The sequence below is a fragment of the Oryx dammah genome, unplaced genomic scaffold (genome assembly GCF_014754425.2).
Source record: "Oryx dammah isolate SB20612 unplaced genomic scaffold, SCBI_Odam_1.1 HiC_scaffold_11, whole genome shotgun sequence".
NCBI lineage: Eukaryota > Metazoa > Chordata > Mammalia > Artiodactyla > Bovidae > Oryx > Oryx dammah.
The window spans coordinates 20,924,090-20,996,178 of record NW_024070195.1 but is presented as its reverse complement, the minus strand read 5'-3'; the positions used below and the strand labels follow the sequence as shown (position 1 = coordinate 20,996,178).

The following is a 72,089-nucleotide window of genomic DNA, read 5'->3' as shown; positions in this document are numbered from 1 at the left end:
TTTAGCTAATAGCAGTAGAAAGAACATCATATACATTCCCACCAAGCATTTATAACATTTTCATTAGAATATGATGAGGAATAACAAGGATGTGATTGCATCTTAATTCTTTACTTCTAGAATATTTTAAAAACAAATTAAAAAACGTTTTACTTTTGGCTTTGAGTATTTAAAGTTATACTTTAAAATCTTCCTATTTGATATCAAGACAATTTAAACAGAATGTATACTTTAAAATGGCCATTTTAAACTTTCACAAGGTAGAAAAACTCCAAAATGATGTACGAAAATTTATAAAGAAAAGGCAAAATGTGAATTGCAGATTCCCTGCCAACCCTCCCTAAAAGGAAAACTGGAAAGATAAGTAAATAGTCAGAAAGTAAAAGTATCTAGGTTCCACCGAGATTTGAACTCGGATCGCTGGATTCAGAGTCCAGAGTGCTAACCATTACACCATGGAACCCCACAGGTAGGAAGACCGATAGCACTCCTTCCTGATACCATATAGTTTCAGTTCTGCCATAACACATCCTCTGAAAAGCCGAAATTTGCATCCTCATCCTTGTTTTCTTATCTGCCTACACAGCACACACCCCTTTTCTTGCGCGCACCAGAGCTCCTAGTGCAAAACTCTTAAGAGCAAATCAGTTTCTCTGGGTAGAAGTGGTAGGTCCGTGCTTTCTCGCGCTCCTCTGCCTTTTCTGCAGCTCGCGGGGCGGCTCTCCACGCGACCACAGTCAGCCGGGCTGCCCAAATGCAGTGACCCGCGCTCCGATACGGTGTTTGCAGAGCCGCGCTCCCTGCTGGCGTTGTCGGAGGAACGGCGGGGCTCGCTGCATCCCGAGTGTTTGTGCCGAGTTCTCGACTTCTAACGTAAGGGACGTTCTTGGAAGTTGAATTTCGTGATACATAATTGTGAATGGCTTGATGTGCCAACCATTTCTGGCGCTGTGGCAGGGGCGGACAGGGGAGCGGAGAGTGTGGGATGCCAAGAGATGACTTCTGTTTCTCGGAACGCTTCCACCTCGTGGAGACCAAGGGTAAAGCACTTTGAATGTTTTCAAAACAGGGTTTTTTAACTTGGTTCTCACTGAGAAAGCTATTGTTCAGTCGCTCAGTGTCCAGCTGTTTGCGACCCTATGGACTGCAGCACACCAGGCTTCCCTGTCCTTCACTAAACTACCCTCTCCCGAAGTTCGCTCAAACTCATGTCCATTGAGTCGGTGATGCCATCCAACCCCCTCACTCTTTGTCGCCCCCTTCTCCTCTTGCCCTCAATCTTTCCCAGCCTCAGGGTCTTTTCCAATGAGTTAGCTCTTTGCATCATGTAGCCAAAGTATTGGAGTTTCAGCTTCAGCATCAGTCCTTCCAATGAATCGTTAGTGTTGATTTCCTTCAGGATTTACTGGTTTGATTTCTTTGAGGTCCACGGTTCCAAAGCTGCGACCTACCTCTTTCATGGGCAGTGAAGTTTTCCTGATGTCAAGCAGGAGACGTGACAGGACTGTTTATTGCCATAGAGGAAGGCAACAGCAGGAGATGGAAGAATCCAGACTGTCAACCCAAAAGGTTGAGGAGAAACCTCTTTACTAAAGACGTCTTTACTAAAACAAACGTCTTTACTAAAAGTAAATAATTGTAGCTATGCGGATTTGAATCTTCCCAACAAAAGCCCAGGAGAAGTATGGGCATTCAGCTAAGGCAGTTTGAGTTGCATAAAGATGTCTGAAATACGGAAGAAATACTTCCAAGTTGAAGTGGCCGCACTGTAACTGCTCCCTCTGCCTCATGTAACATCTCCTGGTAGTAGCAGTTGTCTCTCTTCCGTATCTCCAGATTCTGCCAGACATGTCTGCTGCCAGAAGGTGATTCCACCCCCTGGGTTCTGATTTCCCATTAGAGACACCTAGATTTAAGTTCTCATGAGGTCTCTGTTTCCTGGTTATCCCTTTCTACCAACTATAATGCATTTCTGAAAAGATATTTACTAACTTCACAAATGATTTAGTTTAGTCAGGTAGAGATTTCCAGAGTGGAAATCACTTTATTTTAGAACTTGGTGAGCATGACTTCTTTGTCTTCTAGATATTGCTGTGGTGATGAAGTTAAATGCCATTCTTAAATAATGTAGACACTTGGGTAGATTCTTGGTCTTTTTCATTCACTGTGTTGAGCAATATGTGGAACTCTTAAGTCTGGTGAATTTGAGGGGGCATTTATAAGTAATTGTCACCCTTTATTTTCTTTGTTGTCTTGTCCTGGAACACTTTCAATCAGACATAGCTGGACTTTCTAGAATGAGCTTTTAATTTAGCTACCATTTTCCTATTTCCCATCTTTCTTTTCTCTTCCTCTTTATGAGAAAATTTTCCATCTTTATCTTCCAATTCTTCCATCAAACTTTTTCCTATCATCACAGTTCTTAAAAATTTCAAGAATTCTTGTTCTCTTGATGCTTTTTCAAAAATAACAGCATCCTATTATTGTTCCATAGGTGCAAAATGTTCTCTTATTTCTCTGAGAAAATTAATAATAGTTTTTTTCCCCTTCTGTTATTTACTAGTTTATAGTTCCATCAGGCTCTTTCTTCTATTTATTTGCTTTGGTACATATCTTTCCTCAGAATTCTGGTGGACCCTTAGCAGTCCAATTCTATTTAAGAGATAGCTTGCAAAACCTAATTGGTATTATGAACCTGATACACCAGTAGATGGACCCATTTTAGAGTGATTTTATATGACAGACCATTGCAATCAGGATGCCTGATATGTCCTCTGTGGTTTGGTCTTTCCATGACGGTTTTCTCAGAGAGTAATTTCCTTTAATCTTGTTTTTTTTTTTTTTTTCTTTCCCAATTCCTATAGCTATTCCAAGGATCTGAAATATCCTTTACAGATGTTAGTAACTTTGTAATTGGTAGCTTTCTACCTTGCAGACAGTAAGGTTTCAGCTTTATTCACTCTACTAACTCAGTTACTATTTATTGAACTCTTTTCTGCCTCCCCAAATGTTGCTGGTAATTGTAATGTTCACCTCAATCCATGTTCTTCCGGGAGCCAGCATGGGAGATCCCACCCATGGCAAAGGTCATGAGGAAGAGACCTGACGGGCAAAGGCGAGATCAGGCCTTGAGGGACCCCCCTGAACCCTCTTGAGCATCTACCCCCAAACCAGAATCTGTCTGTTTTACTATATCTTGCCTCTCACCAACACCTCTGACGTTAATGGGGGGCTATCCTTGACCACCTTTCTCTAAAGCTTGTCCTTTGATTTAACCACATTAGATATTGAGTTAATAAATTCCTCCCATGCTATAGCCCACTTCACCCTTACCCTATAGGAATGCAACCTTATCTAGTGCTTTCGGAGGGTGGTGCCTGATTATAGAAAAATCACCTTTGGAGAAAATGAGTTTTCTGGCTGACTAATCATTATCAGAATGGGTCATAAGATGTTACCAGGTCCCGTGGCCAGAAGATGATGTAAATCACCCAAGATCTTTGTATATCGGAAGGAATGCAGGGAGAATGCCTGGTCCCGATAAGGATCAGGACTGCTGACCCTGCATGACTATGCGTCTTCCATTATTTTCAATGTACAACTCAAGGTATATAAGCTTTCCTGGAAAATAAAGTTTGGGCTTCGCTTACTGAAGCTTGGTCTCCCCATGTCTTTCTTTGTTTCTTTATCTTCTTTTCAGGCTGACTCCCTGGGGTGTAGAGGCCCTCTGAATTCACTATCCTTCCCCAGGCTTCTAAGACCCACACAAGAGGGAGCCCAAGGTGGGGCACCCTCCGCTATTCAAGCGGGCCCCTGTGGCCTACGTGAACAGAGCAAGTCTCTTGTCTGAGGCTTTATTGACTTTCTGCGTAAACCAAGGAGTATCAGCCTCTTTCTCTCCTATATTTTCCTAACTGCTATATTCCTTTTTATCTCTTTCTATATCTCTAAATAAATTATTCATCTAGGTCGCTGACGCCGTCCCCCTGAGGATACCCTGGATCCAACCGGGGCTGGACCCTGGTAATGTTCCATCTTCCATAGTTATCTATGGGAGTTGTCTATGGGAATAATTTACCCAGCCAGCATCCATACCTGCATCTCAGTTTGCATAACAATCTGCATAACAGTTTGCATCTCAGGGTGGCTGAGTGATTAGTCACAACAAACAGATTATGAATGCAAAAGTAACATGTACCCCTAGACTTTAAAGAAGTGTGGACTTTCTTCAGCCTTACAAGAGAGCAGATCCTTAAGATAGAAGAAGCCTGGGTCCCTAAATCACCACAAGGGCAAAAATGGGCTCTCCTTTCTTTGCTGACTCAAGAGTGAGTCTACAATGGACTTTTACATGAGTAAGAACTAAATCTCAACTGCATCAAGATACTGAAATTTGCGGAGGTAAACTATGTTTCTTACCATCTGTCATTTGCTTTCATGCTCTTTTCATCATCATGGGATTACTTCTTTTTAAATTATTTTTATTGTTAACTTATTAGAATCATAAGAAAACAAAGATAAAGCCCTGGGTTTCACCACTGTAGCAAACATAATCCCTTTGAAAATGACCACTTGAGCTAAATGTTTGATTACAGAATAATATGAAAGCCTTGTATCTAGAGATTGTATTTCTCTTGTTCCAGCAATAAAATCACTATTTCTGCTTCTTCATTTTTAAAACTTGAGTAATGATGTCTGCTTCACATTAGGAAAACAAAGAAAAAAAAAATAACCCACAATCGCACAACCAAGAAACCACACTAGCAACACTTCAGTGTATTTTCTCTCACCCTCAAAAATTTTACATAATTGAAGTCTTATAGCATATACATTTTTTATCCTACTCTTTTCATTTAACATTATATCTTGTACTTTTTCCCTGAGCCATTCACAACTTCTTACAAAATATTGTCTTTAATGGTTTGGTGATATTCTTCCAGGTATATATAACCCAAGTTATATAATCATCCCTCTCTCCATTGTTGGAAATGTTTATTTTATTGTTATAACTAAAAGTACCATATATATCTTTGCACATAAATGATTTCCTTTAGTTTGAATTACCTCCCTAGGAGTTTTCTCCAAAATTAGTTTACTATATGAAAGGGAGTAACTACGGATGGATCAAAAATTTCGTTCGAGTTTTACAGAAAAGCCTGAATGAACATTTTGGCCAACCCAAAATTTGTACGAGGCTCTCTGGTGGAATTTGGAAGTGCTAAAGTGGCAAGAAGGATCTTGTTTCAAGCATAAACAGAAAGGAGCAATGCTTCATAGGGCTGTCTTAACAAATTACCATTAAAGTGGATGGCTTAAGACAGCAGTAATTTATTCTTTCTCAGTTCCAGAGGCCAGAAATCTAAATTAAAGGTGTGTGTAAAGTGGTTCTAGAAGGTCTAAAGGAGAATCTGTTTCATGGCTCTCTCCTAGCTTCTGGTGGTTGCTGAAAATCCCTGTAGTTCCTTGGTTTGCAACTGCATTATTCCAATCTGCACCTCCCTCTCACATGGCCTTTGTACCTGTGTGTCTATTTTTTATGTGTGTTTCAAATCTTCCTCTCCTTATAAGCACTCTATCATTGGATTTAGGGCCTTAATCCAGTATGACCTCATTTTAACTTGATATTCTTGGCAACGACTATACTCAAAGTCATATTCACAGGTACCTCAGCTTAGGATTTCAACATTTCTTATTGGGTGACACAGTTCAACGCACCACAGGAAAAACTGTCTCTTTGCCTGTCCTAAAGGACAAGATATGGGAGAGCTTTAGTTATAAGAGTTTGAGGGCCTCAGCCATGAAAGGCATTCTCCCTTTGTACCTGAAAGTCTGTCTAAATCTACTTGATGGTGCTTTTGGCAAAGTACTTCAACCCTCAGAAGTCAATCCTATAGTTTTAAATTCCTCATTTAAAAAAAAAAAAAAGGAAAAAATCCAGTTCTATGGGGTTTCATTGAGTTGTCTCTAAATCCACAACCCTATTAATACAGTTACTCTGGCATCACACACATGGTCATTTGGGTTATTTTATTTTATTTGGTTTGTTTTTCTATACCGTGAATGTCCTCAAGCTGTTATATAAGCAATTTCTCCTTAACGCTCCTGGGCTAGGGGCTTTCCTCTCAGGGAAGAAGAAAAGGAGTGAGGAGTTGAAGATTTTCCCAGCATGAGGGTTGAAGATCTTCCCAGCATCTTTTTCTTCAGCTCCTGGACCTTCCCCATTCTCTCACTCTGCACTCTGGCTCAAATAGGGTTTCAAATACTTCTCTTAAGACAGGGAAAGGTCAACGCAGTTGAAGGTTATCGTAGCTACTTCTGTTTTAGAGTTTAACGCTGAAAGCAAACGCGACTGACTGCACGCTTTCCGATTTCTCCAAATTTCTTCCAACCTGTTTCCAGTCCCATTGGCACTTGCAGGTGTGAGACTACTAGGGTCACCCTTAGTTCTAGGGCATAGAAAATTCGGATCCCTTGTCTCAGAATGATTCTTTGAATTCCATCTTCCTCCACTGAATTTCTACTTGCCATGGATGACTTATTTCATCTGAGCGTGAGAAGTCTCGTACGGGCTTAGGAAATTCTTTGTTACCACGCAAGTTATACACCAAAACAACTTTCACTATGCTTTGGTGCCTAGTGATTAAATGGCATATCACTCGCTGTACCTTCAAATTCGTTAACAATAAAACACTTTCAGCAGGTAGTCGTGGCCGAGTGGTTAAGGCGATGGACTTGAAATCCATTGGGGTTTCCCCGCGCAGGTTCGAATCCTGCCGACTACGGTTTTATCCGTATAAGGAAGGAAGGTTACCGAGGTTACCGAAGACTCTCACGTCAATGACACAATCAACTGAAACCGCTCTGCCATGACACAATCAACTGAAACCGCTCTGCCAGTCACTCAAGTCAGGTCGAACAACCTGCCAATTCCAGGGACTATAGTGTCTGAAACATTGACATCAATATGAAATGCAGCACTAAATCTACTGCTGTGTGAAGATAATATTAATCCTGATTTGAGGAAGGTGACTTACTTTTCCTTATTTACTGGTCATGTCAACTTGGGTCCTCAGCATCAAACTCAGATTCCATCCTCTTCTAGGGTGGAGGTGATTTCACAGCTGCTATCTGTTCTAGGGAACTCAAGATTTATAAAAATAGTATATTTTCTAACAGCTACGATTTTTGAACCCTTACTACAGGCACTGAATTGGCATTACATGGATTATCTCACTTAACCCAATCAGGTAGATAATATTAGCACCATTTTAAAGATGAAGAAACAGGTTGACTTGCACAATAACGCACTGTAAAATGGTATCTGAACCATTAGCATCCTTTTAAATTTTTGTTGGAGTATAGCTGATTTACAATGTTGTGTTAGTTTCTGCTGTACAGCAAAAGTGATTCAGTTATATATATATACATTTATCCATTCTTTTTAAGATTCTTTTCCCATATAGGTCATTACAGAGTATGGAGTAGTTTCTTGTACTACATAGTAGTGTATATATGTCAATCTCAATTTCCCAATTTATCCACCCCCACCCCGGCAACCTGGTAACCACAAGTTTGTTTCTTACATTTATGACTCTATTTCTGTTTTTAAAATTAGTTTAAATCATGTAGTATTGTGAAGTAAGATTAAATATATGATATTGCTTATATGTGGGACCTAAAAAGAAAAAGGTAGAAATGAACTAATTTAAAAAACAAATGGGGTCACAGATGTAAGAAACGTATTGCAATCTCCGTATCCATCCATGTTGCTGCAAATGGCATTGCTTATTTTTTTCATGAGTATTCCATTGTATATATATATACCACCTCTTCTTCATCCAATCCTCTGTTGAAGCACATTTATGTTGCTTCCATGCCTTAGTTATTGTAAACAGTGCTGTGATGAACACTGAGGTGCATGCATCCTTTTGGATTATAGTTTTCTCTGGATATATGCCCAGGAATGGGATTGCTGGATTATATTGTAGTTTACTTTTAGTTTTTTAAGGACCCTCAAAATACTGTTCTCCATAGTGGTTGTTCCAAGTTACATTCCTCCCAACAATGTAGAAGGTTCCCCTTTTCTCCACACCCTCAACAAGCAAGCACTGATTGTAGACTTTTTGATGATGGTCATTCTCGCTGGCGTGAGGTGATACCTCATTGTACTTTTGATTTTCATTTTTCTGATAATAGATGTTGAGCATCTTTTCATGTGCTTTTTGGCCATCCATATATCTTCTTTAAAGAAATGTCTATTTAGATCTGCTCTTTTTTTTTGGTCAAGTTTATTAAATGGTTGTAAACATTTATTGGGGTTTTACAGTCAGTTCAGGAAACAAATATGAATTCAGAAACTCAGTACTTGGATTCCCATGCAGAACAAAGTGGGGAAATAAGGTCCAGGTAGGAGTAGAGAATACGTGGAAAAGTAAAAAGGAGAAAGGGGTAAGGGAGGAGGAAGTCTAGGAGATGGAAGGGATTGAGCAGGAGAGAAGCCAGCAGGGTGTCAAATACAGAAATGTCCTCATCCCTCTTGGATACTCTTATTCTGAGCTTCCTCTGTCGCTGAAGCCCCTTAATCCCTTCTCTCTTGTTCTGACAAGCATCTGTGCACCATCTCCACTCTTCAAAATCAGCCCCAGATATCAATGCATTACTAAAGTCCACCTCTTCTACAAAGGCACTTGGATTGTTTCCAGTTTTGGCTATTATAAATGTTGCTGCTATGAATATTGTTATATATGTTTTTCAGTCAATACAAATAAGAATTTGTGATGGGTGGAAACACTTAAGGATAGAATTGCAGATTCACAGTAATTGTGTATGTTCAAGCTTTAGTATGTAATGCCAAAACACTTTTGTAAGTGATTGATCCAATTTATATTCCCAAGTATGAAAGAGTCCAGTTGCTTCACATCCTAAACAATGCTTGGTATTATCTGCCTTTTGATATTTTATTGTAACCATTCAAGTAGGTAAATATTTGTGATGGTTAATGTGTCAACCTGTTGGGTCACAGTGTCCAGATATGTGGTCAGCCATTAATCTGTGTTTCTGTGATGTTCTTTGAGCATGTTTTGAAAGAGATTGATATTTAAATTAGTGGACTCAATAAAGCAGATTGCCCTCCATAATATGAATGGGCCTCATCCAACTGCAAAAATACAATGAAATACTGGCTTCCCTTCTAAGAGGGAATTGTGCTGATAGTCAGCCTTCAGACTTGGACCAGTAGCATTAGCTCTTCCTGGGTCATGGACTTGCTGCCCACTCTGCAGATTTTGGACTTGCCAGCCTCCATTATCACAGGAGGCAATTCCTCAGAATAGATCTCCTTCACACATCCTATTCATTTGTTTCTCTGGTAAACTCTAACAAATCTTGTCTGTGATCACTTTTGTCACGTTCCTTCACACAATTTATATGTATCCAGGGGCACTAGTTTGGAGTTGCCTAGTCAGCCAGTTCAGTTGAAGCACACACTAGCCCCCAGCTGTGCCATGTCCCTATCAGCATTTCAGAGTTAGATGTCTAGCAGGATGGAGGACTTGAACATGGGCTTTTAGATCTTCTTGGCTTTTTGCCCCAGTACTTCTTTCTGGATGTAAACGGAAGGTAGGTGCCAGACAACCAGAATCTTATTAATTCTCAGTGAGCATTCAAAGTCCTATGTCACTTATTCCCCTCTGGGCCTTAAAGTAGCTTTGGCTTTGATATTTAAGAACTGAGCTGAAATGTTTCTCTTATTAGAGCAGCCAGGACTAGAAAAGACGGAAGCGGGGTACGGTGCGGTTGTTGCGAAAAACCTGCAGGAGGGTCCCCAGGTAGTTCAGTTCTCAGTCCCAGAACCCAGTAGGAGCCATCGCTGAACAAAGAATTCTGAAGAAGCCGCAGCAGCGGCCGCAGAATCTGAGTTCCCCTGTTCAAGATCGTTAACCAAAGTGAGCTCCGAGGTTTTTATATGAAAAAAAGGAGTGTAATATTTCATTCAAAACGGTGAAAATACAATTGTTCGAAATTCTTAAAATCGGTGACGAGACACAAAATATACAGACAGCCTCCCCGTCGGGGAATCGAACCCCGGTCTCCCGCGTGACAGGCGGGGATACTCACCACTATACTAACGAGGAAGAGCTGTGGTAGCGCTTCTTAAAAACATCTAATAAATGTAAACATTGACGTTCTCTCAACTGACAAATTTTGTGCTTCACTTTGTTGATTACCTTTGACAAATTTAAATCTAAATTTCCTCGGACTTGTCCGCGACCAACCGAGTGTGGCTCCCGGCCATCTCTCAGATCTCTCGCTCCACACCTTCGCCCCAGAGCTGAAACTACAGCCTCAGCAAGACAGCCTGCTCCTCCGACAGTGATGGCGTTGGTTTCTTGGAAGGTTTCTTCCCTACTACATTTGAAAGCAACGAATCCAGGCGACCAAACAGTTGAACTTGTGCTTCCACTGGCCGAAGACTGTGACCTAGGAAACAGGGCTGGTTTCCGCAGGGGAAAAAAAACCGAAAAACTGTCTTGAAAACACAGGATTGAGCGAGTTTAGAAGCGAGGGAAACTAAAGGTGTTCCGGAGAACTGTGCGGATGCTCCGCTGGCGGGAAAATAATTAGGTCTACTTATTAAGATACCTTTAAGTTTAATAATAAAAAAGTAATCGAGTAATAATAACTCCCTTTCCCCATAGTCGCGGAGTTTTGGCCTGGACAAAGAACAGAACAATTATTTAAAATTTCTTGGCAAGGCTGTGGTTTGTTTCAATTTTCTCTTTCGGCGGAGAAATTTCCACCTTATTTCACTCCAAAACGCTAGCTGTCGTAGTCGGCAGGATTCGAACCTGCGCGGGGAGACCCCAATGGATTTCTAGTCCATCGCCTTAACCACTCGGCCACGACTACACAACTCTTTCGTGTTACTTTTTTTTTTTTCAAATTATAGACAAGAGAGAACAGAAACCATGTCGACTATGGTTTTGAGAACTGGGGAAGATTTAAAATAAACTGGAACCCACAAGCATGAACTGGAGCCCCAAGCAATGGACTGAAATCTGTCAGCTCTAGTGGCCCCTGACCTTGGTGGTTCAGGTATCCTGCATAAGCCAGAGCCCTACATTTGGAGCTAACCACACACATTTGGTTCAGAAAAAGAGAAGCCTGAGGAGGATCCAGGGGAAGGTGGGGTGGTTGCAGGCCCAGCTGCTGCCACGTGACAAGGTAAGTCCGCAGATGAATGAATAGGAGTTACAGCATGGCTTCTCCTTGGCTTTTCTCCCTCCAAATATTCTACAAGAATATTTTTTGGGGTCCATCTAACCAGAAACACAGAAAAAGGAATTCTGGGGAATGTAGTTCAACCTGGTCAATTTGCTATAAAGTTTTGGTATTTACTTATATGTAATAACCAATAGCTTACCATTTTAATTACTGTAGATTTATAAGTAACTGTATGTCTTGATATATGTATTGTGTAAGTTCTCCAGTTTTGCTATCTTCAATATTGTCTTATTTTTTAAGTTGCTTTACAGTTCCAAATGTTTTTGAACCTCTGAGTTAGCTTCCATATAATACTTATTTGGAAGCTGATTGGGATTTCATAGAATCTATTGATCAATTTGGAAATAGTTGACATTTTAACAAAACTCAGTCTTACAGAAAAATAAACATAGTATTTTTCTCCATTTAATTTCCACCAGTAATATCTTGTTGTTTTTAATATAGATTTCTTGCAATCTTCTGTTAGATTTATTCCTAGACTTTTATATATTTGTGCAAATGGAATATTTGATTTTTATTTCCACTTGTTATATACACATACATTTTATATATGGCCTATAATGAAAAGAAGAAACACAGACAATATTCAAGCTTAGCTGAAATTGGGCATCTATGTATTACTTCAAATGTGAAGCAGTGATTGAAGAAATAATGTATTGAATACCTCTGTTGCACAGTATTGCTTTTTAACATTTTAACTACTAACATTTTGTTTTTTTAATTTAATTTTATTTTTTAAATTGAAGTATAGTTGCTGTATAATACTATATAAGTTACAGGTATACAGTAGAGTGACTCCCAACTTTTAAAGGTTATAGCCCACTTATAATCATTATAAAATACTGACTATATTCTCCCTGTTGTACGATATAGCTTATTCATGCCTAAGTTTGTATTAAACAATAACATTTAAATAACAATGGTAATAATTTTAAAATAAAAATGTAGATTAAATTTTCAGGTTTATTTTTATACCCTAGATGGGTGTTTTCTTAATTTTTAACTTTGATGGCAATGTCACAGAAAAGCTGATGTAATACTCATCTGTTCAATGCACTTCTCATTTTCACCTGACACAAAATCATTAGACCCCAAAATGATTTTATTATATTCATACTCTCTAACCATGCATACTACTGCTGTGTAGTGCTTCCATCTTATTCCTATATCTTAAATATCAGTCATTATTAAAAATATTAGTTATTTCCTTGCTTACTATAGAATTTTGCATACTATTCTTTTGTTAGGTCTAATATTATATTTAATAATTTCTTCATCACCTGTTACATCTAATGTTCAAATTGTATTTGGGCTTTAATTTCAATGAGTGCACTTTTATTACTGTTCTATTTGTTTCTTTTCCTTTTTAAAAGATTTTATTTTGACATTATTAGAAGTTGCAAGGATAGTACAAAGAATTTTCATAAATCCTTTACCTAGATTCATCAAATGTTAATAATTTATCAAGTGTACTTTGTTTTTCCTAATATAGACAGATTTACACATTTCTTTTTCCTAATATAGACAGATTTACACATGTATAATTTTTTTCTTAACTATTACAAATGAATTTTAGACAAGATAGTCCTTTACCCTTAAAAACTTCATTATGCATTTTCTGAAAACTGGGACCTTCTCTTTCCTAACCATGAAATAATTATAAAATCAAAGTTGAAAGTCTTGTTTAATCTAAAGACCTTGTTAATGCTTTGCCAATTGTGCAAACACTTTATTTCAAGAAAAATACATTGCATTCAGTTGACGTCTCTTTAGGCCTTTAATATGGATTGAGTTTCTCAATCTTACTTTGTTTTCCATTTCACTGACATTTAAAATAAATCAGGTCAGATGTTTTGCAGAAAGTGAAAGTTGCTCAGTCTTGTCTGACTGCGACCCAGAATTCTCCAGACCAGAATACTGGAGTGGGTAGCCTTTCCCTTCCCCAGCGGATCTTCCCAACCCAGGGATAGAACTGAAGTCTCCCGCATTGCGGGCAGATTCTTTTACCAGCTGAGCCACAATGCCCCCTCCATTTGATTTTGTCTGATGTTTCCTGAGTTAACATTCAGATTATGTATTTTTAGCAGGAATAACACATAAGTGAGGTTGTGTCCTCCACACTTCATCATATGGAGATGCACATGATGTTAAATGTCCTAATACTCCAAATGCTAACTATGATCAAATGATTAAGGACATGTCTTGCCAAGTAGTTTCTCCCTTGTCAAGTTACTATTTTCCTTTTGTGTTACTCATGAAATGATTTCTTCTGTTCCCTTCTTTTTCATTACATTTGGCTGCCTTGAAAAGAAGAAGAAACAACATTTGAGCGGAAGAACAAGAACAGTTTGTCAGAGTCACAAAATTCTGAAAGACGACTTAAATAGTCTGTCTGGGAAAGGAGCCCCGGCATTGCAGGTAATTGACAAGCGCACAAACCACTGATGAAGAGTGCCTCTCGTTCCACCTGTATCACCGACTCCTGAACTGAGTCATTTAGCAAGACAATGTTGGTTTGCTCGCTGATTTGACGATGCTTACTAGAATCTTATGGAATATCTCAGGTTCGACTCCCCGAAAACGGAGCAAGAAGCCACGATTTCAAGACCTTTACTTTTAAAAGTGAGGTATCTTTTCTGTGTGAGTTCTTTCAAAAAGGGCATAATTCTGTGGACAAGAAAATCTGAGGTGGGAGTTTAAGTTTTGTTTGTTGCCTGTGGAAGCATTTTTTTTTTTTTTTAAGTCATCTCAGGACAGGAGCTAAGTGCATTTTGAGTGAGGGTCGGCCAAACAGGACAAGTATTCAGGGAGTAGAAAAAAAAACTCTACCGTAGTCGGCAGGATTCGAACCTGCGCGGGGAGACCCCAATGGATTTCTAGTCCATCGCCTTAACCACTCGGCCACGACTACATCTGCTGAGTTGAGGTGGAGTGACAGGAATCACGTGGCAAGCTAAAAAAAAATACACACACACGCACAGAGGTACAAACACTTGTCCTTGGTGAGATTATTGGAAATGCTGAGGTGAAACGAGAATTAGGAAGGGAAGCTAACCTCTCGGAGGCCCCCTGGAATCAAGGACACTGGAATGAGCCCTCACCGCGTGAGTATTAGCATTACCAGCAAACTTCAGATAACACTCCCGGGCGCTGCCTGCTCTAGGCACCCAGCCAGGCTCTTCCGGGCTTCTGCAATCGCCACCACTGGCATTAAATCTAGCCCATATCGAGGGGAAGTCAGGACCTAACAGTCTTCCAGTCCAGGATGTTCGGGCTTCCTGGAGTTCAAAGAAACCCAATTCAATCCGAGGAGTTTGGGGCATAGGGCCTGTCTCTAGTTGTTTTATACCTGGCCTTGGGCTTACTTCAGTTCAGTTCAGTCGCTCAGTCGTGTCCGACTCTTTGCGACCCCATGGATTGTAGCACCCCCAGGCTTCCCTGTCCATCACCAACTCCCGGAGCTTGCTCAAACTCATGTCCATCGAGTCGGTGATGCCATCCAACCATCTCATCCTCTGTCGTCCCCTTACTTAGGCTTACATGGGAGAGCAAAGAGTCGGACACGACTGAGCGACTGAACTGAAGGGCGGGAGAAATTATTGGTTTGATGTGTGTGAGCTAGATAATGGAGTGGTTCAGATAGCAGAAAGTAAACAACTCTGGTGGTTAATTTGGCCCTATGATTAAAGGGTAACAAATAGAGAAACACAGAAAGTAATTTACATTTCTAGGCAAGTTGCCAAATGCTGCTGGTAGTGTTGATCTGGGGACCACATTTTGAGAACTTCGTGTTTTGGAGTATGCCATGCTTCTAGATGCAAATTGGCAAAACAAAGGAGGCCCCTCACCTTGTATTCCTCTGAGGAAAACCCCAGTGTCCATGACAATGCTTGTTAGCACAAAAGAACCAAACTAGAAGGAGTCTTATTTCCACCTTAGACAACTCTGAGAAAAAGCTTAGATCACACCTAGCTGCCAGGGAGCTAGGAACATGTAGTTTTAACCTTCCAGCCTTTGTAGTGCAGGAAAGTTCACCTGGAAGAGATGGAAATAGATAATTACTGGCAATCTACTATACCCTGTACAGACATTGAAATTGAAAACTCTATCCAAAATGGAGGCCCTTCCCAGAGAATTAAAATTAATGTGCCAGTACTGCACTGAGAGGAAGCTGATTGACACTGTCCTTAAAGTGGACCCCACACTTCAGTTCAGTTCAGTCGCTTAGTCATGTCCAACTTTGCGATCCTATGACTTGCAGCTCTCCAGGCCTCATTGCCCATCACCAACTCCAGGAGTTCACCCAAACTCCTGTCCATCGAGTCGGTGATGCCATCCAGCCATCTCTGTCGTCCCCTTCTCCTCCTGCCCCCAATCCCTCCCAGCATCAGAGTCTTTTCCCACAGTTAGTGACCAGCTTATCTGCCATCATCCCAAGAGATACTACCCAGATTCCCATCATTTGATTTATTACCTATTGTCTTTTTTCTTATCGATTTTAAGGATTTCTGTATATATTCTAGACATAAATCTTTCTCAGATATACTTCTAAACATCTCCCACTCTGTGCCTTTTCTGTTAGTGATGTCTTTGGATATGCTAAATTTCTTAAGTTTAAATAAGCCAAAATTATCTTTTATGGTTATTGCTTTTTGTGGCCCTTAAACAGGAAATCCTCGGCAACCCAAAGTTCATGAAGTAGTCTCCTGTTTTCCTCTGTAAATTTGATTATTTTTACCTTGCACATTTAGTTCTTTAAGCCATCTTGAATTAGTTTAGGGGCTAGTTTACAGAAGACAATGTCCACATTGTTTTCCTTTGTATATCCAGTTGACCCAGTACAACCTTTTTGAAAAATCTATCATGTTCTCCTTTGAATTGCAGTGACACTTTGTTAAATGTACATGGTCTTGTATCAGCATATCTATTTTGTTCCCTTTATCTTTATACCAATAGCACATTTTATTAATCAGTATAGCTTCAGAATAAAACTTGTGTGTGGTAGTAAAAAGTCCTCTGGATTTGTTCTTTCTTTGCAAGATTTCTTTGACTATTCTAGGTCCTTTCTATGTGTACATATATTTTAGAAACAGTTTTTCAATTCTATCAGAAGTCCTCTTAGAGCATTTTATTTCAAATCCATTGAATTTGAGACTTTCAATCAATGAATATATCTTTTCATTTATTTAGATATTATTAAAATTTTCTACACAATGAATTGGAAATTTTAATATAGTCTTGCACATATTTATTACATCTATTATAATTATTATTAGGATACTGATAGTTTTCTTGCTATTACGTGACAAAAATTGTCCATTGTTGCTGGTATACATGAAAATATATAGTTGAATATGGGATTTTGTATCTAGTAATTTTGCTATTTTTACTTATTAATTCTACTAATTTGTAGATCTTAGATTTTCCAAGCACTTATTCATATCATCTGCAAATGATGACAGTCCTATTTGAATAGAACTGATGCAAGATATTCATTATCTAAATATCTTTTAATTCTTTGTTTTGTTGCCTGGCCTAAGAATGCCCAATGCAATGTTGAATAACAGTGGTAATAGTGGTTATGCTTGTCCTGGCCCTTTACCAGGAGAAAGTGTCAAATATTTACCCGAGGGACTTCTCTGGTGGTCCAGTGGCTAAGACTATGAGTTCCCAATGCAGGGGGCCCAGGGTCATGGAACTACACACTGCAACTAAAGATCTTGCATGCAGCAACAAAGATCAAAGATCCTTCATGCAGAAACTAAGACCTGGCAAGCCAAAGAAATAAATACTGGGGGGAAAAAAGATACAGTTTTAAAAAAAATTTACCACAATTAGGATGTTAGATGTAGGATTTTGTACATATGCATTATGAGATTAAGAAATCTCCTTTCTATTCCTAAACTGCTCAAAAATTTAATGATTGGCATTAAATTTTTTCAAATTTTTTGCATCTACTAATATGATTTTTTTCTCTTACATTTTGCAATATATTTAAAGTGATCGATTTTTTATATATTAAGCAGATTTCATATTACAAAAACAAGCATTACCTTTTTACTTCGATTCCTATCTCTATATATTACTAGATCTGATTGATATTATTTTGTTTAGTGGTTTTGCATTTAGAAGGTTTATCACAAAGTTTGACATGTAACTCCTTCTCTAGTAACATCTTTGTCAGATTTTAATATGAAGATTATGCTGGCCTCATAAAAAGAGTTGGGAATTAAGCAATAATTTAAAATGAGGCTGTTAAAATGGACACTAATTTAACTTCAGTATCCTGATAAGAAGAGGAAATGTGGGCACACAGAGATACCACAGGTAAGCATGCACAGAGGAAAGACCCGGTGAGGACAGAGAGAGAACGTGACTATCTGCAAGCCAAGGGAAGAGGCCTCAGGAGAAACCAACCTGTTGCCATCTTGGACTTCCAGCAGAACTGCGAGAAAATGAATTTCTGTTGTTTAAGCCACTCAATCTGTGGTATTTTGTCATGGCAGCCATAGTAAACTAATACAAAAGGTAATTATGATTTTAATTTCTTTAACAAACTTTAGACTATCTAAACTTTTCATTTCCTTTTGTATTTGCTTTGATAAGTTGTGTTTATATAGAAGCCTTTATCTTCTATTGACAAATTTTCCCCCAAAACTATTCATTTTATCCTCTGACTCTAATCCTGATATTAGTAAGATCGTTAATGTCGTCCTCTGTTTATTCTTATTAACTTTTTCTTTCTTAAAAATATCAGTCTTGATTTGGGGTAGCAATTTACTAACTAAAAAGTGAATTTTTCCTTTGTTGATTTTGTTTATTATTCCTTTCTTTTTCAGTGATTACAACTTTTATTCTCATTAGTTCTTTCCTTCTAACTTTTAGAGTTTAATTAACTCTAAAACCTAGCTAGGTTCTCAAGAGGAAATCTTAGACCACTAAATTTCAATTTTTCTTCAAAAAGAAGATGACATTAAAGATCTTAATGTCTTAACGAAAGACTTTTTTTCTTGGTTAGTCTCATTGGGTTTATATATTTTATCAGTCTTTTTGAAGAACCAACCTTTTGCTTTGCTGATTTTTTCTGATCTATTTCTGCTTTTCATTGATTTCTGCACTTATTTTAATAGTTCCTTCTACCTTTTGCATTTAAGTTCCCAGTTTTTTATAGCTTCTTGTGTTAGATCACTGATTTTCAACCTTTCCCTTGTTCTAATACATGGAATTAAAGATAAAAATTTCTCTATAAAAATAGCTTTAGCTACATCAGACAAATTATGATGTATCATATTTTTAGTTTCATTCAGCTCAAAGTATTTTAAAATCTCTATTGTGTTTTCTTCTTTGTTCAATGGGCTATATAGACCTATATTGCTTTCTTTCTAAACATTCAGAGTTTTCTGGTAGTCTTTCTGGAATATACAAAGACTGAGCCATTGTTATGGTCGGTCTATGTTAGGTTCTTTTTACTCTGAAGACACAGACCTTACTCTTTGTTTGGTCCTTACAGCTGGGTTTGTCCCTTACTGTTTAAAAGATATGCTTCTGAAGTCTCAAATGACAGAGTTTATTAACTGGGAGAGGCATGAACTTTAACCTCTGTTTCTCAAAAACTAAGCAGCTGATGAATCTCTACAGATTTTTAGCCTTCCAGCTTCTCTCTCCTACAGAATTTTGGAACTTTTCTTGTGCGTTGGAAATTTAAGAATCAGTCAATACTGTAAGGAGAATTTATACGTAGAAGTTTGAGTTCCTTCTCTGTGGTCCCCTCATCATCTGAATTTTGACCTGCAGGTCCTATGGATTTTGGTAGCCAAACACTGATGAGTGTCTCTTCAGTTGAGCGCAATTGCTTTTTCCACCTGAAGTCTATTCTATTGATAAAATGCTGCAAAACAGAATGTGTCCCTCAAGGGCAAGCTCTTGTACAACTCATCATGTGTTTCCCTTCTCTCAAGGATGTGGCCCTTCAAGCCATGCCTGTGTTGATTGCTCATCAGTGCCTTTATAGGTCTTATCTATGACCAATCTTTTTTCCTCTGTAAAAAATAAAGAATGTTTTGTCTATGGTGAAAAGAAGTAATAGACAAATGAGGGACAAATGAGATTCAATGACAGGGAAAAGGAATGGATTTGACCACTCAACTGTGCAATAAAATTACTGAAGAAATTATCTAGTGTCTGACAGCGCTACACAATAATATTAACTTTTAAATCTGACTACCAAAATTTGATGACAAAATGTTAAAAATTAATTTCAAATTAAAATTTCAAAATTATTCTTATATCTTTCTATTTCTTCATTAAAAAAACAAACACTGCTTGGTTTTGAACATGGCTCACAGAAATACTGATTTTAACACTCATCCATTCAGTTCAGTTCAGTCGCTCAGTCGTGTCTGACTCCTTGTGACCCCATGAACCGCAGCATGCCAGGCCTCCCTGTCCATCACCAACTCCCGGAGTTTACCCAATTCATGTCCATTGAGTCAGTGATGCCATTCAACCATCTCATCCTCTGAGATGGTTCTTCTCGTCGTCCCCTTCTCCTCCTGCCCTCAATCTTTCCCACCATCAGGTCTTTTCAAATGAGTTAGCTCTTCGCATCAGGTGGCCAAAGTATTGGAGTTTCAGCTTCAACATCAGTCCTTCCAATGAACACCCAGGACTGATCTCCTTTAGGATGGACTGGTTGGATCTCCTTGCAGTCCAAGTGACTCTCAAAAGTCTTCTCCAACACCACAGTTCAAAAGCATCAATTCTTCTGCACTCGGCTTTCTTTATAGTCCAACTCTCACATCCATACATGACTACTGGAAAAACCATAGCTTTGACTAGACAAAGCTTTTTAATATGCTGTCTAGATTGGTCATAACTTTCCTTCCAAGGAGTAAGCGTCTTTTAATTTCATGGCTGCAATCACCATCTTCAGTGATTTTGGAGCCCCCCAAAATAAAGTTTCTCACTGTTTCCGTTGTTTCCCCATCTATTTGCCATGAAGTGATGGGACCAGATGCCATGATCTTAGTTTTCTGAATGCTGAGTTTTAAGCCAACTTTTTCACTCTCCTCTTTCACTTTCATCAAGAGGCTCTTTAGTTCTTCTTCACTTTCTGCCATTAGTGTGGTGTCATCTGCATATCTGAGGTTACTGACATTTCTCCTAGCAATCTTGATTCCAGCTTGTGCTTCCTTCAGCCCAGCGTCTTTCTCATGATATACTCTGCATATAAGTTAAATAAGCAGGGTGACAATATATAGCTTTGACATACTCCTTTTCCTATTTGGAACCAGTCTGTTGTTTCATGTCCGATTCTAATTGTTGCTTCCTGACCTGCATACAGGTTTCTCAAGAGGCAGGTCAGGTGGTCCGGTATTCAGCAATGGTCCAAATATGTATCATGTTTTGAGTGTACATTTACATTTCTAACCTTATTCAACATTATAAGGGAACATAGAACAATTGGATTTGGCCACACCTTCCCATCACACATGTTATTGCTGTTTTGAATTATAGCATCATCTTATTTTCACATCATAAAATGTAGTCATTATTAAACAATGTTGTTTTAGGTATGCTCTCTCTATTTAGCTTTTCTCATGTGTTATGAATGTCCTTGCTCACTACCGCAGTTTGTATCACATTCTTTCATCAGTTCTAAACTCTCATTCATTAATTTACTTATTTCTTTCATATCTATGGTTCAAATTGTGTATCTATGCTTTTAAGTGTCAATGAAAGTATTTTTCAGTTATGGTTTTATTAGTCTTTTTTAACTTTTTATTTTAAAATAATTTAATTCTGAAATAATTTCAGATTGACAGAAAAGTCACAAGAATGCAGACAATTCCTGGCTACTCCAGTTCCCAAATGTTAGCATTTGTATTACTGTATTTTCCTTTTCCGTCTGTATCATATACAAGGGAGAAAAGTATACACACACACACACACATATATTTTTAAAACATACACTCTTAAAACTATATATGTCTTAAAGTACATACTCATAATATTGTATATTATACATTTACATAAAATAAAAATGTAATCTTCATCTGTCACGAAATGGGCTGGATCACTTGGTAACTGCGGCGAGGCCATCCTCTCTTCATATTACTTACTGAATTCCAGTCCTTGATGATTAATTATTAATAGAAGAGAGACAATGCCCAATGTGTAGGAGAATCGAACCTCGGTCTCTATCAGGACAGGTAGAGACACACACTACAGCACTAATGTGGAAAGACAGTATGCTACTCTAGAGGAATCTCCTTACAATTGCTCACCGTTGTCTTTATTAATTCACTGTGCAAGCTACGCTTCCTGCTATCGACTGTACATCGTGCGATTCAATGTCCGAGCCAAATATATCCATGTCTAGCCTTGAGTCCATTCCAGGTCCTCCCTCACTTCCCAGAACTGGCAGCACAGTGGGACGGCCAGCGATGGTGCTCTGTGAGACCTTTACGATAAAAGACAAAAAGGAAAAATAAAAGGTACTCTGTCTCGGTAGCTGCCTTTTTGGTGCACTGATTCCTACCTACACGCAAGGCCATGACCTGAATTTGGAGAATACTGGAAGTAGTTGCTAAAAAGGTATCTGTTGACTGCAGAGAGATTTCTAAGTTTCCAAGGCAGAGTCGAAGTAAAAAAGCATTGCCTTGGAAAGGTATGTACTACCATAGCTCCTTCTAATAACCTTAGAAGTTAGAAGTACACACCGTAGTCGGCAGGATTCGAACCTGCGCGGGGAGACCCCAATGGATTTCTAGTCCATCGCCTTAACCACTCGGCCACGACTACACATGTAGCATCCTTTCCGTTTAAATCCTTAAGTAGAAATTTCACTGGCCGATGTCACAGTAAAGAACAAAAATGAGCTTGGTGCAAGAAAACGTATTCTTGCAAACTGAATAGAAACCCATAGGTGAAGTGCAAATTTGGCAGGGAGATCAAATTCTCTGGGCACCCGTGGGAACAGAGAGCACTAGAAGGGGAGTCCTCACTGCACGAGCAGTAGCTTTTCGAGTTGTCAGGAGTTAACTAGCCCTGATAGGAGTAGCTTTTGTTTGGAACTTCCTTGCAGGCACTGAGGCCCCTTGAAGAACGCTAGTGGCTTTCAGGGAGGGGCTCAGTTCACTGATTTATGTGCTAAGTAAAAAGTGAGGGAAATGATGCACAAAGGCCTCCTTGCATCCCACTTGTTCTGTGTCCCTAAGTGCCTCAGCCTACATCAATCCTAAGGGAACGGCAATCCCTTTGTGTTTGTACCGTGCTTTGTATTTCACTATATGCTTCCATGCTTCTGTCATGTTAAGAATAAAATTTATAGATGGTTGGTGAGTTCCTGTCGCCCCTAGAACCTGGCTACCTTCTAAGAAGATCTTAGTTTGATTTTTACCAAGATAGGAGTTCATTTTCTCGAGTTTAACCAATGCAAGTATGTTTTTTTTCCCCCTTCTCGTTTTCCCATCTGAGTCAAAGCTGCCAGTCACGAGTTTTCCTGGGACAGTTCAGTGCAAACATTACTGTAAATGGCTTTTGTCTACTTCTTGGTGTTTTTCACTAATAATTTAAGAAAAGAGGAAAACAATTGCAAACAGAGAAATCACATCACTTAAATAGAGAAGTGAGGAGGAGGAACCAGGAAGGAGAGGGAGGAGAGGAAGAGAAGAGAATGAGGTAAAGGAAGAGAGACCTAAGATGTTCAGTGGTTTTATGGGAGACAACCTGTTCTGAAGGGACAGGCATGAAGCAGTTTTGATAGAAATTATGCTAAAAAGATTGCTGTCCATAGTTTACACATAACATGTTATTTGGTGTACATATTTTTATCAAGTATATATATTCTCTGAAGTCATTTGGAACATTAGCTTTGATTGAAATTAGGTATCAAAGAAAACCTTTGTGCTTAAAAAAATATATATGCAAAATAGAAAGTAATTAGTGATGCATCTGAACCAAAATTATTAATCAACAGGTTGATTTAGGATAACAAGGAACAAGGATTGGACACAGCTGCAACTTTGTTTTTCTGGACTTAAAAAAAAAGAAAATGTAAGCATGTCAGAATGAATCTCAGTAAAGGAAGAGCCAGAGTTGAGTTGTAAGAAACAAAAAGTCTAGTTATTATTTTAAGCTGAAATTGGAAACAACCCCAAAGTCCATCTACAGTTCAGTTCAGTTCAGTTCAGTTGCTCAGTCGTGTCCGACTCTTTGCGACCCATGAATCGCAGCACGCCAGGCCTCCCTGTCCATCACCATCTCCCGGAGTTCACTCAGACTCACGTCCATCGAGTCAGTGATGCCATCCAGCCATCTCATCCTCTGTCATCCCCTTCTCCTCCTGCCCCCAATCTCTCCCAGCATCAGAGTCTTTTCCAATGAGTCAACTCTTCTCATGAGGTGGCCAAAGTACTGGAGTTTCAGCTTTAGCATCATTCCTTCCAAAGAAATCCCAGGGCTGATCTCCTTCAGAATGGACTGGTTGGATCTCCTTGCAGTCCAAGGGACTCTCAAGAGTCTTCTCCAACACCACAGTTCAAAAGCATCAATTCTTCAGCACTCAGCCTTCTTCACAGTCCAACTCTCACATCCATACATGACCATAGGAAAAACCATAGCTATGACTAGACGGACCTTAGTCGGCAAAGTAATGTCTCTGCTTTCTTCCAAGGAGTAAGTGTCTTTTAATTTCATGGCTGCAATCACCATCTGCAGTGATTTTGGAGCCCCAAAGGATAAAGTCTGACACTGTTTCCACTGTTTCTCCATCTATTTCCCATGAAGTGATGGGACCGGATGCCATGATCTTCGTTTTCTGAATGCTGAGCTTTAGGCCAACTTTTGCACTCTCCTCTTTCACTTTCATCAAGAGGCTTTTTAGTTCCTCTTCACTTTCTGCCATAAGGGTGGTGTCATCTGCATATCTGAGGTTATTGATATTTCTCCCGGCAATCTTGATTCCAGCTTGAGTTTCTTCCAGTCCAGCGTTTCTCATGATGTACTCTGCATATAAGTTAAATAAGCAGGGTGACAATATACAGGCTTGACATACTCCTTTTCCTATTTGGAACCAGTCTGTTGATCCATGTCCAGTTCTAACTGTTGCTTCCTGACCATACCATCTACAGTAGAAAAGGCAAATCGAGAGGTTTTTTTCACTGTAATATCACACCACATGGAGAGTGAAGGAATTACAGGTACACATAACCCCATATGGACAAAATGTCACAAGCTAATATTGAGTGGAAAAAGTCAGACAAAAAAGAACCCATATTATAGTGCATTCCAATTTTTGAAAGTTTAAGAACAGGTGAAATTAATCTATGGTGTACAGCAGAGATGGGGGTAATAATTACCCTCGAGAGGACACGACTGGGAGGTCCCACTACTCTTGCAAGGAGTTTTAACTAGGAGTTTAACAAGGAGAGTAATGATTTTAACTCTCATATTGGATGTTGGGTACATGGGTCTGTATGCTGTGTGTAAATGCATTGAGTGATTTGCTATCATATGTTTTTTGGGTGTATCCATTAAGCTTTTGCAAATATCTTTCCTTTGAAAAATAATTAATCTACTATGATGTAATATTTTTGCTGCCACTAAAAGGTATATTATACATTAATATTTATTATTTATGACATACTAAGATTTTCATTATGAATTTACTTGAATAAAAAATCTGGTTATTACCAAAATTCTGGCCACTGTGCAAGTTCAGTTCAGTTCAATTGTGTCTGACTCTTTGCAACCCCATGGACTGCAGCACGCCAGGCTTTCCTGTCCATCAGCAACTCCCAGAGCTTATTCAAACTCATGTCCATCAGGCTGGTGATACCATCCAGCCATCTCATCCTCTGTCATCTCAGTCTCCTCTCGCCTTCAATCTTTCCCAGCATCAGGGTCTTTTCAAATGAGTCAGCTCTTCGCATCAGGTGGCCAAAGTATTTGGCATTTCAGCTTCAGCATCAGTCCTTCCAATGAATACTCAGGACTGATTTCCTGTAGGATGGACTGGTTGGATCTCCTTGCAGTCCAAGAGATGCTCAAGAGTCTTTTCCAACACCATAGTTCAAAAGCATCAATTCTTCGGCACTCAGCTTTCTTTATAGTCCAACTCTCACATCCATTCATGACTACTGGAAAAACCATAGCTTTGACTAGACAGACCTTTGTTGGTAAAGTAATGTCTCTGCTTTTTATTATGTTGTCTAGGTTTGTCATAGCTTTTCTTCCAAGGAGCAAGTGTCTTAATTTCATGGCTGCAGCCACCACCTGCAGTGATTTTGGAGGCCAAAAAAATAAGGTCTCTCATTGTTTCCATTGGTCCCTCATCTTTTTGCCATGAAGTGATGGGACCAGATGCCATGATCTTAGTTTTCTGAATGTTGAGTTTTAAGCCAACTTTTTCATAATCCTCTTTCACTTGCATCAAGAGGCTCATTAGTTCTTCTTCACTTTCTGCCATAAGGGTGCTGTGTAACTGAGGTTATTGATATTTCTCCCAGCAATCTTGATTCCAGGTTGTGCTTCATCCAGCCCAGTATTTCACATGATGTACTCTGCCTATAAGTTAAATAAGCAGGGTGACATATTCCTTTCCCCATTTGGAACCAGTCTGTTGTTCCATGTTCAGTTCTAACTGTTGCTTCTTAACAGATTTCTCAAAAGGTGGGTCAGGTGGTCTGGTATTCCCGTCTCTTGAAGAATTGCCCACAGTTTGTTGTGATCCACACAGTCAAAGGCTTTGACGTGGTCAATAAAGCAAAAGTAGATGTTTTCCGGAACTCTCTTGCTTTTTCAATGATCCAGCAGATGTTGGCAATTTGATCTCTGGTTCCTCTGCCTTTTCTAAATCCAGCTTGAACATCTGGAAGTTCACAATTCACATACTGTTGAAGCCTGGCTTGGAGAATTTTGAGCTTTATTTTGCTAGTGTGTGAGATGAGTGCAATTGTGCGGTAGTTTGAACATTCTTTGGCATTGCCTTTCCTTGGGACTGGAATGAAAACTGACCTTTTCCAGTCTTGTGGCCACTGCTGAGTTTTCCAGATTTGCTGATATATTGAGTGAGGCACCTTCATGGCATCATCTTTTAGAATTTGAAATAGCTCAACTGGAATTCCATTACCTCCACTAGCTTTGTTTGTAGTGATGCTTCCTAATGCCCACTTGACGTCTCATTCCAGGATGTCTGGTTCTAGGTGAGTAATCACACCATCGTGGTTATCTGGGTCATGAAGATCTTTTTTGTATAGTTCTTCTGTGTATTCTTGCCACTTCTTGTTAACATCTTCTGCTTTGGATAGGTCCATACCATTTCTGTCCTTTATTGTGCTCATCTTTGCATGAAATGTTTCCTTTGTATCCCTAATTTTCATGAAGCGATCTCTAGTCTTTCCCATTCTATTGTTTTCCTCTATTTCTTTGCACTGATCACTGAGGAAGGCTTTCTTATCTCTCCTTGCTATTCTTTGGAACTCTTATTAACCTATGAATTTTCTGTGAATTTCCATCCTTTTCTTTTCTCTGTTTGGCACCCTGAATCAATTAAATGAGTTGGTTCAAGTAAAGTATTTATAGCTAGTAACCAAGTAGACTCAATAAACTTTGGCTTTTGTTCACTAAATTATGCTTTATTTGCAGATATTGTTTCTTACGGGTGCTTGGCATATGGTTGGTACTCAATATTTTGCCTATATACTCAGGGAATATCTCTATGCCGCTTACAATGGTTGCTTACTTTTTTATGTGTACATCCAGTTGCTAAAACTATGAAGAGAAGTCACTGAGGACAGAAACTTTACATATACATTTTTTCAATACATGCGTCTTTCAATTTTTATTGGAAGCCTCGTTTGTAGAAGGTGTAGTTGAAATTTTTCCAAACCATCATAAAATGGTTTCTTTTTGCTTATTCTGCTTAACAGTTCTTTCCTCTTTTGTCTTTTTCCTTACATTCTGTACAATAAACAGCGCAGAGAAACCAGGGTGCATGTTCACATTTATCTAGGAAATTTGCTCAGCTAAATATTCAGGTTTATTGCTTACAAATTGTTTTTCATTCCACTGAAGAACACAATTCAGCCAAGTTCTGTTACTTTACAGGAATTACTTTCCTAATTAGATATCCAATTTCTAATTTCTAATGAGATGTCCCTCGTTTCCTGCTGAGACCTTACCAGAAACACTTTTAACAATTATATATTTTTAAAATTAATATACTTAAAAAAACAGTTTTAAGTTTACAGAAAAACCCCATCTGGGCTCACCACTGCCCCCCTCTACTACCCAATTTTCCCTATTAACATCCTGCATTAGTACAATACATTTGCTACAACTGATGAGCAAATATTGATAAATTATTATTGATCACAGCTTATATTAGGGGTTCATTCTGTATTGTTTGACACTCTATAGGAGAGTTTGACAAATGTACAATGATATATCCACCACCACGTCATACAAAATAATTTCACTGCCCTAAAAATCCCCTGTGCTACATCCATTCCTCCCTCCTTCCCTTTCCAAACCCCTAGCAACCATGGATGTTTACTGTTTTCATAGTTTTAACTTTCCCATAATATTATATAGTTGGACTCCTAGAGTATGTAACCTTTTCACTTTAACTTCTTTCACTCACCAAGTTGCATTTAATGTTTGTGTTTTTTTGGTAGCTTGATTGCTCATTTCATTCAGTTCAGTTCAGTCACTCAGTCTGACTCATTGCGACCCCATGGACTGCAGCACACCAGGCTTCCCTGTCTTTCACTAACTCCCAGAGCTTGCCAACTCCTTTCATTGCTGAATAATATTACACAGCAGGGATATACCAAAGTCTATTTAATCATTCACCTATTGGAGAACATCTTGGTTGCTTCCAAGTTTTGGCAATTAAGTGTTTGTGTGTGTCTAACTTTTCAGTTCATTTAGGTAAATTCCAAGGAGTACAATTGCTGGATCATATTGTAACAGTGTGCTTAGTTTTGAAAGAAACTGCTAAACTGTCTTCCAAAGTAGCTGCACCATTTTGCACTCTCACTAGCAATGAGGTGCATTCTTCTTAAATTTAGGAAATTGTTCATCTCTTTACTAGGGAGCCTATTGTTTATTAGAGATTAAAAATGAGATTAAAAATGGGAGCTTGGGACCAAATTACTAAATTCAAGTCTCAGCTTCCTCATTTATTGGTTATGTCACCTCAGGCAGGCTACTCAACTTATCTGTGCCTTAGTTTCCTCTGTAGTAAAGAAGAAATAATAATAACTTAATAAAGATCATTTTAAGAATTAAGTGTTAGGTATAAAGCAGTCAGAACACTGCCTGGCACATAAAAACTATTAAATGATAGCTGATTTCACGTGTTCTCTGTTTCCTGATGGGGAATCATCCACATGTTGCCTTTTCATCCTCAGGCCTTTATATATATCTATCACTTTCTTCTATTTCATTCATGTTTTTCTTATGATTCACACAGCTTTAAAAAAATATCCTGCATACAACTGATTCACTTTACCACAGTATCAGTTCTGTTCTTCTCCAGTATGATTTTAATTATCTTCCTTCATTTTAAACATGCCTGCATGTGTTTTAAACCCCTTTCATCCAGTGTTTTTATTTCTACTTGTTTTCTCACAGCTTTCATTCGTTTCATTTAGGCCATGTCTTCTTACAACCTACTAAGAATTGTTTACTGAAATTTTCTATTTCTCACAGTAGGTCTTTTCTGAAATCTGCTTCTAGATATTGTTCCCCTTCCTTTGACTATAACTTTGTTCTTCATATACTCAATGTTGGAATTTTAAAATTCAGTGTTTTATCAGTTAACAGACTGGGTGATTTGACCTTAGCCCGACTATACAAATACGGAGACGCACAGAAGTAAAGTGCTCGGGCCACGTTTAAAAATATAGAAACCTACCTACTTCTGTTGGATTCTTTTCTGCCAAGGACACACCGACTGGCGTTGGGCTCCATTCGCAACTACATGCTGATTGAAGTAGGCAAATACAATGCACTACCGTAGGGCAAAACACGGTAAGACTACCTCACGGTTTAAAACGTGGGTCGCAACCTATTTTAGAGTCATGAAAACAATATAACGGGTTAGGACTAGAATTTTCTAAACAAAGGAACAGAACACTAAATACAATGCCGGGCAAGTAATGCATGCTTATTTACGTTTCTGAGTTATACTTGTAATATAAAAGTGTATTCTTACAATCAGTCCGGTCACAAAACCTTGAGAGCCACAGCTCTAACGAAGACTTCGACCTGAGACATTTAGGAACAAACTACTCGCGGGTAGAATTGCTCGATCCCGCTCTACGAGATCGCACACGTTGGCTGAGGCCTCTGGGAAATGGAGTTTAGCGTCGTGGAGCATTCTGGGAATCGTAGTCCTGCATGCCCTCGGAGCGCCGTTTACCGCTAGTAAGTGGGGGTGGGGTTCTCGTCTCACGACCGGAAGTGGCCGTTGAAGCCAGCTGTAGGCATGAAAAGAGGTTGGCCGAGGGAAAAGTCCAGCTGCTTCGGCTCCCTTCCCTAGGTTTGGTGATTGTCCCAGAGCTTCCGGACCCGGGATCGGAGTGTGAGAATCGCTCTAGAGGGAAGCCCAGGTATCACTATGGCAACCGGCAGCCCTCCGGCCGCGTGACGTCACCTCTCTCACTCTAGGCTAGGAGCGGCCTCTGCGGGAGGGAGCTGGGGAGAGTCCTCGAAGAGGGCGCCCCTCGCCTCCTTCAGTGTGGGGGCTGTTCCGCCCCGATCTCTGGGAGGGCTTTGTTCTTTTGTTCAGGCCTAGGAGGAAGGCCTAGAGCCGGGCCCCGCCCTGTTTGTCCACCTTCCAGCTTTTCTGCCCCGCAACAGGTGTGTCTTGAGCCTGCGGGGGTGTGAGCCCGCAAGTGTGCACTGAGGTAACCGTTCGAGTAAATGGGCGCCTCTAGCCGGATTCTAGGGTAGGCGCCAGGGTTTGTTTGTTTGTTTTTTTACATCTGCGGCCAAACCTGCGTACTCGATCTCCATTCTGTTTTTGTTCGGCGGCGGGAGTGCCACTAGCCTCTTTAATGCTCTCTCTGGGCATTTCTCTTTTCCAAGGATCTCTTGACCACTGTGCAAAACTCTTTTAAGGTGTGATTTTGTAACGGTTGCCGCTGACCCCATCTTGTGTCTTTTAGGGCAACCAACTTCAGCGTGTATAAGGGCTCAGACTCCTGCTGGACATCTGGGCTCCAGAAAGAGGACCCAGATACGCTGCTTGGGAAACCCTGGTGTCCAGATTCCAAGAGGAACGGGATGAGCGCCTGAGATGGAAGGTAGTAGGGATGACTTGGCGGGGGGGAGAGTGGGATAATGATAGCAAAAGAAACGTCCTGACCTGAGGATTAAATACTTGACAGAGCTGGAAGAGGTGAAAGAAGGGAGCCTTATGAGGATGGAGAAAAGAAACAATTACATCATAGGGAGAGACTTGGAGGAAAAGTTAATCCTGCCTGGCTTTGGGATTGGGGAATGAAAAGGAGTAATGATTCAGAATGTCTGTGATCCTCGCATGACTTGGATTTATTAAAAATTAGAATGATAATCATACAGTGAGAAAAAAATCTTGGTAGTCATCCCTTCAAGTGCAAGAATCAGTTCTGTAATACCCCTGGGTGTTGGCCATCTGTTAAGTCTGTGCCTTAACATCTGTTAAGTCTTTGGAGGTATTAAACTCCATTTTGAGTGCAGACCATTCCCTTGTTGGCTTTTTCTTTTTTTAGTTCCTTATATTAGGCAGAAGTGCCTTTCCTTGTAACTTCTGTGTTGATCTTAGTCCTCTTAGTCTTCCAAAGCAAGAGACTGCTCTCTGTTCAACACTGCCGTCCTTCAGATATGTGAATTCAGCTGTTTCCAACTCCTACTCACAAATTCTCTCTCTTTTCTGAGTAAAATAGCCTCAGTTCCTTTGATGGATCTCCATGTGATATATCTAGTGTGCGTGCTAGGTTGCTTCAGTTCTATCTAGACCTCTTCTCTAAAAACTCTACTGCATGACAGCATGCTTCTTAAAATGCATTGCCTAAGACTACACATAGTCATTTAGATATACTTTCAAAAACATGTTAAAGTGCAATGTACTATTTCTTTTGATTTGGCTATTTCTGCTGTTCAGTATCATCGTATTTGCTTTTTAAAAATCGGCGCTATTATGCTGTTAGTCCTAGATCTTTTTTTTGCATAAACTGCTGTTAACTAGATTTACATCATCCTTGTATAATAGAATTGCTTTTTATTCTCAGTGTCAGGACTTCATATTTATTTATTATGATTGTTCAATTTCTTTGGCCAAGTATTTTAGCTTGTCAGAGTAATCAGTAATTAATATTAAGTTGGTTTTTCAGTATTTTAACTGTTTTTTCCACCTTTACGGGTAAGGACAGAGCCCTGTGATAAGTCACTCTAGACTTCTTTCTATGCTGTCATTGTCTTTACATTCTTTAGGTATGACTGTGCAGTCATTTGGTTTAACCTAACTGCTATCATACAGTCCTTTTTCTTGGATCTGTTTAATATCACTAAAAATCTTAACATTATTTATATTATTTAGTTAGGTTTGAGCTATACCTTATATTTGTCCTCAGCTCTTTTTTTCTAAAGGTACAAAGAATCTCTGTTTTATTTCTTACAAATGTGTGTGTATCTACAGTTACCTCAAAACAAAGTTTAATGGAAAAATCAGTTGTCCTTCATTCTATTGTCAATGAACAATTGGAAATTGTAATAAAAATATGAATTCCATAGCCTCTAAAATATGAAACAAGAATAGAAACCAACAAAAACATGCAAGATCTGTACACTGAAAGCTGCAAAGCATTGCTGAGAAAATTTTTTTTCCAGCTTTATTGAGATATAATTGATCCTGACATTGTGTAAGTTTATGTTATCCAATGGGATGACTTGATCCACCTATGTACTGCAAAATGATTATCACAATAAGGTTAGTTAACCACATCTGCTGCTGCTGCTGCTGCTGAGTCGCTTCAGTTGTGTCCGACTCTGTGCGACCCCACAGACGGCAGCCTACTAGGCTCCCCCGTCCCTGGGATTCTCCAGGCAAGAACACTGGAGTGGGTTGCCATTTCCTTTTCCAGTGCATGAAAGTGAAAATCGAAAGTGAAGTTGCTCAGTCGTGCCCAACTCTTAGCAACACCATGGTCACCACATATATTTGCCTTTCTCTGTGTGTGTGTGAGAGATGAGGATATTTAAGATTTATTCTGTTAGCAACTTATAAGTGTATAATACAGTATTGTTAACTATAATTACCATGCTGTACATTAGATCATCACACCTTATTTGTAACTGAACATTTACACCCTTTATTCAAAATCTCCCTATATCCCCCATCCTCTAGCCCCTGGAAACCATCAATCTACTATTTCTTTCTGTGTTCTGCCTTGTTAGATTCCACTTATACGATCATGCAATATTCATTTTCCTCTTTCTTATTTCACTTAGCATAGTGCCCAGCATCCATGTTGTCCCAAATGACAGAATTTCCTTCCATTTTATGGCTGAATAGTATTGCATTATATATGTGTATATTCCCACTTTTAGTGGGAATGTATGTTAGTGTACCTACTGTAAAAAAACATACAGAGATCAGTTCCGTTCAGTTCAGTCACTCAGTCATGTCCAACTCTTTGCGACCCCATGAATTGCAGTACGCCAGGCCTCCTTGACCATCACCAACTCCCGGAGTTCACTCAAACTCACGTCCATCTAGTAGGTGATGCCATCCAGCCATCTCATTCTCTGTCATCCCCTTCTCCTCCTGCCCCCAATCCCTCCCAGCGTCAGAGTCTTTTCCAATGAGTCAACTCTTCTCATGAGGTGGACAAAGTATTGGAGCTTCAGCTTTAGCATCATTCCTTCCAAAGAACACCTAGGACTGATCTGCGTTGGAATGGACTGGTTGGATCTCCTTGCAGTCCAAGGGACTCTCAAGGGTCTTCTCCAACACCACAGTTCAAAAACATCAATTGTTCGGTGCTCAGCTTTCTTCACAGTCCAACTCTCACATCCCTACCTTACCACTGGGAAAACCACAGGCTTGAATAGATGGACATTTGTTGGCAAAGTAATGTCTCTGCTTTTGAATATGCTATCTAGATTGGTCATAACTTTCCTTCCAAGGAGTAAGTGTCTTTGAATTTCATGGCTGCAGTCACCATCTGCAGTGATTTTGGAACCCCCAAAAATAAAGTCTGACACTGTTTCCACTGTTTCCCCATCTATTTCCCATGAAGTGATGGGACCAGATGCCATGATCTTCGTTTTCTGAATGTTGAGCTTTAAACCAACTTTTTCACTCTCCTCTTTCACTTTCATCAAGAGGCTTTTTAGTTCCTCTTCACTTTCTGCCATAAGGGTGGTGTCATCTGCATATCTGAGGTTATTGATATTTCTCCTGGCAATGTTGATTCCAGCCTGTGCTTCTTCCAGCCCAGCATTTTTCATGATGTACTCTGCATATAAGTTAAATAAGCAGGGTGACAGTACACAGCCTTGACGTACTTTTCCTATTTGGAACCAGTCTGTTGTTCCATGTCCAGTTCTAACTGTTGCTTCCTGACCTGCATACAGGCTTCTCAAGAGGCAGGTCAGGTGGTCTGATATTCCCATCTCTCTCAGAATTTTCCACAGTTTATTGTGATCCACACAGTCAAAGGCTTTGGCATAGTCAATAAAGCAGAAATAGATGTTTTTCTGGAACTCTCTTGCTTTTTCCATGATCCAGCGGATGTTGGCAATTTGATCTCTGGTTCCTCTGCCTTTTCTAAAACCAGCTTGAACATCTGGAAGTTCACGGTTCACGTACTGCTGAAGCCTGGCTTGGAAAATTTTGAGCTTTACTTTACTAGCGTATGAGATGAGTGCAATTGTGCGGTAGTTTGAGCATTTTTTGGCATTGCCTTTCTTTGGGATTGGAATGAAAATTGACCTTTTCCAGTCCTGTGGCCACTGCTGAGTTTTCCAAATTTGCTGGCATGTTGAGTGGAGCACTTTCACAGCATCATCTTTCAAGATTTGCAATAACTCAACTAGAATTCCATCACCTCCACTAGCTTTGTTCATAGTGATGCTTTCTAAGGCCCACTTGACTTCACATTCCAAGATGTCTGGCTCTAGGTGAGTGATCACACCATCGTGATTGTCTTGGTCATGAAGATCTTTTTTATACAGTTCTGTGTATTCTTGCCCCCTCTTCTTAATATCTTCTGCTTCTGTTAGGTCCATACCATTTCTCTCCTTATCTTTGTATGAAATATTCCCTTGGCATCTCTAATTTTCTTGAAGAGATCTCTAGTCTTTCCCATTCTGTTGTTTTCCTCTATTTCTTTGCATTGATCACTGAGGAAGGCTTTCTTTTCTCTCCTGACTATTCTTTGGAACTCTGCATTCAGATGCTTATATCTTTCCTTTTCTCCTTTGCTTTTCACTTCTTTTCTTTTCACAGCTACTTGTATGGCCTCCCCAGACAACCATTTTGCTTTCTTGCATTTCTTTTCCATGGGGTTGGTCTTGATCCCTGTCTCCTGTACAATGTCATGAACCTCCGTCCATAGTTCATCAGGCACTCTGTCTATCAGATCTAGTCCCTTAAATCTATTTCTCACTTCCAATGTATAATCATAAGGGATTTGATTTAGATCATACGTGAATGGTCTAGCGGTTTTCCCTACTTTCTTCAATTTCAGTCTGAATTTGGCAATAAGGAGTTCATGATCTGAACCACAGTCAGCTCCCAGTTTTGTTTTTGCTGACTGTATAGAGCTTCTCCATCTTTGGCTGCAAAGAATATGATCATTCTGATTTAGGTGTTGACCATCTGGTGACGTCCATGTGTAGAGTCTTCTTTTGTGTTGTTGGAAGAGGGTGTTTGCTATTACCAGTGCTTTCTCTTGGCAAACTTCTATTAGCCTTTACCCTGCTTCATTCCGTATTCCAAGGCCAAATTTGCTTGTTACCCCAGGTGTTTCTTGACTTCCTACTTTTTCATTTGAGTCCCCTATAATGAAAAGGACATCTTTTTTGTGTGTTAGTTGTAAAAGGTCTTGTAGGTCTTCACAGAACCATTCAACTTCAGCTTCTTCAGCGTTACTGGTTGGGGCATAGATTTGGATTACTGTGATATTGAATGGTTTGCCTTGGAAACAAACAGAGATCATTCTTTCGTTTTTGAGATTGCATCCAAGTACTGCATTTCGGATTCTTCTGTTGACCATGATGGCTACTCTATTTCTTCTGAGGGATTCCTGCCCACAGTAGTAGATATAATGGTCATCTGAGTTAAATTCACCCATTCCAGTCCATTTTAGTTCGCTGATTCCTAGAATGTCAACATTCACTCTTGCCATCTCCTGTTTGACCACTTCCTATTTGCCTTGATTCATGGACCTAACATTCCAGGTTCCTATGCAATATTGCTCTTTACAGCATTGGATCTTGCTTCTATCACCAGTCACATCCACAGCTGGGCATTGTTTTTGCTTTGGCTCCATTTCTTCATTCTTTCTGGAGTTATTTCTCCACTGATCTCCAGTAGCATATTGGGCACCTACCGACCTGGGGAGTTCCTCTTTCAGTATCCTGTCATTTTGCCTTTTCATACTGTTCATGGGGTTCTCAAGGCAAGAATACTGAAGTGGTTTGCCATTTCCTTCTCCAGTGGACCACATTCTGTCAGACCTCTCCACCATGACCTGCCTGTCTTGGCTGGCCCCACACAGTATGGCTCACAGTTTCATTGAGTTTGACAAGGCTTTGGCCTGTGTGATTAGACTGACTAGTTTTCTGTGATTATGATCTCAGTGTGTCTGCCCTCTGATGCCCTCTCGCAACACCTACTGTCTTACTTGTGTTTCTCTTACCTTGGACATGGGGTATCTCTTCACGACTGCTCCAGCAAAGCGCAGCCACTACTCCTTACCTTGCACAAGGGGTATCTCCTCACTGCCGCCCTTCCTGACCTTGAACATGGAGTAGCTCCTCTCAACCCTCCTGCGTCCCCACAGCCACTGCTCCTTGGACGTGGGGTTGCTTTTCTCTGCCGCCTCCCCTGACTCGGGTGTTGGATAGCTCCTCCTGGCCGCCGCCCCTGACCTCGGACGTGGGGTAGCTCCTCTCTGCCGCCACCCCTGGCCTCAGACATGGGGTAGCTCCTCTAGGCCGCTCCTGCACCGTTGCAGCCTGGCACTCTTGGCTGCCGCCCCTGGCCTCGGATGTGGGGTAGCTCCTTTCGCTCGCTGCCCCTGGCCTTAGACTTGGGGTAGCTGTTGTTGGTGGTAGGGCTGGAATTTGAACCAATCCCCTGGTGGACCCAAGAAGCCTCACTGGAGGCACGAAGACCTCTGGACAGGAGGGTGGATGGCCCCTTTGCAGGCTCCCGAGGTAAGCGGTGTCCAATTTATAGTTTCCACACAGGCCTGGCCTCCCCAGGGCAGGCAGAGATTCCTTAAGAAATTAAAAATAGAACTACCATATAATCCAGCAATCCCATTTCTGGCTGTGTATCCAGAGGTAATGAAATCACTATCAAAGAGATATCTGCAACCCTGTATTCATTGCAGCATTATTTATACTAGTCAAGACATGAAAGCAACCTTAGTGCCCATCAGTGGATAAATGGATAAAGAAAATATGGTATATATTTATATTTCCATAGCGGCCCTGCCAATGTACATTCCCACCAACAGTGGACAAAGGTTCCTTTTTCTCCACATGCTCACCAACATTTATCTCTTGTCTTTGTGATAATATTCATTCTAACATCTCCGAGGTGATATCTCATTGTGGTTTTGATTTGCATTTCCCTGATGATTAGTGATATCAAGGACCTTTTCATATACATTGGCCATTTGTATGTCTTTGGAAAAATAACTATTAAGGTTCTCTGCCCATTTTTAAATTGGATCATTTGATTTTTTTTGGCTGTTGATTTGTTTGAGTTCCTTATATATTCTGGATACTGGCCACTTATTAGATACATGATTTGCAAATTTTCTACCATTCTATAGGTTGCCCTTTTATTTTACAAATTGTCTCTTTTGCTTTTTAGTTTGATGTTATCTCACTCTTTTTGGGGGGGGAGTTACATATCTGTGTACATTTCCTCTTACTGTTAAAAACTTCAATGAAAAAAATCTTCATTTCTTTTCCCTCAAGATTTCTTTTACAAAATTTCTTTTCCATTACTGGTCAAAATGAAGTCTGGAATAACAGTTGCTTTTATTGCTTCCTCTTCTTCTTGAGAATTGGACTTTCATGTCAGCCATTACTCTGAATAGACCTCCCGGAGCAAAGTTTGTTTTCATTTTGTTTATTGATGTTTAAGTTACTCCATTAAGTGCATGAATTTTGAGCATACCACTTGATTAATTTTTATATATTATATACAGTGTAACTACCACCCACACTAAGATATGGAATATTTCTATTGCCTGTCAGTCAGTAGCCCTCCAGAGGTAACCACTGTTCTAAGTTTTTTAATTTAATATACAGGCACACCTCAGAGATATTATGGGTTTAGTTCCAGCCACTGTAATAAATCATGTATTGAAATAAACTGAATCCCATGAGTTTCTTGGTTTCCTAGAGCATATAAAAAAGTTATGTTTATACTATATTTTTATCTAAGTGTACAAGAAGGACTATGTGTAAAACAATGTATATACCTAATCTAAAAAAAATAGGTAATTGCTAAAAAGTGCTAAACATCATCTGAACCTTTAGGAAGTTATAGTAGTAGCATGAAAAATTACTGGTCACAGATACCATAAATAATACAGTAATAACAAAGTTTGAAATATTGTTGAAAATTACCAAAATGTGACACACAGACATGAAGTGAGCAAATGTGTTGGAAAAAAATGGTGCTGATAGACTAGCTCAATATGGGATTGCCACAGGCCTTCAATTTGTAGAAAGAAAAATTTTAAAAACCCAGTGTCTAAGAAGTGCATATAAAGTGAAGCACAATAAAGTGAGGTATGCCTGCAAATGTACTCATATAGTATGTATTCTTTTGTGTTTGTCTTATTTTGCTCAATATTGTTTATGAGATATATCCATGTTGTTAGGTAAAGCATCCTTTTATATTTTGGAATACTATTCTATTGTATGAATATACCACAGTTTATCCATTCTGCTGAAAGCCATTTGGATTCTTTCTGATTGGGGCATATAATAAATAAACCTTCTATGAACAATTTTGTACAAGTCTTTTGGTGGATATAACCCCTCATTTCTCTGGGTGTATGCATAGGAGTGGAATTGTGGAGTCATAGGGCAGGTATATGTATATCTTTCATATATACTGCCAAACAGTTTTTCTTATGATTGGTAAATATTTATGCCCACAGCAATGTACAGAAGTTCTAATCTCTGTATTCTTGCCAGTAGTTAGTACTGACCATATCTATTGAATTTTAGACACTCTGGTGGGTAGGCAATGTAGCTAAGTATATGTCATTGTGATATTTAATTTGTATTAATAGCAAAGTTTCAAAGGGTGAGGGGGAAGACTTTGGAAAGTAATCTGATTGTTAATTTTATATGTAGCAGAGAATATGTATGTCTATAAGGGGAATGTATCCATTCTTCACCAAACTCCCATCCAGACTGCCACAGTGGATACATGTTAAAAGGATGTTAAAGGGAAATTCCCTTTATACATGTACATTGTCAGAAGGCAGCAGAAATATTTTGCCTCACTTAATGAAGAATATGGATTAAGTTGTGTGATGAAAGTGACTGTGAGTATGTAGAGGCAAAATTGAATCTTAAAGTAATTCTTTACTTCCTAAGTCTACTGATGAAAGCACCAGGGTCCTAGTCAGCAGTTACCTTGTGTTTTTTATTTTTTGTTTTTAGAATGAAATGGTATAGTTCCTGCCGTTTTCATATAGAGAAAATAAGTGGATTTTACAGCTAACTTGGACAGGATTGATTGTAGTTTCTTTTCCCTCCGCTAGATCTGTCTGCTTCAGAGTCTGCCCTTTTCCAAGGGGGACATACTTTACTCCCATCAGCTAGTTTTCAGGTAAGTTGAGATTTCCTTTACATTTCAGTCCTTAGAAAGGACTTGTGTATTCTTTTGGTGTGATGTGTGTTTATCTAAGAACCAATGTTGGCAATTCATTCTGGGCTCCCATTTGCCAACCACTTTCTTCCTAACTCTGCCTCTCCAGCTTGACTAATATATTCATCACTTACTTCTTGCTTACATTGTGCCATGTGCCAGCGATGAGAGAGCAAAACTTGATATTTTACCTGAATAGACCAAATGACTGACCATGGAAAATGGAGTCTATGTAGTCTAGAGGGTTTAGGAGAGTTTGTGCAGTTCTCATTGCTTCTTTCTTGTGTAACTCCCTTCCATATAGTACTCTGTCCTGTGAACTCTAGTCACCTTGACTTCCTCAAACTCAGCATTATCTTTTCAGTTCAGAGAATCTGCAGGGTGGCTCTTGAATTCCCCTTCCCTGCACCCCTGCCTGGAAACTCTCAAAGCAGTAAGCTGGAGCAGTTGTAGGGCTCACTTCATTTGTTTCCTGATTCATGGAGATCACTGTTCTTTGTTATCTGAGATTCAGTGCCTTGGAAACTTGTTTCATACATTTTGTCTGAAATTTTTTGGTTATTTAATGCAGGAGGGTAAATCCAATCCTGTTAATCCCATCAGGGCCACAGCTTGGTCTTTTTGAAGTTTGGCTTTGCACTGTAAACTTTGCTAGAGCTGATCTAGTGTAGTCTTACTACTGGGCTGGGTTTTCAGGGTCCCTATGACCACCATTTACTTCAGTGATTTGCTAGGATGATTCATCCCCTCCAGCAGCATAACTCAGGAATAGAGATCATGACCACAAAGGGTACACAGGACTAGAAGGAAAGATACTTATAAGGCTCCGAAGAAATCTGGCTGTACTTTCTCTCTTGCTGTTGTCCACAGAGACATGAGAAATGTCTCTTATCGAGGAAGTCTGCTTGAGTCTCTCAGTCCAGAGTTCTTAAAAGGGAGCTGATCACATCAGTGTGTGCTCCCTTGTGGCTGTTAACTAGTCGTGGTGCAGGCCTCAAACTGGGCACCACATGTGCATCATAAATCTTCACATATACTTTAAACAATGCTGACAGTCTGGTACATCCTGCCCCAGTATTCCAGGCACACAATAACTTCGTCAGTCATTGACTATATAAACATGCATTTTCAGAGCTTATTTAAGGTTCAGAAACATGGATTCAAGTGTCCCTGGAAATTAGCAAAGATAGAGCAAACCGGACTTGCTGCTTTAACTCTTGCCTCACAGGCTAAACTAGTCCTGCTCCTCAGGTGCACTGGGACTGTGGGAGCTGGTTGCTCATATCATCTGAACTCTGGGTTCAGTTATGTCACGTTGTTAACTTGTTATTGCCTGTGAAGATTGTATTCACACCAGGTTTTTGGAGCTCCTCCTCTGTGCATCTCCCTTGTCTCTAGTATCTATCCTTCAAATCCCCTGCCTTTGTAATTCTGAGCTGCCATCTGTGTCTCTTTAGTTCAGGAAGACCACTGTGCCTTGCTCAGGTTCTGCTCCCTGCTCTGCAGTCTGGAGATGCCTCCAGGCAGGAATCTGAAGGATCAGTGGAGCTTGTGTGATTTTCTCCCTTTTCTCAGAGATCACAGTTCTGTTCTGTCTGCTGTTCAAAGTATTAAAACCCTTGTTTCAGTTATATTGTGGAGTTTTACAGTTGTTTATACTGGGAAAGCTAGTCCAGTTGCTCTGTCATGGTTATAAGTCCCAATAATTTATCTGTTTTAAAACAGAATTAACTGTTTTGCTCAGGAGGTTCCCCTGCATTGCCTCTGAGTCCCACTAGAATTGCACTGATAATATTGGGTAGTATATTCTTTTAGCTTTTTCTCTGTGCATTAACATACAAACTTTCCTATTCATAAAAATAAAAATGGCATAATACCATGTATGCCATTTTTAGTATGACATACATTTCCTAATCAGTGCATATAGAGACACTTTATTTTTTGATACACTTTATTTTTAAAATGTCTACATGAATTGCTTTGGTATGGATGTACCATGTATTCTTTAACCTCTGTCCTATTAACAGACATCTAAGTTTACTTTTTTCCTCACAAACAATGTTGCAAGGATATTTTTACATGTTTTTGCATCCCAGGATGTTTCTAGAGAATAAATTCCTACAGGCTAAAAACTTGGCTTGAATGATATATGCATTTAAAGTCTTGATAGATCCTGGCAGACTGCCCCTGTGTAGATTGCATTAGGGTTCTGTTCCCACCATAATACACATGAGCACTTTCAGCCGTGTTCCCTAATCTGATACCTCATTGTTTTATTATGTTTTTCTTGTAATGGAGCATATTTTCATGGTTTTAATGCCATAGATGAATTGCCTGTGTTGGTTGTTGGCTTTGTTGTTGTTGTTGTTATTGTTGTAGGTTGTTCATCTTTCATCCATTTTGCTATTTGCAGGAGCTCAGAATGTTGCATTTTGTTTATGGTTTTTTACAGAAGCTTTACATTTTATGTAGTTTTATCTGTCAATCTCTCTCATAATTTTTGCCTTCCATATATCAAGCTTATGAAAGTATTTTTATGTCTTTTATTCTATTATCTTATTTTTGCTTTTTCTTTAAAATTTAATGTCCAATCCAGCAGATATTTTTGTGATGCCATGAAGTAGGGAACTCACTTTATTTTTTTCTCAAATAGACAGTTATTTGTTATGACACCATGTAGTGACTAATCCACCTTCTCAAAGCTAATTTGAAAGTTACTTAATCCCATTTAGTTCTTATAAACAAAGCTGTATTTTTGGGTTGTCTGTTTTCCATTGAGTTTTATTCCATACTAGACCAGTATATTTTATCTTTCAGTGTACTTTACTATGTTATTTAGTATATTTTGAAATGTGGTAGAGTAAGTCTCCTCCCCAGATTCTTTCAAACACATTTTTGGCTGTTCTTGCACTTATAGTAGTAAAACGTATTATTGATGTTATCAAGGTTTACTCTTGATACTTGAGATATCTTGAAACACAGAGATGATGATGATGATAATTATGAAGATCAATACAACAGCAGTCAACGTTGACTGAGCACTTGATAGACCCTAAATTAAGCATTTGATAGCAAATATTTCCTATTTAATTCTTACAGTAATCCCATGAGTCAGGTTCTGTTTTTATATTCATTTTGCAAAGGAGGAATTATCAAAATCATTTTTCAGATCGCCCCGAACTTCCCTTACTTCTATCAGTACAGCTAAATTTGCCCCTTTCCGAGGTAAATGCTTTATGGCTAAGCAGAAATATGTCTGGTCTTCCAGGAATCAGTGACCTTCAAGGATGTGATAGTGGACTTTACCCAGGAAGAATGGAAACAGCTGGATCCCGTACAGAGGGGTTTATTCAGGGATGTGACATTGGAGAATTATACACATCTGGTCTCTATAGGTAAGGGGATGACTTTTCTGAGTTAATATCTGGAGGTGTGGAGGAGGAGCGAACTCATGTACTTAGGTGAGTTTTTTCCTTTCAGTTAAGGAACCAAAGACTTCTAAAATTCAAAAGGTTTTGAAAAGGTTTCTACTCTCTAGTAGGCTTCCTTCATAGCTCAGTGGGTAAAGAATCTGCCTACAATGCGGGACACCTGGGTTTGATCCCTGAGTTGGGAAGATCCCCTGGAGAAGGGAAAGGCTACCCACTCCAGTATTCTGGCCTGGAGAATTCCATTGATTGTATAGTCCATGGGGTCACAAAGAGCTGGACACGACTGAGTGGTTTTCACTTTCACTCTAGTAAGTAGAAGGACAAACTAATAATTTTTCTAAACCGAGATCAGTTCCCAAGTTATACCACATTTTGGAATGTATAACATCGAAGCTTTGTATATGTTTTACTTCCATCTGATTTGTCCACCTCTCCTTTCCTCTAAAGACAAAGCAATGAGAATGAACTCTGAGAAGGCACTTTTCTCTCACTGCAGAAAGGTAACTTTTTTTTAAATTCCAATGAATAGGACTCCAAGTTTCCAAACCTGATGTGATTTCCCAGTTAGAGCAAGGGACAGAGCCGTGGATTGTGGAGCCCAGCATCCCAGTAGGGACCCTTGGAGGTAAGTAGTGGGTACCCGGCAGATGAATGTTATTAACTCTGACCACCAGCCTGATGAGAGTATTTTGCATCTGAAATGTAGATGTACTTGCTTCTCCTTAAAGTGTCTGTGTGGAGAATGGGAAGGCATTTGTACTCTCTTATGTGTTGTCAAAACACTAAATGTCTCAACATGTGAATACATATACATTTTTATGCTCCTTTCAAAGGACTTGTCCTTCCTGCTCTTTTCTAAAAGCAACTTCTTGACATGGAATCTGGATTCTATCCTTTCCCAACCTCCTTGGGACCCAATTCTTATAATTATTAGTACTTTTTAGTCCTTACAGTTTTCTTTTTGGATCTCTAGGCTCCATCCCCAGAACCTTCAAACAGAAATAGGTACCTAAATTCCAGATACTTTTACTCAACACTGTTAATCTATCTGGCCACCATCCAGACTGCCTTTTTGCTTTCCCAACCAAACTCTGCAAAAGTGAGTTCCATACCTGTAGACATCATTTTTTTTTTCATACCTAGTCCTGCCTTAATCTCATTGTTTAGCTTCTTATCCTACATAGTATTGTCCTGTCCTTGACATTATGAATAACTTTCTTCTAAACCTTGATTCTTAAATTGCACAGAGAGACCTCTTCAAAGATCTGACCCTGAAAAAATATAGAAACTAAGGCATTTTAGGTAAGGACTATATCTTTAAAAGTAATGAGGTAGGGATGGGGGTCCTTTTTTATGGGGAGAAAAAAAGCATGCAGTATTCAAAGTTGGGAAGTACTGAATTAGCTACATTTTAGCAGGTTTCATTCTCTTTTTTTTTTTTGGCTGTGCAGGGCCTTTGTTGCAGACTACAGGTTTCCCATTGTGGTGTTGACTTGTGGACTCTGGAGCATGGGCTCAGCAGTTGTGTCACATGGGCTTACTTGGTTCATGGCATGTGGGATCTTCCCAGACCAGGGAGCCAACCCATGTCCCCTGTATTAGCAGGTGGATTCTTATCCATTGTGCCACCAGGGAAGTCCTTTAGTAGGTTTCTTATTAGAGAACCACTCAGAGATTTTTCTTTTTACATAGTCGAGAATTATGAATTTCTAAGAGTTGGATAGAATATAACATTTCTCTCCCCCATCCTCCTAACCATGATTCTGGTTTGTTTGGTTTTTTAATACTGCACCTTTAAAATCTTTCTTTTAAAAGATGGTTTCATGGAACACAATTTGAAAAACTAATTTTTAAAAAATAAGAGCTTTATTAACTTGTGTTTACAGTTTGTTAACTTTTGGAAAGTTACAATGAGGTGGCCACTGGCCCAAGCCCTTGTCTGCATCATTTTCCTGTCCTCTTTATTACCATTTTCTCTAGGCTGTCTTGGTGACTTGGCCCCTGACAGATTGTGAGATATATATATATATAATTAATTTATTTATTTATTTACTTATCTGTCTATCTATCTATCTATCTATCTATCTATCTATCTATCTATCTATACATATTCTGTCTTACTAGTCTACCTTGTTCTTTTGCAGCCTGAATGTCAGCACCCTCTAGTATCTCTCCACACACAGGGTGTCGGAATATACTGTGGGCATTGCCATTACTTTGCATACTGTATAGTAAAGTGAAAATTGCTTCCTGCAGTAGGAGTGGTACTGTTCAGTCTGGCCTCCTAGAGTTTTCTCCAATCTTTCATTCATAAACCCACTCCTGATACTCTGGTTACTCTCTTGGTTAGTGCATGGACAGTATGACAATGTGGATAATATTGGTTAGTCTGTTGCATGTTTATTGCTTTCATCTGGAACTCCAACCTGGCTCAAGATCAGCCACTTCTACACTCTTTTTGCCTTTAACAGCATATGACTCCATGGTCTCCATATCCTTCCCTGTGAAGTACTTCCAGGAGATATTTTTTATGGTTATCTGCTGTACAAGTAATAGTTCCCTTGTGGCTCAGCTCGTAAAGAATCCACCTGGAATGTGGGAGAACTAGGTTTGATCCCTGGGTTGGGAGGATCCCCCAGAGAAGGGAAAGGCTGCCCACTTCAGTATTCTGGCCAGGAGAATTCCTTCAGTCCATGGGGTTGCAAAGAGTCAGACATGACTGAGTGCCTTTCACTCACTATACAAGTATATCCTTAGTGTCAGTTTTGTTGTGGAAAACATATCCATTTTTTATATTGATTATTTGTTCCCCCCAAACTTGTTTTGCATTAATCTTCCTGTCCCTGCTGGAGAAATATTGCTGTTAGGAGGCTGCCTGCCCTTCTGCATGCTGATAGGTGCTACACCATTACTCATGGTTCCAGGTATGGAGGGGATGGTAGGCAGCTCTGGCTCCCTGCCCTGCTCCTCATGCTTGCAGTGATAATGGTGATGATCACAGCTGGGCTGGCAACACAGGTGATTCAGGGTTTGCTGGGGGTCTGCTGTACCTTCCTGTTACCAGTGGAACCAAAGAAATGCTGTTTTAAATACAGCCTTTTTTTCTTTACTAAATCTGCCAACATTGACTACCCTGTCATCTTTCTTGTTTTGGCACAAGACAAACTGTCCCACAGTAGAAAGCAGAATAGTGTAACTCTACTTCCTGGTTATGTACTTTTCTGGTTTCTTATATTCTTTTGCTTGTTTGCCGAAAACTGCTTTCTTTCTTTGGTATATTTTATTCATCCATTACACTAAACACACTCAAGAATCTTTCCTTATCGCTGCTCTTTTTTCACATACATTCTTACATCTTTAGCTATTCTTTTCCTTCCTCTTTTGAGCGGATAGTTTCTATCCTATATTTGAACATTTTAGTTATTCCGCTACTTTTGGCATCTTCCATCCCCTCAAACACCATTATAGTCTAGTCCTCCTTTTCTCTTCCTAATTCTCAAAATGCCTAGGGTTGACTTTGTCATCTTCCTCCACCTAAATTATTTTCTTTACTATTTACAACTTTCTCATTTCTAGCAGTGATACAGCTACCCCTGCAGTTTTCTAGGCTATAAACCATGGAGCCCAAGTCATATCTTCTGTTTGTCTTATCTTGAAATCACGGTTTTAGATTTTTATTTTGTTGTTCAGTGGCAAGGAATCCCTGTTCAGACTGCCCTTTTTAGATCCAGTCCATCTTGTCTCCTTAGCTATGTCTGTGGTCACTTTCTAAATTTACTGTCACCTTAAGTGAAGTTCCCTTCCTGGTAGAGATTATCTGTGAAATTAAATTAGGCAGTCTCTTGCTGCTCTCATATTTTATTTATCATTCTCCTTACCTCTTTCCAAATGTCTCCGCAAATAACAGGGCTGTATTTGAAAGTTCTCAGAATTCCCTGAGGGCTTTGTTTTTAGTTTCATTAGGTCATCCCCACAGAAACACTTTTGTTTTTGTATTTGTTTTTTTTTCCCCCTCAATTCAGAGAATGCTGACATTTTCTTTTTCTTTCAGACTGGGTGACAAGACCAGAAAATAGCATAACAGCCTCAGAGCTGGACATTTCTGGAGAAGAGCCATCTCCAGGGGCAGTAGCAGAAAAGCACAAAAGGGATGATCCTTGGAGCACCAACTTCTTAGAAACTTGTGAATCCAAAGGCAGTCCAGAGAGGCAGCAGGCAAACGAACAGACACTGCCAAGGGAAATAAAAATAACTGAAAAGACCATACCAACTTTGGAGAGAGCACATGTAAATAATGACTTTGAAAAAAGCATCAACGTGAGTTTAGACCTTTTAACACACAAAGAAATATCTCCAAAACAGACCTCTACTAAAACAAGTGTCAAACAGAATTTAAACCCAGTTAAAAAAGAGAAGTCTTGTAAGTGCAATGAATGTGGGAAAGCTTTTACTTATTGTTCAGCTCTTATTCGCCATCAGAGAACGCATACTGGAGAAAAACCCTACAAATGTAATGAATGTGAAAAAGCCTTCAGCCGGAGCGAAAACCTTATAAACCATCAAAGAATTCACACTGGAGATAAACCATATAAATGTGATCAGTGTGGGAAAGGCTTCATTGAGGGTCCATCTCTTACTCAACATCAAAGAATTCACACTGGAGAAAAACCCTATAAGTGTGATGAATGTGGGAAAGCTTTTAGTCAGAGAACCCACCTTGTTCAGCATCAGAGAATACACACTGGTGAGAAACCATATACTTGTAATGAGTGTGGAAAAGCCTTTAGCCAGAGAGGCCACTTCATGGAACATCAGAAAATCCATACAGGAGAAAAACCTTTTAAATGCGACGAATGTGATAAAACATTTACCAGGAGCACACACCTTACTCAACATCAAAAAATCCATACCGGAGAGAAAACCTATAAATGTAATGAATGTGGGAAGGCTTTCAATGGACCCTCAACGTTTATTCGTCATCATATGATTCATACTGGGGAAAAACCATATGAGTGCAATGAATGTGGTAAAGCCTTCAGTCAGCACTCAAACCTCACTCAGCATCAGAAAACACATACTGGGGAGAAACCTTATGATTGTGCTGAGTGTGGGAAATCCTTTAGTTACTGGTCATCCCTTGCTCAACATCTCAAAATTCATACTGGAGAAAAACCTTACAAATGCAATGAATGTGGAAAGGCCTTCAGTTACTGCTCATCCCTTACTCAACATCGGAGAATTCACACCAGAGAAAAGCCTTTTGAATGCAGTGAATGTGGAAAGGCTTTCAGTTATCTCTCAAACCTTAATCAACATCAGAAAACTCATACCCAAGAGAAAGCTTATGAATGTAAGGAATGTGGGAAGGCCTTTATTCGAAGTTCATCTCTTGCTAAACATGAAAGGATTCATACTGGTGAGAAACCCTATCAGTGTCATGAATGTGGGAAAACCTTCAGTTACGGCTCATCCCTTATTCAGCATAGGAAAATACATACTGGAGAAAGACCTTACAAGTGTAATGAATGTGGGCGAGCCTTCAACCAGAACATACACCTTACACAGCATAAGAGAATTCACACCGGAGCAAAGCCTTATGAGTGTGCTGAGTGTGGCAAAGCCTTTCGACATTGTTCATCTCTTGCTCAACATCAAAAAACACACACAGAAGAAAAACCCTACCATTGTAATAAGTGTGAAAAGGCCTTTAGCCAGAGCTCCCATCTGGCTCAGCATCAACAAATTCACACTGGAGAGAAGCCCTATAAGTGCAATGAATGTGACAAAACCTTTAGCCGGAGCACTCATCTGACTGAACATCAGAATACTCATACTGGAGAGAAACCTTACAACTGTAATGAATGCAGGAAGACTTTCAGCCAGAGCACTTACCTCATTCAGCATCAGAGGATTCATTCAGCAGAGAAGCCTTTTGGATGCAATGATTGTGGAAAAGCCTTCAGATACCGTTCTGCTCTCAACAAACATCAGAGACTGCACCCTGGCATATGACTCTTCTAGGATCATCCTAAACATAGGGGATGCATTTATTCGGGGATACATTTACTCTGGTTTGTCCTTTTGTTCAACACAGAAGAATCAGGCTGGATTGAGAAACTGCCGAAAATACTTTTACTTTTCACTGTTGTGCTGTGGAATGGAAAGTGCATTGGGCTGAAATAATCCGATTATGTTGTTAAGCAATTTGTGACATTGGCAAATTCAGCCATTTTAAGCTTCAGTTTCCTCTGTGAACCGAGGGATTTGGAGTAGGTCATTTCAAAGGCCATTTATTCAGTTTTGTATGTTCACAATATATTCTTGAATAGGATTATTATACATCAGCATTTTGCTGTTTTGCATCTAAAGTATATGTATTTATGCATGTTTTGCTAGTAGAAAGCATTTATGTTTCAGCAAGTAGACTGGAGGTCTGTTATGCTCCTGTTCTAACACATTCAAATTCTTGAAGTAACTGGTTCCTAATAAAAAGAATTGTAAAATACCCTCAAATTAACAATTCAGGAGCATATAAGGGCTCACTTAAGTCAGTACAGGTGTTAAACCTTCCTATTATTTCTCTTCTAGTATGTTTTAACGTTCTAGAAGTTTATCACAACTACATAGACCCTCTACAACAGCTTACACCTGTGCTATTTAACCCTAGTTACATAGTGAAATCACTTCAGTAACTTACTAAAATTCTATTGCCAAGACTCCCACCCCCAGTGACTGATTGGCTCAGGGAGTAGGGTCCAGGCTTCAGTATCTTTTTTAAACTCCTAATATGTACCCTAGGGGAAAAAAAAACCTGGATTAGATTTCAGTACTCACTTTCTTAGTACCTCCTTGTAGCTACTCCTAGAAGCTCACAGGTAGCTATTGCATATACATAATGTAATTTTGACTGTTAGTTTGTTTTGTAAATTGATTTCTCAAACTTTGAGAGGTAAGGTCAATTTGTTTGCTTACCAAAGTGCAGAAATTAAATGGCTGTATAAAATAATAGTCATTTTATTTGCTTTTCCTTGGCCACCTGATATAAGCAGATGACAGTGAATGACACCCCTGAAGATGCATGGCCCATAGGCTGCATGGCCATTTGTGACAACCCTGATCAAAATAACATTTGAGCTAGAAATAAATGTGAGTTTAGCCATAAAGAGATTGGCCCTCATATTTTCTCCAGATACAGTCTGATTACGTGGTCAGCTCTGTTAGGAGCAATTGACAGCTTCCTAGCCTGGCCTTGAGAATGGGGAGGTCTGAGAACAAAAGGTAGCACTGAAATTGATCGTTATTTATATAAAGGGGTTCCAGACTCTTCCCACAAAGGAGGTTTGGGGGAGTGAGTGCTATAGCTCACTTCAAGTGAAAAAAATCCAGTTATTTTTGCTTATATAATGCCAGTGACCTGCATCAGATTTTTGTCACCTCCTTAAATGAAGATGCCAGCAGTGAAGAACAGAAATCAGGAAATAAAGTAGCCATGTAAATCTCGGGACTTTTTTCTGTTGTTGTTTTGAAACATCCTTGAAGAAATGTCATCTTGGTATTTCTTAATTTCTCAAGGCTTCCCTTATATAGGAATTTTGCTTATCCTGCAGCAGAGAGGTAGACCCTGGCAGAGAGGAATGGATCTCAGGTTATAGGATACACTTTGGTTGGAACCTGAGCCACTCCCACAGCATGAGGAAATGAAGTTTCTATATCCAGGTGAAGGGTCCTCCTGTTTCAAAGGAGATCCCCAAATAGAAAATACCAGAGTTTGTCTGGAATGAACAAGAAGACTCTTGTTCTTTTGCCACACTGATTCCCATATGAGGGAACAGTTTATTTGGGAATTTCTCACTAACCTTGGAAGATCTTACTTTGTTCCATTAATTTGATCTCTTCATATATAACGGTCAGGTCATACCCAGAGCACTGGGAATGTGTGATCACTGCCTAACTTAATTCTTCTTTTATTAAAAACAAGTCTGATCTTTCATGCCTTTATATTCTCAGACTGGATGTGTACTAACCACTCCCAGATAATGCAGGCCTGGAGAAGGGATAGGCAGTGTGGTTCCAGAACTTACCACCATCTCACAACTCTGCTAGCTATCCCAGTTTTCCCAAACTGGGTGAATTGGCCATTGCTGCTGTTTCTCAGAGATACTAATCTACTTATACACTGTGGTTAACTAAGGTTTGGTCCTTTGTCACCTGATGTCCCTTAGCCATCTGCTAAACCTTCCCTCCTTACTCCTATTTTAAGAGCAGAGTAATTTTAAGTTTCAAACTTTTTTCTTAATTTTGTCATTTATATGCCATAAACACCAACTATAACACTAACATTACTTCCTTAACATCATACGCAAAAGAGTAGAGCAAAATTAAAATCTAAAGGGGAGATTTTGAAGTTAGAAGTCATAATTTCTTTCTTGAAGTTATAATTAGTCCAAAAAAGGAGCAGAAGGATTCAGCTTATCTTAGAGGCTTCACAGCCACTGAAGCTGTTCAAAAATAAAAGGATCTCTGAAATAACTAAAAAAGCCAGATAGTTTTTTATGAAGCAAAGGATTCCCTATTATTTACCCAAAAAATCTAATACTAACTTCCATATGTATCTTTGGATGTCTTAGTGTCCTAGGTTGAGCCTTTAGACACTAGATGCAATGAGCTTCAGTATACAAATGGAAAGGTTGACCTTGAAACAGTATAAATGGTATGACTGTTAAAACAGGAGAGAACATAGCTAAATCTTCTAGTGGATTTAATAATTTAGGAACATTTTGAATCAAGAATAAATAGTAACCACAGAACCTGGGCCTCCTAATTTTACAGTAAAGAGGAAGAAGACAGTGGAAGGAGGCATGACCCCCTAGGCTTACTACCTCAAATACTGGGCACTAAGAAGGGGCCGACAGAGGATGAGATGGCTGGATGGCATCACTGACTCGATGGACATGAGTCTGAGTGAACTCTGGGAGTTGGTGATGAACAGGGAGGCCTGGTGTGCTACGATTCATGGGGTCACAGAGTCGGACACGACTGAGCAACTGAACTGAACTGAACTGAAGTATTTATAATTGATTAACTGGTTGAAGGTTAAGAAGGGAAAGTACATTAAAAGGATGGGGGGGAGAGGTCAATGCTTCAACATGATCATAATCATGGCCTAAGTCCCTAGGTAAATTATAGCATCCAGGCTGGAGAGATAAGGAAATGAAACTAGGGAGGGACTGAGAAAATAGAGGGACACAGGGCCTGTGAATACTGTGATATGAGTTCAGGGGGGCTTAAAGAGCTATGTTAAAAAGTCGAAATGCCTCCCTGTTTGGCTTTCAGGGCTAATAGAGATTGCTGAGGAAAGAGCACTTTGAAAAATTTTACTTGATCTCTCTACAGTTCAAGCAGCTAAGAAAGACGATTGTACAACATGAGACAGCATGTGGTACTCAAAATCATCCTTGACCTGAGCTATTGGCACTCTGCCTTTGATACCTGGAACACATCCACCTTCATTTCCCTTAGGATGAATTATTTGCCATAAGTTTCTTGACCCTTCATGCAAAACACCACCTGTAATTGAGTCTGTTTATATTTTGATGACTGACTGCTGACAGATTTCAAGCCCCCTCCTTTCCCCTTGTGCTTCCTATCTGGGCAAGCTAAATAAGCAAGCCTGGGTGCTTCCTCCCTTGGTGTTTGAGTAGAGGGTGTTCAAACCACACAATCCCTGGCTCACATGCATGAACCCCAATCCCAGTCCAACCCCATCCACCATAAACCTGATGAGGAAATCCCTCCCTGCTCTCTCTTGGGCTATTATCAGGCCAATTTGGGAGCCTGATGTGCTCTCCCCAGAAATGTTTTATTTATGGACAATAAACCTTTTCATACCCTATTGGGGCATGTGGGGAGTCATCAGAGTTGACATCTGAACCAAATTTTCAGTGGGGAAGATCTACCTGCCTATGTGGGGGTGACCATAACACCTCCACCCCAGACACTCTTTGCATGAACTAAAGCTCAGGTTTCAACACATAAAGGTGTTAGGAATCAAGCTGTTTCCCTGCAGAAATTCTGGTTCAACTACAAAAACACCCTGCAAAATTAAAATCATGTATACGTGGGACTTCCCTGGATGTCCAGTGTTTAAAGACTGCACTTCCAATGCAGGGGCGTGGGTTTTACCCCTGGTTGGGCCATAGGTCACGCAGTGTGACAGGAAAAAAAAAAAATCACGTCTACTTGCTTCATTGAAACAAGATATAATGTTAAATCACATATAATTACTTTGCTCTCTGTGTGGCCTATCAGTGCTGGAGAGCGCTTATAGTTCAAGGTTTAAGAGATATAGCAGGACATTTTTAAAAATTACCTTTTTCTTCTATAAACCACAATTATTAAAATTTAGTTGTGGTATATCTGTCCAGCTAATGGTAGAGAGTGGTTCCCAGGGAAAATCTATGACAAGACCAAAGTCAGAGCAGTTTCTCTTTCTCTGGATTTTTCCTTGGGAAGATGGTTTTGGGGGAGGGGGGAGATGATATGAATGACCTCACAATGTGATGGAACCTGTATTCTAGACCCTGTCTTGGACACCTTTGTCTCAGATGGGCTCAGATGGGTACCTGGGCCATGGATGAACTCACCCTTGAATAGGGGTGAAGGCATTCATCTCCTTCTTGGACTAGTGAAAAACCATAAAGGCTCAAGATACAGGTCCAAGAGAGTTTATCCTTACTGAGGCCTCTGGGCAATATAGTTCTGAGCAGATTACTTTGGGGCCAACAGAAATCTGGAGCCACAGTTACGGCACTGCCCAAGAAGACCAGGAAACAAGGAGTGTGTCTATTGATGAAGGAAGGTATTTTCAGGGGCCACTTATTTGGTCCCTTTTCACTCCACCTCTAGGCAGTGTCCCAGGCAGAAACTAATGGCCATACTTAGTTTAACTGAAGAAAATTTAAACAAGAGAGGAAACCAGCAAAGGAGAGTGGAACACTAGCATCTAACAATTGCAGGAAAACTACCACCTGGAGCCTGGAAGAGCAAGAGCAAAAGAAAAATGTATTCATTTTCCATGGCTGCTGTAACAAATTGGTGCCTTAAAACAACAGATCTATTTTCAAAGACTTGTAGTCCAGAAGTCTGAAATAAGTTTCACTGGGCCAAAATTGAGTTATTGGCTGAGCCACACTCCTTCCTGGAAGCTCTAAGGGGAGAATTAACTGGGTGGGTAAAGCAGCATGTGAATTTAAGTAGAATGTTTTAAAATCAGTTCAGCTCAGTCAGTCACTCAGTCGTATCTGACTCTCTGAGATGCCATGGGCTGCCGCATGCCAGGCTTCCCTGTCCATCACCAACTGCTGGAGCCTGCTCAAACTCATGTCAATCGAGTTGATGATGCCATCCAACCATCTCATCCTCTGTCATCCCCCTCTCCTCCTGCCTTCAATCTTTCCCAGGATCACAGTCTTTTCCAGTGAGTCAGTTCTTCGCATCAGGTGGCCAAAGTATTGGAGCTTCAGCTTCAGCATCAGTCCTTCCAATGAATATTTCAGACTGATTTCCTTTAGGATTGACTGATTTGATTTTCTTGCAGTCCAAGGGATTCTCAAGAGTCTTCTCCAACACCACAGTTTAAAAGCATCAATTCTTCAGCGCTCAGCTTTCTTTATGATTCAACTCTCACATCCATACATGTCAGCTTTGACTATGTTTTTAAATAAGAGAGACCTATTAGACTTGTTTGCATCGATGCTGTCCAGCCATCTCATCATCTGACACCCTCTTCTCCTTCTGCCCTCAATCTTTCCCAGCATCAGGGATTTTTCCAATGAGTCGTCTGTTTGCAATGTTCATGCAATGAACATGAACTTGGGCAAATTCCGGGAGATGGTGAAGGACAGGGAGACCTGGTGTGCTGCAGCCCATGGAGTTGCAAAGCGTTGGATACAACTGGGCAACTGAACAACAGCAATTAGACTTGTTTACAGTGATAATGAGTCACTAGCAAAGGAAAGTCTGAAAAGTGAAAGGAATGTGAGAGCAAAGTCCTCAAGGAGGCAGAAAGAAATGGTATCTCTGACAATGTTGGGATGGATAGTGGGTGTGGAACGTGTGAAGGACAGAAGCTTGTGGGTGGGGAGCAGATGGCAGGCACCTTTAAAAGGCAGAGGAGGAGGAGGACTTTTGGAACAAGAATTAAAAAGGGAAGGATAAGATCCACTAGTGAGAGAGGAGAAGCACACACAGCAGCTGCTGCATTACCCACACGCATGGGGATTCCTGCCTGCCAAGACCCCAAGGTTCCAGATAAAAGGCAGAATGTTCGCTGGATGGTTCACCCACATGGATACTGATTCAACAAATATTTACTGAGCAACTACTCTGTCAGGCACATTGGTGCCACTTAGCATGAAATGAGACATGAAATAGAGCAGAAGTCAAAAAGCCAGATAGATGCCATAGTCACGTACATAGGAGAGATCAGGAGAAGACTGAAATGTGGGAGAGCGTGAAGGTAAAACGTGTGTTCTCTAAGGAGCTGAGATTTACTTTAGTTTCAGAGGTACAGTGAAAAAAAAACTAGTAAGAAGATGGGTCCCAGGAGAAGGAATCAGTCAGCATTTCAGATATAACAGTGGAGCTGAAAATTCATTTGAGCAGAGGTCATAGGATGACTTGAACATGAGGTTGGAAGGTATTAGCTGGACACATTGTTCCAAAAAGAATGCTAGTATACATTTTAAAAAATTATTACAGAAAATTTCAAATAAACACAAAACAGAAAAGTGAACTCCGATGTATTCTTCACCCTGACTAAACAATAATGAATATTTGCCAATCTTGTTTAGCAATCCCTCCCTGACTTTTTATTTTTAATTTTTTATTTTTTTCCTGGAATATTTTAAAGTAAGACCCAGACATCATTTGACTTGTTGTATGTATCTTTTGTATGTATCTTGTTGCATGTATCTTTTGGGGCTTCCCTGGTGGTTTGGGGATAAAGATCTGGCCTGCCAATGCAGGAGACACAGGTTCGATCCCTGGATGGGGAAGATCCCTTGGAGAAGGAAATGGCAACCCACTCCAGTATTCTGGCATGGGAAATTCCATGGACAGAGGGCTACAGTCCATGGGGTTGCAAAGAGTCAGACATGACTTAGTGACTAAACACCACCACCACTGAACCCATGTATCTTTTAACCAATACAGTCTTTTTCTTCCTTTTAAACATAACCATAATGTCATTATCACAAGTAATAAAATTAACAGTAACTTTATAAAGTTGTTTTAACAGCAGATTGAAGCATTTGCTAGGGTTTCCAAATAAAAACACTGGTATTTAGGAAGCTGGAAAAGAAATGCTTGATACAGGGACAGGATTAGTTCTTTGATGGTACCATTAAACATTATATTGGAAAATACTAACTAACATGGGGAAAGTTCAAGATAAATGTATATAGTAAATCTTTTGTTATATAAAACTAAAGCTTTTTTTGTTATGTATACACAAAATCCATCTCCATACCTAGCATCTGTAGATATATAGATATCAGAAGAAGAAAAAAAGGTTGAAAGAACATTTACTTCGTTCAGGGATGATCCAAGTAATGCGGTCAATGTTTGTTTTTTTGTTTTTATTTATGCTTTTCAGAGTGTGTTTGTGCATGTTAGGATCGGGGGTGCGGGGTGGGCGGCAGGGAGAACGTGGCCTCTTTAATGAAGCTGAATGAATAGCTAAGAAAGCGACTCATCTTCAATCTCAGTTCACATATCAGGAAAGTAGATTTAACACAGTAGACGCCTGACACACCAGTTAAATGAACAAAATCTAACGGAAAAGGGTGAAAATTTCACTCTGATTTATCAATTTTCTGGAAGAAGTGACAGAGATTCAGGCTAGGATACCTTCCCGAAATGAGGCTCATTGGTTTCGCCACGGCACGTTGCTTTGCATCGCCCACCACAACAGCCTTTAGAATCTTCAGCGGGAGAGACACGAAAGAAGGTTTTTCAATGAGGGTGGGAATTGGCCCTAAGATTTCTGGGAAATAAAGTCTTAGCACTGTGTCGACTGCGAGTCTCTGAGCTTTCTGGGAAGTGTAGTTTCAGATGTAGGACGAGCTCTTTGGCCGATCTAGCTTCAGAGCGCCCCCCAGGAAGCTGGAAGATGGCTTGGGGCGGTTTAGACGGTCGCTGGCCCCCATCCAGTGGCTTCTAGGAATAGCCGTCTCAGCTTTGTTATGGGAAATCTGGACACACAAAGGTCACCATGAAAAGTCCAGGAACACAGCGAAAGCGCGGAGCTCAAGAGGCCTTTATCCCCGCGGTGGTCTTCGCACTCAAGCGCCTCCTTCTGGTCGAATGACGACAAGGAAAGCAGCTTGCCTCCGCGAAAGCCTTTCTCCCCATCCACCTACGGCATCTCCAGAAATGGCCCACGCTGAGAGTCTGGATAGGGGCTCCGTGCAAGGACAGAGATTATTCTGAAGACATGCTTCAGTGTGAGCCGAGTCACGGTGATTTTGGCTGCACTGGAAGACCCTCCATTTTTCCTTAGAATAAGACTCCCCACTCTTTTGACCCGACTTTCCCACCAGAAATTCCAAAAGTTTTGGATTCCACATTGACTTTAGAGTTGCAAATTAATCATATCAGGTTTTCAGCTTTTTAATGTTTTGTATGCATGGCTAACTGCTGAGTTAGCCTCTAACTAATTTAGTTAGTTCCTCTGCTTCACGCCATACATAGCTTACATGAAAGTTAATAGCAATTAAGGAATTACTGGTCCCTCTTCTTCCTCCCCATATCTAGTCACCAATTTCATAGGATTGTTCCTTTAAATCCACTTGTTGTTTAGTCGCTAAAGTTGTATCTGAATTTTTGCAAGCCCATGGACCATAGTCTGCCAGGTTCCTTCTGTCCATGGGATTCCCCAAGCAAGAATACTGGAGTGGGTCGCCATTTCCTTCCCCAGGGGGTCTTCCCAGCCCAGGAATGAAACCTGTGTCTCTTGCGTTGCAGGTGGAATTTTTACCCCTGAGCCACCTGGAAAGCCCAAGAGGTCCAGTAGTGGGGTCAAACCCTGATCTTTGGGTAAGCTGTTTAACATTCGCAAATTTCAGTTTCTTCATCCCATAATATGTTAAGTAAAATGACTCAAATGTGTGAAAAGAGCTGTTCTGGCACCCAGTAATTACTTGATTATGCAGTATACTCTGTCCTCTGCTGATTCTAACCTCACCCCACATCAAGAAGAATCTTCATATTTGCCTTTCTGAGACTTCCACTAAGAACTCAATATTTATTCACTGGGAAATACACTGTTTGCCAGGTGTTGTGGAGAACACATAATTTAGTTTTTGTTATCAAAAGTGCACTGTATAATTACATGAAGGCCAATGGAGAAATTAATCTTAAATCTATCAGGCTTTCCTTGAAGAATGGACATTTTCTCCCCATCCAAATACAGTATAAGCAAATGAGCACCTCACATCACCTGAATGGTCACTTTGCATCTCTACCTGAATAACCACATGATATGACAATTTGTCGTGATTTTGATCTTCTAGGCACCTTCTCCTTTCTCTAATGCTGATTTGTATTCTTTTCAGTTTTATGTTTTATCATATCTTGTAAGCTGCCTTGAGTCATTTTTGATACACAATAGAGTTAAAATAAAGTAGATGACTATTGTCCAGGATGGCAGTCAGAAGAAATATCTATTTTTTATTGTAATCCTAGTTTTCCATTTTTGTGGAGTTACAGGTCCTTCAGGATTGAAATGAAAGACTACAGGCAGATATGAAGAAATAGAATGATAACTATTAGCATTTATTGAGCACTTATTATGTCAGGCACTGTTTTCATCACTTTATATGAATAAACCCACCTACTCCTTAAAACAGTCTCATGAAGTGGAAAGCTAAGAGGCCAACGTCCTAAGAGCTCTGGAGAGCCAGTCCCAAGGCTCAATGTATATAATTAAAGATCAAACAAAAATGACCAAAAGATTCATGAGGTTACCTCACCATTCAAAAGATTAAAGCAAATGCACCATTAAAAATTAAACCCTCTCAATTTAAGTTAAAACTAGAATCCATTAGTTGGGTAGATGGGGCTTCAAGAGATTTAAGACAATTTCTAACTTCAAAAAAGTTCATGGATTAAAAGCACTTGACAGAACCAGAGAACAGAATAAGAAAGTATGTAATACACTGCTGCTGCTGCTGCTAAGTCGCTTCAGTCGTGTCTGATTCTATGCAACCCCATAGAGAGCAGCCCACCAGGCTCCCCCGTCCCTGGGATTCTTCAGGCAAGAACATGGAGTGGGTTTCCATTTCCTTCTCCAACGCATGAAAGTGAAAAGTGAAAGTGAAGTCGCTCAGTCGTGTCTGACTCTTCGTGACCCCATTGACTGCAGCTCACCAGGCTCCTCCGTCCATGGGGTTTTCCAGGCAAGAGTACTGGAGTGGGGTGCCACTGCCTTCTCCGATGTAATACAGCAGAACGATGCAAACCATCACTGTAAAAGACTTCTAAGAAGGTGGGCAATTGAAAGTATCACAGTGAAGGCAGGATGTGAGCAGGGCTTTTATAAAAGATTTCTGGAGATGTTAATACAAGGAAGAAAGTAGGACATGTAAAAGAATGCCATGGAATAATCTGAAAGGAAGCCAAGTGTGAAGAGAAAGGCTGTGGCAGAGACAAAGGGAAGGGCTGCCCAGCTGTACTGGGGAGTAATGGAAAATAAATAAATAGATCCAACTGTGGAAAGTCTTCAAGTTAAAGCAGTTTGAATCTTTTCCTGGGGACAATGGGAAACTAGATTCTTTTTGAGCTAAGTGATAGTTTAGTAAGACAGCTAGATAAAGACACAGAGATAAGAGCAGCAACAGTGTGTTCACTCTGGTATCTAGGTCCAAATTACCAAGGAGTTAACAGCAGCAGTAGGAACACAGAGAAAGAAATCAACTATTAGGCCATTTCAAATAAACCCTAGGAGGCTGATTACCCATGATAGAGAGGAATTGGTAAGCAATAATTATGGGGCATTTAGTGACCACTCAGCACTGTGGGATGTTTTATAGGGATCTAAAATAAGATTTTCATCTTTAAGAAGCTTACAATCTAATTGAATAACCATAAGTACTATAAGCCAATAAAATGAAATTATTCTGGTTCAACTCTTGCCCCAAACTCACAGAGCTAATCACTGTTAATCAGAGAAGTGCTGGGAAGTAGAAAAATTCGTGGATCAGCACAGAATCATGGATCCCAGAGGCTCAAATTTTAGGGCATAAGAGTAGCCAAAAGTGCCAATTCTGCAAATGTCAAGTAGGAAAAGGACTGAGAGGTAGGCGCTGCGTTTGTTCTTGATAGATCAGCTTTACATGATTGGTGAGAGTCAGAACCAGAGGGTACACATTTCATGAAGTCTGTAAACAAAAGATGTTTTCAATATAGGGCAGCATTTTTTTTAAAAAGATAATGTATGAAATAAATATAAGATTTTTAGGACATTTTTGGTCAGGATAAGATAAAATAATACTAGGATTAATTAGGCACATTAGTAGAAGTATGGGTTATACTTTGAGGGAAATATGGTGTAGCCAAAAAGGTAAGGGAGGAAGGAATAGAAAAACTGTCCTTTAAGTGCAGAGACTGAATTTGCCTTATTATTGTCATCCCTAAACTAATGGGTAGATTTTTGTTCTGAAGCCAGCTTCTCTTGTGCTACTAGAGCCAGCAAGCCTGAAAACATCCACACACAGGATTTCCTCTTTTAAGTAAAGGGGCTGGTGTGGTTGGGAAAGAAAAGGGTTCACTGGTTGTTCAAGGACCAAAGCTCCATGGAAGAGATAAAGGTGAAGGACTAAAAGGTGTAAGGTAGTAAGGTATATTCTAAGACTGGAGCCCTCCAAAATATTAGATTGAATAGTTTAAGGTTTTTAAAGGCTAGCTTGAAACTGGCTTATAGCTAGTGGGAAAGGAAAATTCAAACAAGTATATTTTTCTCTTCAGCTATAGGTTATGCTATGTGGCTCTTATGCCAAGATTAGTGAAAGCTCAGATATTACTCTTTAGTGTGAAGTTGCTGATGTCTAATAAGAGTTGAACTCTGACTGAAGGCTTTCTCACAGCTATTACACTTGAAAGGCTTCTCTCCGGTATGAGTTCTCTGGTGAATAATAAGGGAGGAGTTCCGACTAAAGCCCTTGCCACACACTCTACACTCATGGGGCTTTTCTCCAGTGTGGATTCTCTGATGTTCAGCAAGGGATGAGCTTCGACTAAGTACTTTTCCACAGTCATTGCATTCATAGGGGTTCTCTCCAGTGTGTGTTCTCTGATGTTCAATAAGAGATGAGATCCAACTGTAAGCTTTTCCACATTCACTGCATTCATAGGGATTCTCTCCAGTGTGTATTCGTTGATGCTGAATTATAGTTGAACGGTCACTGAAGGCTTTCCCACATTCATTACACTTGTAAGGTTTTTCTTTAGTATGAGTTCTCTGATGTTGACTAAGGTTAGTGCTTCGGCTAAAGGCTTTTCCACATTCACTACATTCATATGGTTTTTCTCCAGTATGGATCCTCTGATGTAGACTAAGATGTGTACTCCGGCTAAAAGCTTTTCCACATTCAGGGCATTCGTAAGGTTTCTCTCCAGTGTGAGTTCTTTGATGTTCAATAAGGTGTGTACTTCGGCTAAAAGTTTTCCCACATTCATTGCATTCAAAAGGCTTTTCTCTGCCATGAATTCTCCTGTGGACAATGAGGTCTGATTCATAACTAAAGGCTTTACCACATTCATTGCATTTACAAGGCTTCCTTTGCAGAAAGAGTTTTTGGTGTTTAATTAAGTCTGAATTATCTTTGGAGTTTCTCCTAGATTTGGGGGACCTAGCTCCCTTTGGAATTCTCTGCCATGTATTAAATTTTGAGCTTAGATTAAATTTACTGGATTCAGGGCCTCTCTCCTTAGCGAAAATCTCCTTGAGAGACACTGACACTTTTCTGATTGCCCTTTTCTCAAAAGAAGATTTCTTCTGTACAGGACATTTTGTCTGCCTTGAAAATTGGCCCTCACTTCTACAGGCTTCTTCATCCGTAGGATGCTGGGCAGTATTCCCTCGAAGACTTTCCATTGCTGACCCAGAAAACTCTAGTTCTTCCAAAACAGCCTGATTGGTGGTGATGCTTCGGTTCAGTTAAAATCTTCCCTATCTGAAAGACATTTAAAGTGCAAATGTCACCTGTCTCTAGTGTGGAGAACAAGGAAAATAAACCACTAGAAATAAAAGACAACTAATTCATGCACACTAGCATATGGGGAGAAAGTTAAAACAGACAATGAAAGAGAAGTGAATGAGACCAGAAGAGATAACAGAGTTCTCACAGTGGATGCAAAGAGACATCAAGAAATACAAGTAGTGGACTGGGTAACATGTTAAGCCCCCCCAAATGAAAATGAGCAGACATATCAATTGATGAGTAGAGAATAAAAGATTAGAAAGTAAAATGAGCTATTACCTATTTAGCCAGTTACTTATGGTAAATGAGAGAAAGGAAAGGGATTAGAAGAGTAAAGACTCTCAAATGTAGAAGGATAACCACCCTCCTAAAAGCATAAAGTGAGACGACTCTGTCAAGGTTGGATGCAACCATTTTCTTGGGAATGACAGAGAACAGAATTTCAGAAATGCTAATGATTACACCGCTATCCCCACTGAATCCACCAACCCTTCTTCCAACTAGTTTAGGTTCTCTTCTAAACAAGTCTACGACCGTAGATTTCAGAGGTTTAACAACACTTGCCAAGGATCTCATCTTAACAGATCTTAGAGTTCATTGAGGCCAATGTGCACATTGGACAGGAAACACTGAGTAACCTAAGTCACCCAGCAAATTTATAAGAGCTTACACTAGAACTCGTCTCCTAAATTTCAAATTGGTGGTCTTTTCATACTACTACTCACCTAACAGATATTTTTGGTCAGTCCCCTCTTCAGTTCCCTGAAGATCCAGTATGTATAGTTGTTTTTCCTCCAACTGGGTGATCATGTCCAGTTCATATGCTGGGATTCTGCTGATGAGAAGTGATTTAACACAAGGCTATTGGTGCTGGATACACACGGCTATTGAGAACTCAACATTAATGCTTTGATCTATAGAAAAGATAGTGTGAAATTTCACAAGGCTGTGGCAGGAAGCACTGGAGAAAATGGGTATCTGAAAATTCTGGGCTAAAATTGGTTCCAAAAGAAAGGCTATACACATACCCATCAGAATCACTTATGAAACTTGTTACTCTAGATACTGGGCATTACCTCAGACCTAGGGAGTATGTAGTAAGTTCACATGACTTGACAAGTTGTACTGTCCAACATGAACCTTAGAAGAAACACTCTAAGTTGCCTGAAAAATGTGCTCACTGGGACCAGCCTTCCTACAAACATTCTTCTCAGAGTGAGATGATCTAAAACATAAACCCGGTCTCCCATAAGACAGGTGGTTTCTTTCTCCTGCTGGAAGGTCCAACACATGTCAAGGATCTTGTTTCCAAGTATTAGGTAACTGCATTCTCAGATGACAGCTTTAAAAAACTGGCACCCCACATTCAGACTGTACAAAGCAGTCTGTTTATCTTCCTACTCCCAAGGTTGTTCTTACATTTCCTTATAAAAAGGAAGAACAGCAAGGCCTTCACCGAGATTACTGACCTACACTGAATATCTAGCAGAGCATCCTGGTTCTAGCAGTAAAATGGGGAAGATATGGGAATCTGTGCCTATTCTTCTGAAAGCCCTTCTCTGAACTCTTGAGTTTCCCCATTGAAGCTTTTTCCTTAACCCGTTCTCTTGTAAATTTATCCAGAGCCCTTGCATATGACAGTAGGCAACAAACTGTATAATAGTTGCCCTAATGGTTCTGCTCATAGCACTATTTGAGATCCACTAGGTTAGGAGCATATCTGGTTTCACAAGTCTTGCCTTTCTCAGAGACTGGGAACCTTCCAGATTTTGAGGTGAACCTTGGAAGATGCCATCAAGAAGCCATCCATGGAGAACCTCAAGAGCAACATGATGATGCTGCTGTGTCCAGCTTTGCCAAGAACATTCCTTTCAGCTGAAAACAGGGAATGCAAGACCCTACCACTGAGTTGATTGATAAGTCAGAATTCTAATTTATTTAGAATCTTGGAATAAAATCCAGTTGCATACTTTATGGTGCTAATATTTCTTAGTAGGAATTTGCCTAACTGCTTAGGTTGGCTGGCCTACATTCTTGCAGCCCAGATCCTTAAGCTACTCTGCCATTATTCTGTTGGCAGTTTTGAGAATTTGTGAGGGTTTTTTGTTTGTATTGGTTGGAACGCTGATTTCATGGTGTTATTAGAATCAGAATGATCTTTGTTCATTTCCAAGGCAAACCATTCAATATCACAGTAATCCAAGTCTATGCCCCAACCAGTAATGCTGAAGAAGCTGAAGTTGAATGGTTCTATGAAGACCTACAAGACCTTTTACAACTAACACCCCCAAAATATGTCCTTTTCATTATAGGGTACTGGAATGCAAAAGTAGGAAGTCAAGAAACCCCTGGAGTAACAGGCAAATTTGGCATGGGAATATGGAATGAAGCAGGGCAAAGGCTAATAGAGTTTTGTCAAGAGAACGCACTGGTCATAGCAAACACCCTCTTCCAACAACACAAGAGAAGACTCTACACATGGACATCAACAGATGGTCAACACCGAAATCAGATTGATTATATTCTTTGCAGCCAAAGATGGAGAAGCTCTATACAGTCAGCAAAAACAAGACTGGGAGCTGACTGTGGCTAAGATCATGAACTCCTTATTGCCAAATTCAGACTGAAATTGAAGAAAGTAGGGAAAACCACTAGACCGCTCAGTTCAGTTCAGTTCAGTCCCTCAGTAGTGTCTGACTCTTTGCGACCCCATGAATCAAAGCACGCCAGGAATCAAAGCACGCCAGGCCTCCCTGTCTATTACCAACTCCCAGAGTTCACTCAGACTCACGTCCATCGAGTCAGTGATGCCATCCAGCCATCTCATCCTCGGTCGTCTCCTTCTCCTCCTGCCCTCAATCCCTCCCAGCATCAGAGTCTTTTCCAATGAGTCAACTCTTCTCATGAGGTGGCCAAAGTATTGGAGCTTCAGCTTCAGCATCATTCCTTCCAAAGAAATCCCAGGGCTAATCTCCTTCAGAATGGACTGGTTGGATCTCCTTGCAGTCCAAGGGACTCTCAAGAGTCTTCTCCAACACCACAGTTCAGAAGCATCAATTCTTCGGCGCTCAGCCTTCTTCACAGTCCAACTCTCACATCCATACATGACCACTGGAAAAACCATAGCCTTGACTAGATAGACCTTAGTTGGCAAAGTAATGTCTCTGCTTTTGAATATGCTATCTAGGTTAGTCATAACTTTTCTTCCAAGGAGTAAGCGTCTTTTAACTTCATGGCTGCAGTCACCATCCGCAGTGATTTTGGAGCCCAAAAAAATAAAGTCTGACACTGTTTCCACTGTTTCCCCATCTATTTCCCATGAAGTGATGGGACCAGATGCCATGATCTTCGTTTTCTGAATGTTGAGCTTTAAGCCAATTTTTTCACTCTCCTCTTTCACTTTCATCAAGAGGCTTTTTAGCTCCTCTTCACTTTCTGCCATAAGGGTGGTGTCATCTGTATATCTGAGGTGATTGATATTTCTCCCAGCAATGTTGATTCCAGCTTGTGTTTCTTCCAGCCCAGTGTTTCTCTGATGTACTCTGCATATAAGTTAAATAAGCAAGGTGACAATATACAGCCTTGACACACTCCTTTTCCTATTTGGAACCAGTCTGTTGTTCCATGTCCAGTTCTAACTGTTGCTTCCTGACCTGCATATATGTTTCTCAAGAGGCAGGTGAGGTGGTCTGGTATTCCCATCTCTCTCAGAATTTTCCACAGTTTATTGTGATCCACACAGTCAAAAGCTTTGGCATAGTCAATAAAGCAGAAGTAGATGTTTTTCTGGAACTCTCTTGCTTTTTTCATGATCCAGCAGATGTTGGCAATTTGATCTCTGGCTCCTCTGCCTTTTCTAAAACCAGTTTGAACATCTGGAAGTTCACGGTTCACGTATTGCTAAAGCCTGGCTTGGAGAATTTTGAGCATTATTTTACTAGCATGTGAGATGAGTGCAACTGTGTGGTAGTTTGAGCATTTTTTGGCATTGCCTTTCTTTGGGACTGGAATGAAAATTGACCTTTTCCAGTCCTGTGGCCACTGCTGAGTTTTCCAAATTTGTTGGCATATTGAGTGGAGCACTTTCACAGCATCATCTTTCAGGATTTGAAATAGCTCAACTGGAATTCCATCACCTGCACTAGCTTTGTTGGTAGTGATGCTTTCTAAGGCCCACTTGACTTCACATTCCAGGATGTCTGGCTCTAGGTGAGTGATCACACCATTGTGATTATCTGGGTCATGAAGATCTTTTTTGTACAGTTCTTCTGTGTATTCTTGCCACCTCTTCTTAATATCTTCTGCTTCTGTTAGGTCCATACCATTTCTGTCCTTTATCGAGCCCATCTTTACATGAAATGTTCCCTTGGTATCTCTAATCTTCTTGAAGAGATCTCTAGTCTTTCCCATTCTATTGTTTCCCTCTATTTCTTTGCATTGATTGCTAAAGAAAGCTTTCTTATCTCTTCTTGCTGTTCTCTGAACTCTGCATTCAGATGCTTATATCTTTCTTTTTGTCCTTTGCTTTTCACTTCTCTTCTTTTCACAGCTATTTTTAAGGCCTCCCCAGACAGCCATTTTGCTTTTTTGCATTTCTTTTCCATGAGGATGGTCTTGATCCCTGTCTCCTGTACAATGTCACGAACCTCCGTCCATAGTTCATCAGGCACTCTATCTATCAGATCTAGGCCCTTAAATCTATTTCTCAATTCCACTGTATAATCATAAGGAATTTGATTTAGGTCATACCTGAAAGGTCTAGCAGTTTTCCCTACTTTCTTCAATTTGAGTCTGAATTTGGCAGTAAGGAGTTCATGATCTGAGCCACAGTCAGCTCCTGGTCTTGTTTTTGTTGACTGTATAGAGCTTCTCCATCTTTGGCTGCAAAGAATATAATCAATCTGATTTCGGTGTTGACCGTCTGGTGATGTCCATGTATAGAGTCTTCTCTTGTGTTGTTGGAAGAGGGTGTTTGCTATGACCAGTGCATTTTCTTGGCAAAACTCTATTAGTCTTTGCCCTGCTTCATTCCGCATTCCAAGGCCAAATTTGCCTGTTACTCCAGGTGTTTCTCGACTTCCCACTTTTGTATTCCAGTCCCCTATAATGAAAAGGACTGCTTAGGTATGACTTAAATCAAATCCCTTATGATTATACAGTGGAAGTGAGAAATAGATTTAAGGGACTAGATCTGATAGATAGAGTGTCTGATGAACTATGGATGGAGGTTCGTGACACTGTACAGGAGACAGGAATAAAGACCATCCCCAAGAAAAAGAAATACAAAAAAGCAAAATGGCTCTCTGAGGAGGCCTTACAAATAGCTGTGAAAAGAAGGGAAGCAAAAAGCAACGGAGAAAAGGAAAAATATACCCATTTGAATGCAGAGTTTCAAAGAATAGCAAGGAGAGATAAAGAAAGCGTTCCTTAGCGATCAATGCAAAGAAATAGAGGAAAACAACAGAATGGGAAAGACTAGAGATCTCTTCAAGAAAATTAGAGATACCAAGGGAACATTTCATGCAAATATGGGCTCGATAAAGGACAGAAATGGTATCGACCTAACAGAAGTAGAAGATATTAAAAAGAGGTGGCAAGAAGACACAGAAGAACTATACAAAAAAGATCTTCATGACCAAGATAATCACGATGATGTGATTACTCACCTAGAGCCAGATATCCTGGAATGTGAAGTCAAGTGGGCCTTAGAAAGCATCACTACCAACAAAGCTAGTGGAGGTGATGGAATTCCAGTTGAGCTACTTTAAATCCTGAAAGATGATGCTGTGAAAGTGCTCCACTCAATATGCCAACAAATTTGGAAAACTCAGCAGTAGCCACAGGACTGGAAAAGGTCAGTTTTCATTCCAGTCCCAAAGAAAGGCAATGCCAAAGAATGCTCAAACTACCACACAGTTGCACTCATCTCACATGCTAGTAAAGTAATGCTCAAAATTCTCCAAGCCAGGCTTCAGCAATATATGAACCGTGAACTTCCAGATGTTCAAACTGGTTTTAGAAAAGGCAGAGGAACCAGAGATCAAATTGCCAACATCTGCTGGATCATGGAAAAAGCAAGAGAGTTCCAGAAAAACACCTATTTCTGCTTTATTGACTGTGCCAAAGCCTTTGACTGTGTGGATCACAATAAACTGTGGAAAATTCTGAAAGAGATGGGAATACTGGACCACTTGACCTGCCTCTTGAGAAGCCTGTATGCAGGTCAGGAAGCAACAGTTAGAACTAGACATGGAACAACAGACTGGTTCCAAATAGGAAAAGGAGTGTGTCAAGGCTGTATATTGTCACCCTGCTTATTTAACTTATATGCAGAGTACATCATGAGAAACACTGGGCTGGAAGAAACACAAGCTGGAATCAACATTGCCGGGAGAAATATCAATCACCTCAGATATACAGATGACACCACCCTTATGGCAGAAAGTGAAGAGGAGCTAAAAAGCCTCTTGATGAAAGTGAAAGAGGAGAGTGAAAAAATTGGCTTAAAGCTCAACATTCAGAAAACGAAGATCATGGCATCTGGTCCCATCACTTCATGGGAAATAGATGGGGAAACAATGGAAACAGTGTCAGACTTTATTTTTTTGGGCTCCAAAATCACTGCAGATGGTGATTGCAGCCATGAAATTAAAAGACGCTTACTCCTTGGAAGGAAGTTATGACTAACCTAGATAGCATATTCAAAAGCAGAGACATTACTTTGCTGACTAAGGTCCATCTAGTCCAGGCTATGGTTTTTCCAGTAGTCATGTATGGATGTGAGAGTTGTACTGTGAAGAAAGCTGAGTGCCGAAGAATTGATGCTTTTGAACTGTGGTGTTGGAGAAGACTCTTGAGAGTCCCTTGGACTGCAAGGAGATCCAACCAGTCCATTCTAAAGGAGATCAGTCCTGGATGTTTATTGGAAGGAATGATGCTAAAGCTGAAACTCCAATACTTTGGCCACCTCATGAGGAGTTGACTCATTGGAAAAGACTCTGATGCTGGGAGGGATAGGGGGCAGAAGGAGAAGGAGACGACAGAGGATGAGATGGCTGGATGGCATTACGACTCGATGGACATGAGTTTGAGTGCACTCTGGGAGTTGGTTATGGACAGGGAGGCCTGGCGTGCTGCAGTTCATGGGGTCCCAAAGAGTTGGACACGACTGAGCAACTGAACTGAACTGAACTGAATGATGATGGCTATTTCTGCAAAAACAAAGAATGTTCCTTATCCTGCCAGACTTAAAAAAAAATTATTTTTAATGGTTACGTGAGGCTGGAATGCACCACTACTTTTTATGTAAATACAAAGTATTTTGTAGAAATTTTCTATGTAGTGCAAAATCAAGGAAATACTTCTTTCTCTTTCAATGATACTAGGAATTGTTCACCATTTTAGGAAAATCAAACCACTTATGGTATTAGATTCCTAACTACAACATTCACATATCAGCCTGCATTCAGAGCTGTTGCATTCACAGTGATTCTATGTATAGGTACAATAGTCTGTTTTATCCAATCATTTACATGCTGAAATACATATTATTTTAAATTACTTTCCTTTTTTTCTCCTTTTATTACAATTAAGGTAATATAGTGCTGTTATATCTGTAGGTAGTTAATATTACCTATGAATTTTATTTCAAGATAGTACAAGGGACGGTAGGTCTTAAAGGTAGAGAATTACTTCTCCAGTGCAATGGAACTAAAGTATTAACAGTTACACAATTGATAAATAGTGAATCTCTCAGGCGGTAAAATGCAAAGCCTCTAAATCCTCTAAAGCAAAGTCCTCATGTCCAATAGAAGTCTTTGAAGATGTGAGAACATTCACACTCCATAAGGGTGACATAGGTACAATGGGGATTTTGTATATAGTGGGATATTATTATATTTTTACATGTTACAGTCCACCTTGGAGAAGGGTTATTTTTGATAAAATGTTCAGAGTTTTGGAGACAAAGGGAAACCAGGAAGATCTGAAATTTGAAGACAGTTATAAACTGACTCACTGGAACTCTAAAAACATAGAATATCTAAAAACAGGCAGAATCTCCTGAGCAGAGAAAGAACTAGAAGAGAGTTCAAAGGAGAGAGCCAATTTTGAGGATTTACTTTCATGCTTATTAATACTTGATGACTGGTAAAATATGGCAGTTTGATATAAGATTATCTCTAATTTAACTAATGTGTATATAGTGTGCAGTACAAGAGCCTCCGCGCCCTTCCCCCAATCCAGTCGTTTCGGCATTTCAAATAAGCTCATGACATGTGTAACTGTTATTATATATTGTTTGTGTATGTGACACCTACGACAGACACATAGAAACCACACTGAAGAAAATTTCTACATTAAAAAAAAAATTTGAATAGCTCTTCTGGTGCTTTGCTTTCTGGTACGGGACTGACTACTCCTGGAGCCTTTTCCAATGCACCAGAGTTAGCCTCAGCAGCCTTCATTCAACTCTAGAACAGAGATGGTCAAGTCTCCAGGCCTATCACAAGAGGCTCTTCAAACGACAGTGTCCTTAAAGATTGGCTCAAAGTCACAACAGATTCACAGAATTTGATATACAGAATTTGTCAGTACCTCTAACAAATAACACCTGCTATGTTCAAGCATCAACCCTTATCATCAGAATCATTGAAAAATACTACTGGCTCTCAAGTTCGGTAATTTCAAGTAAGGTACTTAGTCTCTATGTGCCTCGATTTTCTTATCTGTAAATGAGGATGATATAGTACATCTATCTCATGGGGTTAAAGCGAGGATTAAATGAGTTAATTCTGCTAAAAACTCTTAGTGCCTAGCACCCGCTAAACATCTGGGAAACACCCCCGATACAGAAGCACTTCCTCGCCCAGCTAGAACGGAGCAGAAGGCAACTCTGATCATTTCCATCTCCCAGGGGCTCACCCGGAGAACATCTGTCACTGCAGCCGAAGGACTAGGCTGTGCCGGCCGGGGAGGCGAGATACCGTGCCGAGTCCCAACAGCGGAGGCACCTCTCGGCCGGATCTGCGGATAGGCCACCCCCAGGCCACTCGCTGGTATTCCCCGCGAGACCTGTTTCGGCACGACCACTTCACAGAATCTCCAGGCCCACCCGTCCAGGACCCAGGACTCTGCGTGCCCTACTCACCGGCCGTCTCTGGCCGAGCGCCGGGACACACCCTGGTCCGGACCCTGGCTTGGACGGAACCTGAGTGCGCGGAGCTAGAGGAAGCCGGAAGGATTAATGAGAAACCCTTGAGTCGAACTCCGGGTCTCACCAAGTTTCCCGAGGTCACTGACACTCTTCCACTCAGACTCGTGTGCTGCTCAGTACGGAGAGCCAGTCATTGCCTGATTAACCGCCCAGCCCTAGTTCTGCTGTAGCAGATGACCTGTTAGAGGACAGAGACGCTAAGGAGAATAGGAAGCATACCAACGGCCGTGGCTCCGCGCCTGCGCCGCAAGGTCCTGAACCGCCAAGCTATGCTCAGACGTTCTTGGAGGTTGTTGCAGAGCACCTTCCCTGGTGTGACACTGAGATTGAGAACTTGGCACTAAAGGCCCGGAAAGCGGATCTTCGAAAGATCCTGAAGGTCTTAATACATTCTACAAAGTATAACCTGGTATATATTTTAAAAAACGTACCTGCAGAACTGATTAAAATACAGATTCACATGCTTCCCTACTCGTTGGCTTGAGGAAAGTCTGAGAAACACTGCATGTTCAGCAGTCATCCCAGATAATTCTAATACAGGTGATGCTCGGCCCGTCTCTGTGAGAAACAGCACCCCCCGCCCCCGCTCCCTCCCCACCCCCACCCCCCCCAACACACACACATTCTAGATGCTTAAATGCAACTAAACGCAGGACAGGTGCCCAAAATTCCACCAAGAGATGTAAAGGTTAAAAAAATTAGGAAGCCACTCTGGTCATGAATATTTTTTTACCTGTGTTTTATCCTAAGAGTTTTATAGTTTTGCTCATAAAGTT

General features: G+C 40.1%; 2 protein-coding genes and 6 non-coding genes across 8 annotated transcripts; 2 read left to right on the top strand and 6 right to left on the bottom strand.

Annotated features, from left to right (window-relative positions):
* Window positions 1–391: 391 nt before the first annotated feature.
* On the bottom strand, window positions 392–463 carry TRNAQ-CUG. The gene has a single exon. It is a non-coding gene; the product is annotated as a tRNA-Gln (tRNA).
* Window positions 464–6,700: 6,237 nt separating this feature from the next.
* Window positions 6,701–6,782, top strand: TRNAS-UGA. The gene has a single exon. It is a non-coding gene; the product is annotated as a tRNA-Ser (tRNA).
* Window positions 6,783–10,061: 3,279 nt separating this feature from the next.
* On the bottom strand, window positions 10,062–10,133 carry TRNAD-GUC. Its single transcript has one exon. It is a non-coding gene; the product is annotated as a tRNA-Asp (tRNA).
* Window positions 10,134–10,826: 693 nt separating this feature from the next.
* TRNAS-AGA lies at window positions 10,827–10,908 on the bottom strand. Its single transcript has one exon. It is a non-coding gene; the product is annotated as a tRNA-Ser (tRNA).
* A 3,204-nt stretch (window positions 10,909–14,112) lies between these two features.
* TRNAS-AGA lies at window positions 14,113–14,194 on the bottom strand. Its single transcript has one exon. It is a non-coding gene; the product is annotated as a tRNA-Ser (tRNA).
* Window positions 14,195–22,004: 7,810 nt separating this feature from the next.
* On the bottom strand, window positions 22,005–22,086 carry TRNAS-AGA. Its single transcript has one exon. It is a non-coding gene; the product is annotated as a tRNA-Ser (tRNA).
* A 7,589-nt stretch (window positions 22,087–29,675) lies between these two features.
* ZNF184 (zinc finger protein 184) lies at window positions 29,676–49,846 on the top strand. Its single transcript, XM_040249967.1, has 6 exons — window positions 29,676–29,903; window positions 30,462–30,599; window positions 39,303–39,370; window positions 42,678–42,804; window positions 43,370–43,465; window positions 46,892–49,846. Exons 2-6 carry the CDS (start codon window positions 30,593–30,595, stop codon window positions 48,850–48,852), a joined length of 2,259 nt encoding a protein of 752 aa, XP_040105901.1. The 5' UTR covers window positions 29,676–29,903; window positions 30,462–30,592; the 3' UTR covers window positions 48,853–49,846.
* Window positions 49,847–59,281: 9,435 nt separating this feature from the next.
* On the bottom strand, window positions 59,282–62,475 carry ZNF391 (zinc finger protein 391). Its single transcript, XM_040250002.1, has one exon. The coding sequence runs from the start codon at window positions 61,991–61,993 to the stop codon at window positions 60,917–60,919; it is 1,077 nt and encodes a 358-aa protein (XP_040105936.1). The 5' UTR covers window positions 61,994–62,475; the 3' UTR covers window positions 59,282–60,916.
* Between the last annotated feature and the right edge of the window lie 9,614 nt (window positions 62,476–72,089).

Bases quoted from the DNA above. Each gene is read 5' to 3' on its own strand.
- ZNF391 (XM_040250002.1), bottom strand. From the start codon at position 61,993: ATGGAAAGTCTTCGAGGGAATACTGCCCAGCATCCTACGGATGAAGAA.
- ZNF184 (XM_040249967.1), top strand. The intron at 39,371-42,677 runs GTAAGTTGAGAT...CTGGTCTTCCAG, and splicing joins TCCCATCAGCTAGTTTTCAG to GAATCAGTGACCTTCAAGGA. The intron at 43,466-46,891 runs GTAAGTAGTGGG...TTTTTCTTTCAG, and splicing joins CCCAGTAGGGACCCTTGGAG to ACTGGGTGACAAGACCAGAA.